This window comes from Pistacia vera, unplaced genomic scaffold (assembly GCF_008641045.1).
Source record: "Pistacia vera cultivar Batoury unplaced genomic scaffold, PisVer_v2 Contig140, whole genome shotgun sequence".
Taxonomy (NCBI): Eukaryota; Viridiplantae; Streptophyta; class Magnoliopsida; order Sapindales; family Anacardiaceae; genus Pistacia; species Pistacia vera.
In genome coordinates, this window is record NW_022195467.1 from 301050 (window position 1) to 370598 (window position 69549).

Sequence of the window (69549 nt, forward strand, 5' to 3'; positions counted from 1 at the left end):
TTCCATCATGTTTTGCAATTAAGAATAAGCTTGCGAAACGGCAATCTCCGCTGTAAAACAATCTCTGAAAACACATTTAGCCTACTCTCCGATGCATTTATATATACCACATTGTCACGGATGTCGTAAATAATATGTCTAATCTGATAAAGACTATCTTGAACAACAAGATTTAGGATGTGTGCACAACACCTAACATGAAACAACTTTCCCCCACACATGAGCTTCCCTGTAGCTTGGAAATTTTTCGTCAAGACCTTGACTGCTACATCATTAGATGCATCATTGTCCACTGAGATCATGTGGACCTTTGCTTCAATTCCCCACTCCATCAAATACTTGAATATGGCATCAGAAATGGCAACAACAGTACGGGGAGGAGGGAAATGAACAAAGTTCAAGACCCGTCTATTCAACTTCCAATTTTCACCAATCCCATGCCCAGTCAACACCATGTATTCCATCCTCTGATTGCCTAAACTTCATAGATTTGTGGTTAGACTTATCTTCCTAACACCCTTCAATATGGTCTTCAATTTCTGCCTCTTATTATCAAACACTTTCATACAATCATTCTTGAACCCGGACTCCATTTAGAAATCCCATACTTCAACATATTGTTCAACCCCTCTTCCTCCACAATAGAAAACGGATGCTCATGCATCAGCACCCAATGTGCAATCAGCTCCCTCATCTTAAGCATACTGAATTGGCCTCATAGAGTAGGAAGGATAGTATTGGTACCCTGAGAATTGCAATCAAAATTTATTTGTTGTTGCCTCAAGGAATCTTTTCTCTTCGCACACCTCTTCAAATGTCTATTGAATTGGGTCGTGCTTCCAGTGGCAGTCATTTTCAACTTGGTTTTACAGTGAATGCACTCCCCTTTCTTTGTACCCCTTGGGAGAACCACCTCCCTAAATTCTAACCACACCGCTAATGTCTTAGCTCTCTTCTTCCTCTATAGTGGATTGTCATTGTCTACAACATTTTTAGGGCTACTCACACTTGCTTCCGTACCACTTGTGCTTGCTGATAAGCATTCATAATATCTATATATTTGTTATATTTCCTCATGTTTTAATGGTTATAAATGCTTAAATCTTGGATTTTGATTATGTTTCGTATTTTGTGGAGTAGATTAAGGAGTTAAATCAAATTGAATTCAAAATCAAGAGTTTTGGAGAGAAAAAATCGGAGCTCAAAAAGAGATACATTCTAGAAGAGGATTTTGCTTAAAGCATGGGCATGTTCTGTTTTCCCAGAATGTTCATAAAAACAGTCAGCAGATAAAGCATGGGCGCGACTTAATAGATCAGAGATTTTTGACCTAGGGTTACGAATTTGTTGGAGAAAAGGATATGTATGACAGCTGGAAAGATTTATTTACCCTTTCTTAATCTCTAGGATTTGCCAAGGCTCCCTAGTTTGGTGGGATTTGCATTTAATTAGTTTCCTGACCTAGATAGGACAACTATTATTAGATGAGTTATAAATAGGGAGATTATTCACAAGAAAAGGGACATCTATCTCTACCTCTCTCTCTTCTATTTTCTTTAGGCGTTCTTTTAAATTATGTGTAGCTAAATACTTTTCTTCCAACTGAAGGATAATTGAAGTTTTGGTTCTTCAAGGATTGTGAGATCTAAATAATTTTCAGTGTTCTTTTATTTCTTTACTATTTATATATCTTCTATGTTTATTAACAATTATTGTCTTGATTGATTGATACAAAGGGCCCGTTGTTCAATTATCAGGTTGATAAATTGCCATTTAGAACTTTAAATCCGTAATTGTTTAAGTGTTCTAATATTAGTGGTAAAATAACATAGTTGATTATAAAGGGATTTTCGATTTATGTTATGAAGATGTATAATCTAGTCTAAATGAATCGAGCTTGTGTATTTGTTGGCTAGAATTGGTAGTCTCTCTAATTATTAATGCTGTCGATAGATTAAATCCTAAGAGCTTGTTTAGGGTTGTTTGTTGACAAGGGAAGTAATCAAAGAGCTTGTTTTGGTTATCGAGAAAGTAAGGAGAGATAGGTTGTTAGAGTTTGTTAATAACCATAACCAATTTAGTGAAGGATAGAAGATTTTATCCTTGTATCTGTGATCAATTCTTTGAACCAATTCTGAAATTATACCTTTGGTTGGATATATTGCCTAATATTGATTCCTCCTTAATTTTTAGTTGATTATAATTGTTTTCTTTTATTTCACTTCGAAATTTCAAAACCCCCTTTTTCTTTGCTTTAATTTTCATTAAAATAAATCTACCCAATCTCTGTGGATACGACCTTGCTCATCACTATTACAATTTGTATTTATTTGAGAGTGAGAATTTTATTATTTGTTGGATTCGATACCCACCACTTGCATAAATGTTGCATCAATCAACTGCTCTGATTGTAACACAATCGTCGACGTCATCCAATGTAGGGGTGCTTGAGAAAGTATCATCCGAGGCTATTCCTACAATTGAAAAACCAAATCAACACTCAAGAAAATAAAAGTGACATGAAGCAAAATAAAATAAAATAAAATTACATAAACCAAATGTAGGCGACCTCTTTCGCTCTTTGAATATTTCCCTTACTACCTTGTAGGCTACCTTACTGCCGTGTAGATTGCCTCTTTCCATTTTTGCGAATTGGGCTAGTCAAGATAATAGGCTTTACCTTGTTTCAATATATGATGTTTGGTAGCCTATGAATATGGTTTATTATTTTCTTGCCAACACAATATTTTTAGAATAGCAAATTTTTGTACGAACATGCATTATTTGATTATTTATTCAGTATAAATAAATTGAATGAGTACATATTTATCACATATATACTAAGGTGTCCTTGCCAATGATAGTGATATTATGTTGGTAATATTTAGTTGTTCTACCCCTTACTAGTCAATGTGAACTGCTTTTGCACCATTTCAAAAGAATATTTTTTGGACCCATAACTTTGAACATATCATTTGAATGAGCTTTTTGAGCAGCCATCTTGAAAGTTTGTTCAAACATTTTATACATGGATCTAAAATCTTCTCTAAAAATTTGTAAAATATTAAATCATTAATACTGTAAATTAATATGCTTCTTTTATCTATCAGATACCAAAAATCCACAATCACAGTCTGTGCCATTTAAAGGAAACCAAAAAGCAGAAACACATCTCATTAGTCATATTCAATATATTCAATCCTGTTTAGGATTAACAATGAAATGTAAAACCCATCCAAATAACATGTTGCATATCATGTATTTATGCCTCACCTGAAGATTTCTCACTTGATAAGGGCAACCAGTAGTGACAAATACAGCTTGCTCTAAAAGCTGTTCAAACAACCACAACTCCACTCCTAAAACAGAAAGTGAAGAACTATTAGCACTTAGCATTGACCCAATTCATCAATGCGTTAGAAATGAAACATTCAAGAAAACAAAAATGGCATCAAAGCTCACAGATACATATTGAAAATTCTTCCCAACTCATGAAATAATTTTAACAAAAATGGTTAACTCACCAAATTCTTCCCTCAATTTCTGATCAGCGACAGAAAGAACACATGATTAGGGGCGTCACTTTCATGGTGGACTGAAGATTTGAGGGTAGAAGTGGATTCGGGGGTGAAGAAATCGTTTCAATGTTTGCGGGATGGACTGAAGATTTAAGGGTAGAGGTGGATTTGGTGACGGCAACATGACAGGATGGAATTGCCTGATTCACGGTGGAGGGGTTTAGGGTTCTTTTGCTACTTGGGGGAAACTAATTTGGGGGAGAAAATCGTGTTATACTATTTCTAATTCAGGGGGTAAATGTCATTTTTTGAAGTTTTTTAATAATACAATTTTACAGATCTACCCACATGGTTAATAAAACTAACCCAAAGGTCCCTACAAGTTCGAGCCACACTAGGCTCGCGAGCCGAGCCTCCCCCTGATCAAACTCGACTCGATCACCCCACCGAGTTCGAGTCGAGTTGACTTGACTAACCACGAGTCGAGCTCTTGACAAGCTCCAAACGAGTCGAGTCAAGCCGGCTCGCGAGCCGTTTGACACCCCTATCCTATCCTACTCTTCAATACTTTTTATAAGATTTTTCTGTACTTCTTTTTTTCATACATGTTCAGATGAATATTTTATTATTAAAAAAGTGATATTTTCTGATTTACAAAATAGTAAATTAACCAAACTAAAAACATGGAACTGCTATCAGTTCTGGTCTTAAAATCACTCACTTTACCGGTTAAATTAAACCATTTTAGTACGTGAGGTTTGGTGAAATTATTTATAGACGCAGTCTTCAAGTTGTAAAACTGTCATTTTTACTCCAACACTTATAAGATAGTGACATTTATATAGCTTCATAAACCTGATAAATATTATATAAAAACTGAATAATCAAGAGAAAAATTGACAGTTGAAAATACTCTTAATCATAATGAATTTCCGTGTCTTATATTAGCTTTATAATCAAACAATTTCAATTATGATGTTCACTCTGGTTCATTATTTGGAAAATTTTAATTTAATTTTGGTTCTATTTAAAAGGTATTTAAGTCTTTTGAAATAATTTTATCAAAGTTTACTTAGTAATAAATTTTAACGATAACCATATGAATATCACAAGTTATAGATCAAAGCATCATTTTTAAAACCTACAAAACTTCGAGGACTAAAATGTTTGCAATTCCTCAGTTAACCTTTAATGTGCATTTGTTTCCCTATCCTATTCTTATTCTAAATCAAAATGTATATTTGTTTCCCTATTCTCAAAATCATATCCTAAATTATTCAACTATTTTTAATTTTCAAATCCTACCTTGTAATAATCACCGAAGTCTACCTAATAATAATATTTCAAAAATACTACTCCAAATAACTAAACAAGCGTTTGCTTCCCTATCCTATTCTTATTCCGAATCAAAATGCATACTTGTTTCCCTATTCTCAAAATCCTATCATAAATTATTCAACTATTTTTAATTTTCAAATCTTATTTCGTAATAACCACCCAACTCTACCTAACAATAATATTTCAAAAATACTACTACAAACGCACCCAAAATTTTCATTTTTAATGTCACAATTTTTTAACTATCCAAACACGTTTCAAATCCACCCTGAAAAAAGAATCAAACAAGAATGGAAAAAAAATCCTACAGAGCTGAATCTGAATGCTTGCTCGGAGTGGCATAAAAGCTCTTTAGCCAAGGCGATTGTAATGGGTGAAAATAGTTCGCAATCCTCGCCCAAGAAACTGAACCTCTGATAGAAGGCTCATATCAGATCTTAGCCGTAGCCGACGTCCTCCTCGTTGTGGACAAGTGCATAAACAACCATCACGATTGGTACTTCATCTTGCAAATCGATCGTTGATCTGACGATAAGGATCTCATCAAGAAATGGGAGTTATCTTTGTCCCTAGGCTAGCCATTTATAAGGATATCATCATCTCCATCAAAGAGATATCACACAACACAAAACTCTAGAGGCATAGGCTAGAAGACATCTCTCAAACACTCTCTCACAAATTATTTACATGTTAGGTTCATTGTAATCCACGTTTGACTTTCTACAACACTTGAACAATATGGCTGAAGGTAAGTGATTAAATTCTGTATTATATTACATACATAATATTCCACATTTGGTATCAAAACAATGCTTCTTGCTTGTTGTTTAGTGTTAAGATATAATGAAGTATGATGTAATTATATTTATATTTGTGTTATTCAATTCTGATGATCTCATATTTATGTTTGGGAATTGTGGTTGGTTAAACTAATTAGAAAACTAAATTCCCTGTGAAATTATGAGAAAAATGACTTTTGAATCGTCTAAAATGGAGTTAAATTGACTAAGTTATGGCATTTTGAAGTTTCAGGTTTGAAGTTGGTTGTTTTCGAGTATCCGGTTGTAGGCCTGGCTGAAGGTTGAAGACGATTGGGTTGTGAGCAACGACAAGTTGTTTTTCTTTAATTTTTGAAAACGACATGTCATTTACTATTTTTTTTAAATTTAAAACCTCTCCCACCTGGGACTTGAACCCAAGTCTTTTAATTCACTCACTAAACCAGACAGGTCGATTGACGTGCTTGTCATTTCATTTGATTAAAGTCAATTTATTTGTTCTGGGAAGAATGCTTTTAATTCAACCATATTAACTGCTAAAAACTTCATCAACGAAAATTGAACTTAAGTATTCTGAGTGAGAGTTAAACCTCCTCACCACTAGGCTAAATTGTTTTTTTTTTTTTTTTATAATTTTAATTATTAATATTAACACTATTTATGAGATTAATAAATTATCTTTTCTATGCATAACTGACATGACAACATAAGTTTAAGTTGATATTATTATTACTTCCATATTGAAGAAGTGAATATTGTAATGCTTTAGGAGTAGCTAAAGCATCTTAAGGCATGACAACAATCACATAAAGTTATTTTTGTTTAAACTTCATAAGATTTTATAGCATGTAACTTTTAGAGATAATTGCCCGGCCCCAAAGGGAGGTAATTACCTTAGCAAAACAATTAGAGTAAGAAATTGAATTAGCATCATGATCAGGTAAATCCTATGCTCAAAGGTATGGATTACTTTATGAGTGATGTATGTTCATTAGTCTTATTAATAAGTGCTAAATTCAATGCATGTTAGCAACCTTTGCCCCAAGGAAGGTTTGAATTTATAATTTTGAATTTGACATTGGTTGATTCAAATATAAAGTATGTTTACAATAGCATGACTTGATTTAAATTCTTGGCTATTGCAATTGTTTCTACTGTTTTTGCTAATAATTCATCTCATGTTCCAATGTTAAATGGTGAGAACTTTTCTGATTGGAAAGAAAAGATAATGTTAGTACTTGGGTGTATAGATATTGATTTGGCGTTTCGTATGGACGAACCATCAGTCCCTACGTATGAAAGTACTTCATCTAAAAAGGTCTCCTATGAAAGTGGGAGCGATCAAATTGCTTAAGCTTAATGCAAATAAAGACCCACATAAGTAAGCTTATTAGAGGTTCCATTCCCGAGTGAACCAAGGTGATAGATTTCATGAAAGCACTTGAAGCATAATTTGTGACGTCTGATAAGGCATTGGCTAGCACCTTAATGAGGAACCTTTCTAGCATGAAGTTTGATAGTTCTAAGGATGTGCGTGAACATATTATGGAAATGCGAGATATAGCTTCTCAACTTAAGTCTCTAAAGATTGAATTTTTTGAGGCATTTCTTGTAACTTTCATTCTCAACTCTCTTCCTAATGAGTATGGGCCTTTCAAAATCTCATATAACAAACATAAAGAAGATTTCCATTAATGAACTCTTAGTAATGTGTGTGCAAGAGGAGGAAAGATTGAAGAATGAGAATTTGGAAAGGGCTCATTAAGTAGCACATTTCAAAGGAAACGGGAAGAAAGGCAAAGGAGTCTCAAAATTCAAGAATGGTAAAGCACATGGTAATCCTAGTGGTTACAAAGTTTCATGCTTTTTCTGCAAGAAAAAGGGACACATGAAGAAGGAATGCTTGAAATAAAAGAATTGGCTTGAGAAGAAAGGTACATTTCTTCAATATGTATGTCATGAATCTTATTTTGTTGATGCTCCTAATGATACATCGTGGATTGATTCGGGTTGTACAATTCACATTTTCACTACCATTCAGGGCTTTCTAAACCTGAGGAAACCAGTGGGGAATGAACAAAGCATCTATTTAGGCAATCCGATGCGTTTTGAAGTGGAAGCCGTGGGGACTTTTAGACTTGTTCTAAATTCTAATTATGTATTGGATCTTGATAATACTTTTTATATTCCATCGTTTTCTAGAAATTTAGTTTCTGTATCCATAGTCATGAAACTTGGTTATGCATTTACTTTTAGTAATTCAATCTTTGAAATTCTAAAAGACCATGTTACTGTTGAATATGGAAAATTACTTGATGGTTTGTATAAGTTTGATCTAGATCCTACATTTGAGCATACTCTTATGACTGGGCATGAGGAGAATGACAACAAATGTTATATCATTAAAGAAGACTTCTCTAAGTTGTTGCATAAGAGACTGAGACATATCTCTATACAGAGAGTTAAGAGGTTGGTGGATGATAGAGTTTTACAAACTCCTAACTTCACTGATTTCGATACTTGTATTGGTTGTATAAAGGGAAAGAGCATTAATAGAGCTACAAAAGGAGCTAGAAAGAGTACTAATAAATTAGAGATCATACATACAAATTTATGGGGACCCTCTCCTATACCTAGTCTAAATGGACAGAGATATTTTATCTCTTTCATAGATGACCATACTAGATACATGTATCTTTAACTTTTGTTTTATAAATCAGAGGCTATAAATGCTTTTAAGGTATTCAAAGCAGAGGTAGAGAAACAAAGTGAAAAGAAAATAAAGGTTGTAAGGTCAGATAGGGGTGGATAATATTATAGACGATAAATAGAAAAAGGTTAAATGCCAGGTCCATTTGCAAAATTTCTTTGAGAAGAGGGTATTGTTACACAATACACCATGCTAGGAACATCACAACAAAATGGTGTGGCGGAAAGAAGAAATTGTACCCTTAAGGACATGGTAAGAAGTATGTTTAGTACCTCCAATCTTCCACTAAAGTTTTGGAATGAAGCACTACATATAACAATATATGTCTTAAATCAGGTTCCATCAAAGGCAGTTCCAAAAACTACTTTTGAATTATGGGTTGGTTGGAAACCTAGTTTAAAACATCTACACATTTGGGGGTGTCCTGGAGAAGTAAAGGTTTATAATCCAAATGCTAAAAAATTGGACCCAAAAACTGTTAGTGGATATTTCATTGGTTATCCAATGAATTCCAAATGGTTCATATTCTTTTGTCCTTCTCACACGCCTACTATTGTCGAAGCTAGAAACCCAAAATTTCTTGAAGATCTTGAATTCAATGGGAGTGACCTTCTTCATAAAGTATAGTTTGAGGAAATTAAGGAACCGAGTTCATCTTTTTAAGATAACCAATTGATTATTTTTCAAAATGATCATTCAGATCATTTAGAAGATCAATTGACTCAAGATGAACAAATTCCTAGTCAGTCGCACCACAAAGATTCAATTAATAATGATATTGTTGTCCAAAATCAGGATAATATGGATGAAACAGTTGAATTAAGAAGATCTTTGAGAGTAAGGAAACCAACTATTTCTAATGATTATATGGTATATCATCAAGATACTAATTTTGATGGTTAGTTAAATGAAGATCTCACTTCATTTTCACACTCCATGAATGGAGAAAAATCTCTCTTTTGGTATAATGCCATGAAAGATGAAATGGAATCAATGGCCAAAAACCAAGTTCGGGCAGTCGTCAAATTACCACTATGAGCAACAAATATTGGATGTAAATGGGTCTTTAGGATCAAAAGAGATGTTTTTTGTAATATCGAACGATATAAAGCAAGATTGGTGGCCAAGGGTTTCACACAAAAGGAAGGCGTCGATTACAATGAAACTCTCTCCATTTTCAAAGAAATATTCATTAAGAATTGTCATAGCATTATGTATACATGAAACAGCTTGAAGGTTTCTGTAATGAGGATAAGCTAGTATGCAAGTTAAATAGATCCATCTATGGACTTAAGTAAGCATCCCATCAGTGGTACACAAAGTTTCATAATGTTATCATCTCATTTGGTTTCATTGAGAATATTGTGGACTAATGTGTTTACGTTAAAACTAGTGGGAGCAAGTTTATCTTCTTAATTCTATATGTAGATGATATTTTACATGCAAGCAATGATTTAGGTCTGCTTCATGACACCAAATGATTTCTTTCTCAAAATTTTGAGATGAAGGATATGGGTGAAGCCTCTTATGTCATTGGCATTGAGATTCAGAGAGATAGATCTACAATGTTTTTAGGTTTATCTCAAAAGACCTACATCGAAAAGATTTTGGAAAGTTTTCGAATGCAAAATTGTTCACCATCGCCAGCTCTATTGTTAAAGGAGATAAATTCAATTTGAAACAATGTTCAAAGAACTCATTCGAGTTCAAGGAGATGAATAAAATACCTTTTGCTTTCAACCATGGGTAAACTCATGTATGCTTACGATTGTACTAGGCCTGACATAGGGTATGTAGTAAGAATGTTGGACAGATATCAAAGTAACCACGGCCTTGAACACTGGAAAGCTGCCAAGAAAGTTATGCATTATTTGTAAACCTAGCAAAAGAGGGCCCATACCTGCGGGTAAACGGGTACCCGCATCTAACGGGCGGGTACGGGTATCTCTTAATATTACCCATTTCAAAATTACCCGTACCCGGCCCGTCTGTGAAAATTACGGGTGGGTCGGGTAATACCCACGGGTACCCGTACTTTAACTTAAACCTAAAACCGTTTCTCACTCCCGTAGCCAACAGCGCCCATCACCAGCAGCTCTCAATCTCTCTCTCACGCAACTCTCCATCTCTCTCACGCTCAGCTCTCAATCTTTCTCCCGCAGCTCTCCATCTCCCTCACGCCCAGCTCTCAATCTCTCTCATGCAGCTCTTCATCTTTCTCATGCTCAACTCGTCTTCTCTCTCACGATCACGATGCAGCTTTCAATCTCCCTCTCTTTCTTCAGCTCTCAGTTTAACTTGAATGTTTATCATTTATTAAAAAATAAATAAATGATAAATATTCAAGAAGCTTCATCAACTCTTGGCACGAGGTCATAAATTTTAGTAATAATTATTTCTTGGAGTGGGGTTAATAATATTGGGCATGTTTGGCTTATTATTATTATCCATATTCCCAATCATATTCTCCAAATAATGTTTGGCACATTATTCCAGAAATATTATCCTATTTTTTAATTACTTTTAGACCCCAAAAGGTTATTAATTTCATTAAATACCTCCTGAAAAAAGTTTAAAAATTAACAAAAACACCCCCATGACCCATACTTGCTAGATTCCGGCAGCCACCGTCAATGGTAGCCGGAATCTGCCACAACGGTGAATTACCGATTGGAACTAGATGGTAATTTACCGATCTGACCTTTTCCAGCCAGATCCACAGTGGATCTGGCCGGAAAATGCCAGATTTGGTCATCCAAAGAAATGGCCATCGTTGACCAAAAACGACGGCCATATCTTTGGCCGTCGCTGACGGCCAAAGATGGCCATCGTTTTGGCCTTTTTCGGCCGTCAACGGCCACGACAGGCCGTAGATCTGGCCTTTTTCGGTCAGATCCGTGGTGGATCTGGCCAGAAAAGGTCACAACGACGCGTTACGACACAGATCCGACCGGTCTATGTCGTAACGTGATTTTTCGCCAGATTCCGGTGGTGGTGGCCAGAATCTGGCACTGCAGGTGGTGGAGGTATTTTTGTCATTTTACATGTTGGGGTATTTATTAAATTAGCAAACTTAGGGGGTTTTTTCATAAATTTTTAAATTTTACCTCGTAATACTCCCATATTCAATTATCCAATACTATCACCAAAATCTTATCCAAAATAATAAACCAAACGCATCCATTACTATTTAATGCAAGGCTTTCGTGGTCATAAATGAGTTTTCCTCCTACTTCATCCCTCTCACAAGAGCAGCTTTAGCAGTAGCACTAATCTCTGCCATCTTCTTCCTTAGATTCCATGCCAAAAAATCACTTCAGAAGACTAAAAACTATCACGCCACCTCTCCCCTGAATAAGTACTTAATTATTACAGGCTCTTTGACTTAATGATGGACCTTTCACGCAAATATAAAACCAACAGATTGTCCTCCTTTCATATAATTTTGTTTTTCGCGAGTGGCCCGTGAGGTCGATCCGTACCCGTACAGGTGGGTACAGGTCATGCATTTTCAAACCCGTGAAATTTTTTTACCCTTACCCATTACCTGTAATTACCCGATTGGTACCTATCCGACCCGTCCGTTTGCCAAGTCTAGTTATTTGCAAAGAACCAAGGCTTATATGCTTACATACAAACACTGATCATTTGGAGGTGATTGGGTATACATGCTCTAATTTAAGTGAATGTAAAGATTCTAAAAAATTTACTTTTGGATATATATATTTATGCTTGCTAATGGTGTTATATCTTGAAAAAGCATTAAGGAGAATATAATTGCAACATCCACAATAAAAGCAAAATTTATTACGTTCTCTGAGGCTACATCTCAAGTTTTATGGTTGAAAAACTTTATACCTGATTTAAGAGTTTTTAACCCCATTGCAAGGCTATTAAAGATTTACTGTGATAACTATCATTTTCTTCTCAGAGAATAACAAAAATAGTAGTCACAACGAGCATTCAGATATAAAATATTTTTCTGGCAAAGGTCATGTTAAAGAGCAAAAGATACGGAATTACTGCTCACCAATCCCATGACCAAAGGATGGCCGATTAAAGCATTTAAAGATCATGTGAATCTTTTGAGGCTAATTAGTCCATTTAATGTATAAATTAGCTTTCATGTTTATATCAATAACCTTATTTGGATATTTTAACATACACATTTTATCTATTATATTTGGTGTACATAAAGTTAAATGTCAAAATTAAAGTGGACCACAAATAACTTATAAGAAGTTCATTCATAAATTAGAAAAACTCATAAAATACTTATATAAAATATCATGCATTGTAATAACCGAAAGAGTATTCAATTTAAAAGGATATGACCGTCATTATTCATGTATTGAGCTTTTATGTAAGTAATACTTGCTATAACTCATATTATGACCTTATTCGGATTAATCACCTATACATATTTTTCAAATTGTGACATGAGGCCATGTGGGAGAATGTAAGGTTTGATGTGGCCACATGCCACGATCGGAAGATATCCACTTCGTCCTCCCCAATTCAGCAAGAGAACGGAAGCCTACAAAATAGTTGAAGCAGCAAATTGATCAAAAGAAAATTAAAAATGTCCAGCAGTACCCTTGCATATTGACTTCGCATTAATTATTCTATCAATATTAAGGTCGCTTTCTCAGTCTCGTCTCTTTTATCAAAATGCAGAAACATTGTGATAAGCTTAAACTATTGAATTGGGAGATAAGATTCATTTACATATGCATGACCCTATACTGATAATTAAGCTTACCCTAATTTGAGAGAAGTATCAGAACTGTCATCCTCTGTAGGCGGGCCGCTGCTGCAGCTGCAAACATTAGTAGCAGATTCTGATGACAACCCTTCTTCCTGGATTGCGATTTCTGAATCAGCTAGGACGAGGCTTTTTCCCTTATACAAGTTGGCCACCTGTTCCAAATTTGAAAGATCCCTCGCCATTTTCAAATAAAATGAAATAAATAAAATTATTATAACAGTCAGCCAAAATGAATTCTTATACCTTCTGTTTTAGCTGTCTATTCTCCTCCAATAGTTGTGCTCCCTGCAAATAGTACCAAGTTGAAAACTCAAGATAGAACTCGACTTATGGTATCTTAATAATCAACAGCAAACTGGAGAGGCCTTCAACCGAAGAGCCTTGATATATATATATATATATATATATATATAAAGCATTGCACACCATTATATGGAAATTAAAGAACTTAAGCTATAGCTCATGACTGTGTCCTTAAAATTATAATGCAAACTGAAAATCTGCATGTACATTTCAAAATTGCTAATATTATAAATAGAAAGATCTTTTGTGGAAAATTTTAATGCCAAAAAATTAAAGTCATTATATATATGAAAAGATAAAAACTCTCAAGAGTGGAAGTCCACATATTTTAGTTGATTCATGTATTATAGATAAACATTATTTTCATATCATCTATTTATTGAATTTTAAAGTCAATAAAAACATAATGTATTTCCATGAATATCTCCTCTCTGACTTTGAGATGATCTCAATTAATATATCCTTATGAAGAAACTTGTTTGTTATCCTTCTAGTACACTATTGCTTCAACCACAAACAGAGACTGCTAGCTTTAAATTAGTAAGAAAGATCATGAACAAAAGGGAAAATATTTATCTTCTAACCTTTCTTTCAAGTGAAGAGATCTCGCTCATAATCCTTTCACTCTGATAGGGAAAATAAAACTCATGTGAACACTTGCATGAATCATGGTACATATATATATTTAGTTAGCAATAAAATTAAAAAAATACATACCTTTGTTTCAAGAACACGCCCAAGTCCTGATTCAAGCATTTTTTCGAGTTGTTGTAATTCCTCTATATTCAATCCTTTAAGATCTTCTCCTTGCATTTGTCTATTATAAAAGGTAATATTAATAATAAAGGGGAATTTTAGCTAACTTACCAAAGTAAAAATACAGTATAAATACAATAAAATATATACCGTAGTTCATGGCTCTTATCAGCAACTTCCTTACTCAATCTGATGTCGTTGCTATTTTCCAGCTACATAAGAATAGAATTGCCAGTCAGTTCTGATATGTAAAACTTGACAATTACTGGAAAAAAGAAATTTATATATGTGATGCCAAGTTAGCCCATGCAAGTGAATTGAAAATCTCTTCCATTGCAGTTTTTGAATACTCGACTAGTTAAAAACATGCTTAATTAAAAAGTTAAATTAGTGAACCGCAAGCCTTTTGGAAAATTCACCTCAGAAATTCTAATGGCATGGCCATGTAATTTTCCATTTGTCATTTAGAACCTCTTAAAAACGTACATAGTTATGATAATCTAACAAAACTGATCAAATAAATTACCTGCAGTTCGTGCGCTGGTTGGTCAAGCTTTCCGATGTTATTAGAGTGCAGATTATGCCTTGAAATTGCGTCCTTCATGCTTCACAACCAAATGTATGTACTAAATATGTTAGACAGGTCAGTACTCATAGCAAAATTTGCCATGTAAAGGATTAGTTCACATTGAACTGTTTGAAACTACACTGTAAAATATATGGCAAGTGGAGTTTCAATTAATTGCTAGAATAAAGATCCCATCAGCTGGGAAGGCATCAGACCCTATTCATCATATATATGATCTATATAAAATTATAATGATGTTTAATCTAACTGAACTATCTATTCACCAAATGAAATGTTTGTTATCTGTCATTACATCCAATCATCCATCATCCACCCCATATATTTAAGCATTTGCAATTAGTTATAACAGAATACAACCATTCAACTGACATATTGACTGATAATTTAAGTGAAAATCCAGAAAACCTAGCCATTTGAAAATTTATAAGAGATGAAAAGTAATATCCAATTTATTTAAATAACAAAGTTCATTCACCTTAATTTAGCAACTTTATAACATAATGTTAGATGCCTTAAGAGATTCTGAACAAACTGTAAAATTAGAGTCAAAACGTGTCGAGATGCCTTAGAGATTCTGTTACTAACAATTAACAAAGGACGTAATATGATATAACCACTTTGGCCTGCATAGAATACAGAAGAATTTCCACAAATCCTTTCAACGTGACTACAGAAGAATTTCCACAAATCCTTTCAACGTGACTTGACGAAGAGAAGAGCTTCTGTTATTCAAATTTATTGACCGAAAGGCTATAAATGTGACTCCACCTCCCACTTAAGGAGAAAACTTGGCTAAAGGCAACAACTTCTTATTTATCCACTACACCTCACATCAAATGGCCAAGGCAAGAACTTCTTATTCATCAACCAACTTATAAATTTAAGACATGAATTTCAATCAAGAGACTTAACCATGGAAACAAAAAGACATGGCAATAGTTTATATGATAATTTATGTCATAGGGTTAATCACATTCAACGGAATTTAGAAATGTATATATTTATCCCCAAATTCATGGCAGAATTCAGAATTGATGTATTTCAATAGCAATCAACAATAATTATACTTCCAACAAAGTAATAAGTTTGGAGACTTAGGTGAAGTTTAACGTGCAGCTCTAAGAAATAAAGATTAATATCAAATTAATTATAAGAATACGCATACTATATGATCTTTACATAACAATTGTTCCTCAAAACCCCATCTATATCAGCTCAAGCAAGATCATGTTCACAACTATCACCTCAATAAACATGTAACTCAAAAAGAAATAGGAAAAACATGCGATATTGTAATGAAACATAATAAGCTACTTGTTCACTATAGTCATATAAAAAAAAAATTAAGAATACCACTCGGGTTCCAAGTTATCTATACAACCAACCAATGCATTTACACCACCTATGAAAATATTCTCTCTAGTCAATCTTTATCATAAAGGTTTTAACAATAGTATATTGGTTAGTGATATAGATGAAGCAGTACCTCTAAGGTATCATAGACATTCTTAATCATGTTAGCATCTTTTACAATTAGGCGTCAATATACATGATTTTTCCTTACAAATGGACCTTTCCCATTGAATCTGGTTTGAGGCCATAGAGCCCTATTCTTCAAAAGTAATATCAGAATTTACTCCAAACTCAAATCTACCATAAGTCCACAACATTTTACCTGCACAAGGCCACATGCAATGGAAGTTCTCAAAAGCTTGTTTATACTTATAATCAAACTAACAAAATATTGGCTTAAATTGAAGAAAGTTAAATTCAACTTGTTCAGAATCGAACACATTCATGCATATAAGACTCATTGATGACTAATGTAAGGTCAGAATAAATTTTGAACAACTTTTACATGGTTACAATCAATCTTCAATATATATAATTATTAGAACTTGACTCAAGTTTGCACTTAGAAGAATTTTATATATATATTCAAACACAACTTATGAGACCAACAGATCAACTCAAGTTCAAGCTTAAAAAACTTACAAATATTATATACAAGTCCAGGCTAAACGACCCAAAACTCAACTGAACATTTTCAAACCCTTGCACAAACAAGTCCCATTAGAAGGTAAATTAGCTAGACTCTTTCACCTTAAATGAACTACCATCGAGCTTAATTTAGAATGTCAACCAGAGTCTTTCACCTTAATTAAACCAACATCTAGCTTGATTTCAGTTTGGTTAAATCCTTTATTAGCCACATTCAAGTAAAAAGTAAAACTAATATTGGCCTGCTCAGTTTTGCCGACCAACTTAATCGTGTTCATTAAAATGATAACAGTCATTATTCAAATCAGCTACCCTTTGAAACCAAGAAAGTTAAATGGTTGTCTGCTACTATGGAAACCCAAAAATACAGGAGGACTTTTCATGTGGAACCTTGAATGATAAGGATGATACCAACATTCTCAAAAACTCAAAAGGCTTTAAATTTGATAAAAAAAAAAAAAAAAAAAACTTACGGTCTTATGACACATTCATGAACATTAATCATAAGTTTGAATATTAATGCTTCTGAATGTGCCATAAGATGCTTAACCATCAGTCATAACTTTCAATATCAACAAGTAATGTATCTTGATCTTCAGCTAGTCTCGCTGAATTATGAAAGCATAATTTGTTATAATGAAGACTATAACGTTCAAATATTAGAAAAAACTATATCAAAGTTAAAGTAAAACTTCAATTCACTGAATATATTGATATTTGCTCCTCTCCTCTCCCTTCATAGTAAAATCCTTCTTTCTTATCAAGATAGAAATTCTAATTAAAATAAAACTTGTAACATATACTTCAACCAGTATTCATTATTGTTCAGTTTTTTAATGAGACTGATCTGGGTTTTTTTTTTTTTTGGAGGGGGTGTGGTGTGTTAATTAAGCTTTAAATAGAAAAAGGAAAAGAATGTATAAAGAGACCTATAAAGGCGGTCAGCCTACTACAAGACAAACCCTTAGGAGGATCAAAAACAAAAGTCCAATGCACAGCCTACCACCCGACAAACCTGGGTTAGGATGAAAACAAAAACCTATACAAGACCATCTCCAAAACATACAATATACAACCATCACCAAAGAATGATCTGTAAGATGTTTCATATGTTACATTTCGTTATTTAACCTGTTTATGATATTAAGTACTAGCAAATTTTTAAATCATGAAATGATAACCATCAATTCTTATCAAAAAAAAAAAAAAAAATTAACAGCATTTTCATAACCATCAATTTATAGGTCTGGAAAGTTGCTGTCAAACATACACAGATTACTTGTAATCTTGTATCCATTTCATACATAAATCAAACTCTTGAACTTAAAAGCGGATGAAAACCAATTCCAAAGCCTCTTATACAACACAAACAAACACAATAACAACTACTGTACCTAACATGCACCCAGAAATTATTTATAATTTTACTGATGAAATGATAAGTATTGACAATATATTTAACTTCAAACCTTATTATAATATAAACAATTAAGTATTTATTAATATGTTTGGGGTAAAATTATACATATACAATACTTACATTTAACCCTTAAACCATCCCCCATCCCCATGCATCCTCACTCAACTTGTGTCCTTTCGAAAACTACTTTATACTTATACAATTGACTCAATGAAATTTATTACCATTTTTATTTTCTTAACTACCATAACAGTATCCTAGATTAGTTAGTTGTATTCAAATATAAATACGTAATAAGGAATGTATTTAAGCCAAAACAACCTGAAAAATAAACTGAAATAATTACTTCTTATATTTAATTTAAGACATATAACATAATTGTTTTAATGTATATTTATATTTCTCACCTTGACACCAATTAAACAATTAAATAGAGGCGTAAGTACATTCACCGTATGGTTGAATTCGTTGAATATTTAAAATAGTTGAGCTCAAATACAGAGATGAAGTTATAATATTGATATTTATTTTGTTATTTTATGACAAAATAATAGGTCAGTTAAGAATATAATGAAAATTGTATATATTTCAAGAAAAGTCACAACGGGATTGAGACTCCGCCAAAGTCTGTACCCGCTGTAACAAACAACCATATAAATCAAAGTTTTAGGTCTGATGCGAGACTGCCGTTGACCAGAAAATCTAAAAATGCAATTCAATGGAGGAGATAACAAAGATCTTGGAAGTGGCCGTGACGATTTTCACTCTTAATTAAAATAAACTCTAAGAGTCCGTAGAATTAATCAAGTCTGAGAGTGTTAACCAAAATACGACGTTTTTTTTAAAGCGACCATGGAATTTCAGCAAAGAAGTTGCTTTATTCCCTTCTGTAAAAAAAATTTCTTGCTGCTTGAGAGATCGAACGTGATCGGAAAGAGTGGAAACTTGAAGGAGTCTCTCTCACGCGCGGACAAACACAAAGACAAAGAGACGAAAACACATAAACGCAGAGACGGGAGGACGAAGGACCGAAATAATATGTGGAGTTGAAGAAGAAAAGTTATAGATTTATCGTACGGATTTTAATATAGATAAAAAAAAAAAAAATGGAATTGGAAAATACCTGGAGGCGCTGCAGTATTCAAAGAGCTTGCCAGTAGCTGAGAAAATGATGAGAGCAACCTCGGCGTCACAGAGAACAGAAAGCTCTTCAGCCTTCTTAAAGAGACCTCGCCTCCTCTTAGAGAAGGTGACTTGCCTGGCCGTTACGTTATCAATCTTCTTGATCTTGATCTTCTCTCTCGCCATTCTTCACCCTCCAAAAATCATCAACCCATAACTTTCACATTTTCTAAGTATAAGAAAGTAAGAAACCATACATATAAAATGGAACTAAAAGGGGTAAAAATGAAGTGGATTTTCTTCCAATTTATGAAAGAATCCTAGCAGAAACCCTAGTTAAAGACCCGGTTTAGATCCAGGTTAAGAAACCCAGAAAAAGTTTTAAAATAAAATAGAAAAAAAAACCCACCAATCATAACTCATGAACATGCAAACAATTACAGAAGAATGACAGATTAAAGATTTTAGTGTGTGGGAGAGAGAGGGGGTTTGTTTCTTATTTACCTTCTCCGAGTGGTGTTTTAGGTCTGAACTGATCTCACACAGCTACCAAAAGGCACTAAACTAATTGGAGAAAGTAATTTTAAAGAGAGAGAGAGACATAGTTGTGTGTTCAAGAAAGGAAAGGTTGCCTTCCCTTTTATAGCCAAACAGTATCTTTTTTAAAATTATTTTAATATATATTTATACTTAACTAAGTAATTAAGATAACTACAGGTTAATATACGAAGAGAGATAGAACTGATTAAGACACAACTACTGAGACATAAATCAACGCGAACTTAATTTTTTAATTAAAATTTTAAATAAGTGTTTTTTTTTCGTTTCTTTTATGTGGACAATCTCTTTTCGTACATACATAGCCGTGCTGCCACCATCTAATAGCAATAATGACTTGTACCTCCTATTCTCAAACATTTAATGATTTAAAATCCTCTCAATTTATGAGTTTTTTCCCTAATACGGCTTTCTTACTCGCAAATTTTAAAATCCTATTTTATTATTTAATTTTATATTCAAAAAATAATAAAAAAATATTATTTTATTTTTTAAATTTATATTTCTACACTACACTATTTGAGAAGAAAAGACTAATAAATTTTTTAATGAGAGGATATTAGATTTTAATAATTAAAATTAATCAAAATTTAATTTGGAATAAGTGATTGTACAAACCATAATCAGTCGATTATCAACAATTGATAAGATCGATAGGAATAGAGTTTAAAAGGTTTTGATAAGTAATGATCGGAAAAGAGAATAATAATGATATGTGGTCTTAATAATATTGGAATTAGAAATAAAATATAAATTTAAATAATAAAATAATATTTTAAAAATATTTAGGTGGAAACGTGTTATTAAGTCATTATTTTTGTGCAAAAAAAGTATTTTACTGTTTATTCATTGAGATATCATATAAATGGGTCACCATTACATATTTATTTGTATTTTGACTATCTTCCTCTTCGTTTTCAGTTCCAATCAAATGTTTCGTTTATAATTATGAAATCAGATTAAAGTTATACTGAAGCTGGTAAATTCAATTAATTAATATATAATTCTTTATTATGACTTTATTTTTTGGTGAATATGAAATGATAAATTGGTTTTCAGGGTTTGTATAAATAGAAATGAGAAAATACTAATTTTTAAAGTTCATTATTTAAGTACTTAATGTATAGCTCTAAACAGTCAACTAAAAATAGTAGCATAACAGTTGAACAATTTTTTTATTATTATTTTATGAGTAGAGATGTGTATCAGTTTACGCGTACCTCCACTAATCTCTCAAAACCTTAAAACTATCGAATAGATAAGAGCTTCGGTTACTATTGGCTACCCCTATTAGTACCCGAAAAGGTATTTGAACTCAAGACCTCTTGAATAATACACAAAAAAATCTCTATCGAACCGTTTGACCGCCCAAAAGTAATTGATGAACAAACTTTTGTATACTTGAAATCATTGTTTTAAAACCCGGCCCGGCCCGACCAGTTTAACCGGGACCCAACAACTTCAATGGGTCGGGTTTAACTTTTCCAATTCACCTCTAAACCCTAAGATTTGGGAGGATGATCGGTGAACAATCGACGGCCGGAAGGTTAGGGCTTTTGAAGACTAAGGTCCGCTGAATACAATGGTGGTCGAGTCGTTGATTTCCGGTGAGTAAATCGACCGGAAATCGAAGAAACTTGGCAACAGCAACAATGAGATTTTTCCGGCGATTGGCTAGGCTAACGGGGGTGGGGTGAGGTGGGTTTTGGTCGGGAGGAATAGGGGAGTAATTCCTGGGTGATGGGGAGGTTTGTGGGCTTCTGCGTGGATGAGATCTAGCTTGGTATACCCACGCCGGTGTCGGTGAAATCTGGCCGAAATCTAACCTATTTCGGCCAGATCTTGGGTAGATTTAAATGGAAATAGGCTCAGGGAAAGATTTGGGTTGCATCTGGGGTGTCACCGCTGCCAATCAGTAGCCGGTCGATTTTCAGTTGGGGTTTGTTTGAGAAAGTTCAAACATGTAGGGACTTGAAGGAATTTTTAGGGTTGTATTTGTTGAGTTTTAAATCGGTTAAACCAGTCAACCCGGGACCCGAAAACTTTGCCGGATTTCACCCCGGGTTGGGTTTTAAAACATTGCTTGAAATTCATCAAATTTTCCTTTTTTTAAAAATTATTTTGTCTATTATTTTTCTACTTTAAAAAGAAAAGTGAAATTAATTTGAAATTACATCACAAATTTGTCTGGTCGATTACAAAATATATTATCAATTACATTAAGTGATGCACACGTGTTGATAAAGCGGACATGTATTTATATTAGAAATTCTCTACATCATCAATAAAAATATTATATTGTATGACACATTATTTATATTCCAGAATATTTGTGCTAAGTTTTTATATCAATTAACTTGTAACGACCGAAATGTAAGATGTTTAATTAATAATTGATTAGTCGTTTAATATTCGATCATATGATTTATAACACATTGGTAAATAGACTTTATAATTTGTTTATTTAAAAAGGCGTAAAAAGGGTAAAAATAAAATTTATTATTGGCATAAGGCATAAATTTAAGAATTGATGTGATAGAGATTGCACTAGACTATAAATAGAATCGTCAATGGCTTTAATATGGTATAGTTTTTGTTAAAGGCTATCGTCACATCAGTCAGAAAATATTATTTACCAATAAAGAGATTCGTATCCATTTCTTTCTGATGAATAGATGTATTATTCCTCCGCATAATAGAAAGTAGCCTTATTTTTTTATTTTTCACGCTATTGTTTGCCTCAATATTTATTACATTTTCTTTTAAAAATTAATATAAATAATATGAATTGCTCTAAATAAATGGATAAAATATAGAAGAGGTTACTCAAAGTTGTTGTCGATGGTATTGATGGCTGTCATCACTTTATTTAACATATTATTATTATTATTATTATTTTTTGTGATCGAGATGTTTGGGTTAGTTTGCACATAACTCAATTAATCTTTTAGGTCCCTAAAGTTAATAGTTGGATAAATCCTCTATGTGATTACACCTATTAATAATCCAGATAGATTAAACAAATGACTTCTTGAGTAATACACCAAAAAGTCATATTTTACCATTAGACCACCCAATAATAGTTATTTAAAGATATTATTATTAAGCGTCTTGGCCGAATATGATAAAAATAATGCTACTTTTTAAATTGGAATTCCAACTTTAAAGCTTAATCAATATAACTATTTATATTTCAATATTTTATTAATTTACCGAAAATACAACAGAATCCAACAATTAATATAGTGCAGGATGGTCTTAGCAAAATGCCCCTGAATATTATAGCTAAAAATTTTGCAGTATAAGCAAAGATACAATAATGATAATGATAATCCTAGTGACAAGTGTGGGATATGAATTGGTTTTTGGTTTAATTCTGACAAAGCATATTTAAAGGAATACATTTTACTTAAATTTAAGAGAGCAACAGAAAACTATTATAAAACTTGGCGAGAGATTGAAGAAAATCCATTCACGAATAAATATTTTTCATTATTTGTATTTATATTTTGTGGCCCCAGAAAAAAGCGCGTTAGTTAATTACAAACAATACATTAAATTAAATGCTTGGATTAAACAGTAAAAAAAAAAAAAGATTAATATGAACTATCGTTAAAAGAAAAAAGAAAAAAAAAAAGTTGAACATAAAAATATGATGGACCAAAATGTAGCCAAAAGAAAAAGAGTTTTCGAGGTTTTTCAGGCCCAGTTTCAGCTGGTCCTGAAAAAATACCAATTGTGCAGATTCAGAGCATTGACATTCTACTTTTACCCACATTAGAGAGAGGCCGTGCTTCCGATTCCTGGATCTTCCACAGTTTACATAAAGCATGTAGGAACTTCAATACATATTTATTTAACTGAGCAGTAAAAATAATTTATGATAACTTTTTTTTTTAAGTAGTTCGATAATACAATATATACATAGTAGATTTCATAATGATATAGAATCCTAGAAAGAAAAATAATGAAATGTAAGAATCTCATGCGTATAAGTGAAAGTAGTTATACATCTCCTAGGTGGGGACTACTGGGAGCGACCACGTCCCTCCCTTTTTTGGGTTCATTTTGCCTTCTTATGTGAAGAAAATATGAGCTTTATGATACTTATCTCATCTTTGAATGGTTATAAATACATTCCATGTAAGAAACTTTTTATATGCAACACCATTTTATTTGCTTCGATAGCTCAGGCATCCTTAGTGGTCATGACCATGGGAACAAACAAGTGAAATCCATCGTCGTCCTTAAATCTCAATTCTATTAATTACATGGTTCTTCACTTATCAACTTCTTTTACAATGTTGTCTCACCCTTTTCACTCGCTCCCATATTCCACCCTCAAAAAATTAAAAAAAGAAAAAACCAAATAATATCTTAAATATATGAATAATGTTAGAGGTACAAAGAAATTTTACAATAAGTTTTGTACAAAATGATGTGGTCACAAGAGATACAAAAAATCAAACTTATTATATTAACTATTACATTTATTTCCTGTCATATCATTTTACATATAAATCTTTATATTTCTAATGTTATTGTAAATATATAATATGTAAAAGCTTAATGTAATTAATTTTATTATTTAAATTCTTGTATGATTCCATCTACTCAGGAAGGATGTCCATTCGTAAAATAAATAAATGCCCTAGAAAAATGGTGCTATGCGTTAATTAATATTTACAGTAATACAACGTTACAAACAAAATCTATATTTGAGGAGACCAAGGAGCTTCGGATGGACACCTCACTAGATTAGATAAATGATAATTACCATTACGACTCAAATATTGTGCTTACACGTGCCTAGTGCTCCTTTTTTAAAAGCCCGAGTCAAAATAACTATTGTCAACCAATTAATTTTAAACCGATCCACTGGATAGCTTAGGGAGCTTGTAATAAATTAACTAATTGTGAACTTTAAGGTGATTCTTGCAGTAATCAAGATGACCATTCCCATTATTCTGAGGCCAGATGTCAGCATCAATGTGCACGCGTACTATGCTCCATTAGAAAATTATACTGATTTTAATTTTTCGATGATATTACACATTATAATAAAATGTCAAGTACATTTATCTTTCTTTCTATTTCAACCTTTCTTTATGGATGTATTTCAAGATAAAGAAAGCAATAATATACACGTGTTTATAAACTAATTTTAGATTATAAACATTTAAAATTTTAAGCAACAAGTATTTATAAGCTAATTTTAGCTTATAAATATTTAAAATTTTAAACAATTACGTGTTTGGTTAAAGTATTTATAAGTAACTGATAAGTAGTTGACGTGTTTGATAAAATGTGGCTTATAAATACATTTTATTATAAAATAACTAAAAAAGATATTACATTAAATAAGGGTATACTATAGAATTTTAAAATTAAACAAGGATAATATGATAATATACTTGATCAAACTAACTTATAAGCAGAGTACTTATAAAAAAAAAAAAAAAAAGTATCTCTCCCTTGACTTATTTTTTTTAGTTTATAAGCTTAACTTATAAATTAAAAAAAAAAATTATAAACAAACATGTCAATTTAATTTTAGAGCTTATAAGCTAATCTTAGACAAACATCCCCTCATTATATTTCCCTCCAATGTTTGATATTAGGGTAACATTTACTCAAAAATTGTTTTGACATTTATGTATCTTTTACAAATATTTTAACATTTTCTTGACTTAAAGCATGGATTCTGTTTATTTCGAGCACAACAGGATAATATATGTATGTTCTATATATATATAAATCAAAATACTTTTAAAAAATAAGGACAAATAAATATATACCAACATTTTAAAGATGCATAAAAGGCTTAAAAGCGTAAAATTTAAGCTAAACAAAGGAATTTCAATACATGTGCTAGGGAGGCCCATAGCCTCTCAATGCATATTTCACATATTGATTGTTTAGAAACAATGGAACGTGGTAGTGTGTAAGTTTTGAAAAGGAGGGCCCAATATCTGTATAAGGAGGCCCATGACGTCTCAAGTATCTGGCCTATGCTAGAGTATATTACTTAACCGAAAAAGAAGAGCCTCATCCAAAGTTCGCAGGGCCTGGACATCAATAACTGAGATAGGATCAGCATGGGCCAAAATGGGCTGGTTTCTGTTATAAAGCAATGAATGGAGGGCCCATGTCGCAGCCCACAGATTTGCTCCTATCCTACTCGTCAATCTCCAGAGTCGAGCGGAGCGTCTCCTGCGCTGAAAGGATATCGGCACGCCCCATTTCTCATTCCAATTGCTGAAGAAAAAAAAAGATTCTTATAAATATTTCGATATAAAAGGACGTGACATAAACCCAATACAAAAAATTGAACTTATTATTTATTTATTTATTTTCTAAGACATCATTTTATACAAAATCTTTTGTTATAAGATTTTTTTTTTACCTATGACAATACTTTTTTTTATAAATATTCAGATAAATATTTTATTATTAAAAAAATGATATTTCTCTAATTTACAAAATAGCAAATTAATCAAACTAAAAACATGGAGCTGTCGTAAGTTTTAGTTTTAATTTCACACATTTTACCGATTAAACTAAACAATTTTAATACATGAAATTTGGTGAAATTATTTATAAATGCAGTCTTCTAATTCTTAAAACTATCATTTTTACTTTAACACCTATCAGATAATGACGTTTATATAACTTCATAAACTTGATAAATATTATATAAAAACTGAATAATCAAAAGAAAAATTGACGGTTGATGTACAAATAAGCTTAATCATAATCAATTCTTGTGACTTGCATTAGCCTTATAATCAAACTATTTTAATTATAATTTTCACTCTGGTTCATGATTTGGAAAAATTAAAATTAAATTTAAAGGTATTAAGTAATGATATCATTTTAAAAACCTACAAAACTTTAAGGACTAAAATTTTCGTAATTTCTCAATTAACCTATAGTGAACACCCTTCCTCACTAATAATAGCCATTTAAAGAAACCAATTTTCATTTTTAACGTCAGAATTTTTTTACCATCCAAACACGTTTCAAGTCCACCCAGAAAAAAGAATCAAACAAGAATGGAACAGAACTCCAACAGAGCTGAAGCTGAACGCTTGCTCGGAGTGGCGGAGAAGCTCCTTAGCCAAGGCGATTTTAACGGGTCAAAAGAGTTCGCGATCCTCGCCCAAGAAACCGAACCTCTGTTAGAAGGCTCAGATCAGATCTTAGCCGTAGCCGACGTCCTCCTCGTTGCGGACAAACGCATAAATAACCATCACGATTGGTACTCCATCTTACAAATCGACCGTCGATCTGACGATCAGGATCTCATCAAGAAACAGTTCCGCAGGCTCGCGCTGCTCCTCCACCCTGACAAAAACAAGTACCCTTTCGCAGATCGAGCCTTCAAGCTCGTGGCCGATGCCTGGGCTGTTTTATCCGACACACGGAAGAAATCGCCGTACGATCACGAGCTAATTCTTTTTACTAAGGTCGATTTAAAAAATTCTGATTCCACCCACCAAGGTAAATTGCCCGTGAGAAGAGGCCGGTCGCAGAACAGTACAAAGAAAAATAATCATAATCGGCAGGAGGAGGAGCAGCGATCAAAATTGTCAACTTTCTGGACAACGTGTCCGTACTGTTATATATTATACGAGTATCCAAAGGTTTATGAGAATTGTTGTTTAAGATGTCAGAATTGTCAAAGAGGATTTCATGCAGTCTTAATACCGAAATTGCCTCCGTTGGTTCCGGGGAAGGAGGCTTACTATTGTTGCTGGGGGTTCTTTCCGATGGGGTATTCAGCTGCGAATCCGGAAAATGGTGTGGCGACACCTCCATCTACGTCAGGGTTTCCTAATTGGATGCCGCCGATGTTTCAGGGTGGTGGTGGTGGTAGTGGTAGTGGTGTTGTGGCAGCGGGACCCAAGGTTGGTAGTGGTGGTGTTGGTGGTGGTGTTGGTGGTGGTGGTGGTGGTGTTGGAGTTGGTGTTGGTGTTGGTGTTGAGGCTCAGGGTGGGAATGTTAAAGTTATTAATGATCAGCAAGTGGTGCTTAAGAAAAGAGGAAGGCCAAGGAAGAGTCCTATTTAGCTTTAACCAGGAGGCTAGGTCGGGTTATAAGATGTCTATAAGGATGATAAGCAATGCAATTTTCAGCGAGCGATTTTGGTGGATGTGATGATAGGGGTAGGAGTGGAGAATGATGAATGAATGCTCAGCTGCGTATGTTTTGTGAAATTTCTAGGTACTGCTTGTTGTAGTTTTGTCTTTTTATTTGTTTATTTTTTTTGCAATTAGCTGTAAGTAGTTGTAAACTTAATGATATGCAGCTATGTTATTTCACCCAACTTTTTAACGATTGATTTCAGTGTCTTCTCTAAATTGTTGATTGAATGTACTCTGTGGAAGTCACTTGAAGCATTTGGTGATGGGTCAATTGAATTATTATAGTGGAAGTAGCTTTTGCACATATTATTCTGTAAATATCCTCATTGAAAATGTGTTTGATCATTGGTTCCAGCATTTCTATATTTCAACTGTGGGGACCTTAATTTGGCTAAATTGTAAAATTCTGATGGATGGTGGAATTTTTGTAGTCCAGGTTTGGGTAGATCATTGTCTTTGGAACTGCACTGCGTTTTAGTTATGTTTGTTATGCATTTTGAGTTATATCGTGCTCAGTTATTTGGACTGTAAGTTGCAGCAATGTGATTCTTGCTTGATAAATATCTAACTTAGCAATGAGTAGTCTATCCTTCATCTCTCATACACTAAATTAAAAAAACATGTTGATTTATTTGGTTTTGTTTGTGATTTTATAGTCTGTTCCCTATTAGCCGATGAAGGTTTTCGTTTACTTTGCATGTTGGCCTTTTGTTCCAACAATCAGCAATAATCTGTTCCCAACTATTGCAGATGGTGACAATTTATTGGTAATAAACAGAACAGTGGCAGAGCAATACATGGTTAGATTTGGTGTGTAAGGGAAACTCTCGTCTGCTCTTGAATTTCTTGGTTTGTTATCCAAAAATGGATTAGAAAATTGCAGTTATGGACATCAAAGCTGGTAGATTTATTAAGTAATGTTAAGTTGATGAACATCTATTGCTGTTGACTTCTATGATGTGATCAACATCCAATTTCCTCATTTTCACCTTGAGGACAAAGAGGAGAAGGGGCATTTTTTCTCCTTGAGGACAAAGAGGAGAAGGGGCATTAGTGGGCAGAAGGGCAATAAGAGAGAGTTAGAGGAATAATCCATGTGGAATTATTAGTGGGGAATCAAGTGTGCATATAAATTGAGCAAATATCGTGAAAAGGGGTTAAGTTGTTTTCTTAGTGAATATTGGTGGGAGGCTACTAGCACCTCGAAATGCTAATATGTATGTTTCTTTTTTGCTTAATAATTTTCCTTTGAATGTTATTGCATCTGTTACTCTTTTATCAATATAATTCATATCAATAGACTACTTATATTTCCCTAGTTTGTGTGATTGGGAGTCTTTAGCTCATTTGAATTACAGGATATACGAAAGGTCATATCAAATTTCTCGTCTTCTCTTGAATTTCTTGGTTTGTTATCCAAAATGGATTAGAAAGTTGCAGTTATGGACATCAAAGCTGGTAGATGTTAATAAGTAATCTTAAGTTGATGAACATCTATTACTGACTTCTAAATATAGTCTTGAACCTTTTGGATATTTGGATTGACGTATGTTGAAATTGAACACTACGAGCAGCTGATAATGGAACATATTGCAGTTTCCAGATAGTTACTATGAACGGACATGTAAGTTCATTTCATTTGCCTTGGTAACAAATGATCCAAAGTACCTAAAATTTGAAAATACAAGTAGATTTCTTTACAAATATACTCAGAAAAGATAAGAGTTATGCGGATAATCGTCTTCCTTATGGACAAGGTTTTAATGGCCAAGAAACTGCATGGATATATTTATGAGGCAATGGCAAAGCTGGGCCTCTCCCCTCTCCATTCTCACTTCTGCTCTTTACCTCCATTAAGCAAAATATTACCGTAATTGTGTATATGCAATAAATCTTCAGCAATATGCCAATATGTTGTCATACTCCCTTTAGCTTGCATTTGAAAATAATGTTGGATATCCTGTTTCAATGCTGTCGTTTGGTTTTGCTTGGCGATTACCCAAGTTATGAAAATGTCACTGAAATCATATCTCTATTTGCTTCAGGCCCCAGAGCCTAAATCAGAATAATTCTTATCTCTTATTATGAGATTACAACAGTTGTAAATTTGTAATTGCTTATTGTTTTTAAGCCTCCCCCTCCTTTTACGGAAACTATTAAATCTAGAAACTAGGGTAATTCAAATAGAGAGTACCCCGAAGCATTAAGGACTTAGACTTCAACATAGATGTACATGTCCCCATGCAACGACTGATGAGGCTGATTATAAATTGCGATGATGTGGCAAAACATTTACTTTGTAAAAACACAACAATGCTACTCATTGGCACTGCAGGGAACCAAATTAGCCTGCAAATCCAATTGCAACAGAAAATATCTTTGAAGTTTGTACCAGAAAATATCTCACCTGTGCCTACAGCCTACTTCACCTCCCCTTCGGTCTGGGCAAAGCTCTAACCTCCCTGGTAATCCACCACGATCAAGCACATACCAAAGCCACCAAACTTCAGATCTATTGGAGAATCCTGTTTCACCCATTAGGATCCAAGCCGTCCACAAGCTCCAGTTTATCCATTAAAGCTTCATCCCAATCACCCACACACCAATTTATGTAAATGACTGAATTGTAGAGAGACTGCAAATAAATCTAAAATGAATGTGTGCCCAAGATGAGTTATTACTGTTATTGCATATGTAACACATTCAGAAACTACTCAATTCTTATCCAATGTCAAGCAATGTCTGACCGGTTCAGTTCATTGAAGAAGACGGCAATCCTTAGAACATCCACTACACATTGTTTTGATTGGAAGTGAAAATAGAGTGGGATATAGTAGTATCATTTCCCAACTCTAGCTTCCTACAATTTGAACCCTTTTAGGCTAGTGGGTTAGTGGTAGGATGTTGATTCCTATATCTGAGACTAAATAAAAGGCATCACTTATATTCTAACAATTTATTAGCACCAGACACAAAAGAGGAAACCAATAAGGAGATAAAAACAATTACTTTGATCATCATAAAGAGACTTTTAAATATCCTAAGTAAGAAGAAAAAATGTCAAGAACCAAATTGGAAAATTAATGGCATGATCCATATTCAACATCTGACCACAATAAGGCAATTTAAATAGAAAGAATAATCTGAACCAGGGAAAAACAGGTGTATCATCAATTCACTAGGGCATTGCATATTACAAGAAACTGTTTATGAATCCAAGCCAGATAATAATAAGCAAACTTATGATGACATAACAGAGGAATTCGATAACCTAAGACACTCACTTTGGCACTTCTTAAGACAGATATCGTTCCAATTGGGGACTTGGTGTTGATTAACACAAACAGTTCTTGCACACGCATCAGCACAAGCATCAAGCTCAGAAACACCACAAACAGTTACACAAGTATCAACTGTTGGGTCTTTCGACAGTGCACCAACCTTCTTTAGCATTCTCTTTGAAGTGCACACTCTCTCGCAAACAAAGATATCATCAGAGCTCTTCTCTCGCCCTCTTGCGCTCTTCAGCCTCTGCTCTTCTGCTCTCCTTTTCTTCATCCTCATAGCCTGCCCTACAATTACAGCAGGTATTGCTGCACCCAACAGAGACCACCATGGATCTACCATGCCTGTTGAAAGCACAAGCTTAGAGGAAAGCCCGCGTAAATGAGAACTTTTTGAATCCAATCTTTGCTTAAAAATGATATAAAACACTTAAAGATTGTGCTCTGCTAGCGAGCTTTCTAATTAGACTTCCAAGAACATAAATATCGCCGGAGACCATGAACTTATTTATCAATGAAATTGAAGAATTGGAATTTTATTTATGCAGAAATGAAAACACCTAAAGCTTCCAATTATGCTTAAAAAAAGAAAAACAATAACTTAATTTCCAAAACAATAAATGAACATACATCCATTTACTGGGTATATAACTTTGTTCAATTAAACATCAAAATCAATTAGAATTCACAATAAGAAACTAGTATCATAGCGAGTCTTCTAAGAAAAATCAAAATTATTTTCTCTTCAAGATTCCATCACCAAAGAACAAAACAAATGAAAAAGCAAGAAAAGCCCTAACCTGCAATTCTCGATCGAGAGACAGGGAGAGGGTTTAAATGTGGGGGCTAAAAGGGTTTTGGGGAGTGAAAATATATATTTGACGGAGTAATTTTTACTCTACTATAAGTACTAACTGAACTCAACAGATGATATTGTGCACTGCGGCGCACGTTAGCTGTGATTTAAAGGATTGACTGTTTTGACCCTACACTTGATTACTTGAACAGTACGACCGGTAATGATAATGAATCAACAAACAAAGATTAGAAGGGTGTTAAAAAGGCAGAAGATCCTCCTTTTATAATAAAAGAAAAGAGAATTATCTGACACAGCAACCCATCAAAATTTAAAAAAAAAAAAAAAAAAAAAGCTGCTGCAGCTTGGATAGGTGGATATTCCTTGGTTCAAGGCGTTGCCCATTTGTTCATATTTATTAAAATTAATTTCTCCCACTCTGTATTCATTTTTAGTTCTTTACAGGCATCTGGGTCTGGCGTCATAGCTATTCTCTTCTCTGCTGGACCCGCATTTTGCTCTCTCTTTCGTTCCAAAGCTGTAAGCACCCTCTATACTGATCCTTCTTTCATTTTATTTTAGTTTTTTCTCCTTTAAATTTTATGGTTCTTGAAATGTTTGTACTGCTTAATTGTTGAGAAAATGTTATGGAAGCAAAGAAGAAACTCGAATTTTCATCTTCGAAAGCCTGCTCTAAGCTTAGAAACTATCTTGCTTTGCTAGCATGATCCATGGAAAATTTTCAATTTCGTAGTGGCCAAAAGTAGAATAAATTGGTATCTCATTTGCACATATAAATCCAGTTGTGGCTCTGGGACTATTTGTTTGTTGCTTAGTTTTATTTTCTAGAAAAGAAAAAGTCTGACCATTTTATGTGGGTTAGTTTAATTTATTATATATTTTCAGTCCTCACTTTAGATAGGAAATATTAGTGATTCAGCCTACTGTGTCTCATCTCTTTTCTGGCGCATGAAATGATCAGATTTGAACTGTCATTATTGTGCAGTAGAAGAAGAGCAATAGATTTACTAGATAGAGTAAATTATCATTTTTCTAAAGCGTAATATTAAATGAAAGGGACAAAATTTATGTAATAATCTTATCATGAATTTGGTTTCTGCTTAAAAGAAGTGCAATTCAGTGAAATGAGAGCTCATCACCTTCAGAAAAAAAAAATGTTATTTTTTTCAAAACAATCTTTTGAGGGTTGGTTTTTCAGTTGTTTAAATTTGATGCGGGCAGATAGTGATGCCTGAAGTATGTTTTGATTTATTGCTTTTGGAACTAGATAATTTAGGTGTCAAAGATAAGCTATGAGTGGTAAACAAGTTGTTGGTGGTCCAAGCCATGATAGCGGTGGAGTTGGAAAGAAAGTTGCAGCCATGCAGTTGGAAAGGGAGGTTATGCTAGGGGATATAATTTGGGTAAAGCTCCAGAGTAACTCATGGTGGCCTGCACAGGTACATAAATACTGTCTGCTGGTTTTTGTGTGGTATTGTTTTGTAAAATCAAATTGTATATGATTCTAAATGAGCTGCAATTGTTCTATCTGCTCAATTATGTGCTAGGTTGTTGATGAGAACACTGTTAGTGAAAGCAATAAACCTGATGATAAAGCAGTGGGAGCTGCTCTAGTCAGGCTTTATGGAACCTATGAGTAGTCAGTACTTTTTTCTCTGATCAACTGTTTTGTGTTTTCTCCACTAGTTAAGTTGTAAAAAATATTGTGCCTTGTGTATTGCTTGCAGTTTGTATGTGGATCTTATTAAAAGCCGCTTGGAGTTTCAGATAGTAAGTGTTGATTATTCAGACCATCATTTAGGTGTAGTCATTTGTTCTATTTTTGGCTGGACATTTTTATGTTTAACACACTTATCCTATGGTACTGTCCTTTGAACACTCAGGTACTTGAACAGAATAATGGTTCTCATCGTGAAATATTTGAGAAAGCTTTGGAGCAGGTAATTATCTTTATTCTACATATCATCAAGAAGATTGTTAGTATATTGCATATTTGCTATACTTTTGTAGCAAATAATCTCGATGCTGAAATGTACCATTCCTTCTCTCATCTGGAATTGGCTCAGGAGTGTTCTCGCATGAAATCTGGTAGATCAAAAGGAAAACAATCCAAATCTACAGGTTACCAATTTTTCACATGAGGTCATGATTTCTTGTTATTTCCTTTCTTTTTACTCCTTGTTTTGTATATGGGATGATCTGAATCAACTGAACATCAATCCGAATTTTTATCCTTATATGGCCCTTCTGTTTTACCTGATTTTTAAAATCTCAATGCTGGTGAATACGTGGTTTCCCAAGGCTCATGCCTTAGGCTTTAGCCTCAGTGGTAAAAGAGTTGGAAAGGGTTGGGGCGGGGTAGAAATGTATCAACTCTCCATTCTCCTGATGCTTTGAACTTGTATGAGAACTTGGGATGGGAAACAGTTCATTTTCTAAGGATTGGTGTGGCACTGTTTCATGGTGAAGAGCCAAATTTAGAAGACACCATCTTTTGGAATATATTCTTGGTTTAACATGCCCCTTACTTTTCTCTTCTTGTTGGGGTAGGAGAAGGTTGTCAATTGTAATTTTCTGGTGAAATTTCAGGTCGGTCCTTAAATATTTTGGGGGCATCTGGAGATAGGAGAGTTGTGATTCACATTGACCTGATTATCCTATTTTTGTTTCTTTAAAATTCTGCTGGGATTTGTTACTATTGATATTCTCGTGTCATTAAATGCTAGTAAAAATGCAACTTAGTGCTGTATTTATCATTTGCATCTCTTGTTGACTCAGTGTTCTTAAATATAAACTGTATACCTGTAGTCCTTGGTTCATATCATCAGGAAAGGATAGTTAGATACAATGACAGAGAAATTATAACTAATACATATATTGCCGATGATCAGGAAATGTTGTGAAACCAAATAGGTCTAGAGCTAAGAAGGATACAAAAGACAGGACCCCTCAGAAAATCCAGGTGCTAAAGAAACAAAAGCTTGAAAGCCCCAACTCTGTGAGTATTCTTACCATTCTTTTCCAATGTCTTCAAGAAGCTTGCTTCTTTCTTCCTTCATCCCCTGTGAAATTTGAGTTGGGGTATTGATTGATTATGCTTTCAGGGAACAAATATATTGAGGAAATCTCATGAGCTAAGTGCGCGGAGACTGAGAGTGATGCAAAGTCTCGGTCTGATTGCACCTTCTGGGTCTCCATTCAGTAAAAATGGACAAATTTCTGTGAGCTTGTGATAAATTTGATTGCAGGAAGTATTCTCGTCGTGTCATCATAATATCCAGTAAACTTTACCTTGCTTAACGCCCTTGTAGTTGTAGATATTGAAATGCTGTGCAATTTCAACCTTTTTTTTCCTTTGACGTCAATGGTTTGGCTAACTTGAGAGGCGATATTTTTCTTTTGAGTGTGTGTTTAGGTATGAAAGCATTTCTACTTTCATATCTATACAATTTTTGCTGGTGGAAGTTTTTCTGCTAGAATGCTACTGTAACAAACTGTGTAATCCCATTTCTCATTTAGTTGTTAACTTGGATTTCTCCATATCAGGAAATATACTATTTACGATTATATTTCTTGCTCTATTTCCATAACCGTAACTCATGAAAAATGACTGTTGCATAAAAAACGAGATGCCTAGGCTCCGAGACAGATCGGCGAACTTTTTGAAGCGAATTTTAAAATAGGAGGACATGTCGTTTAATAGTTTGAAAAGGACGATGAATAGTTTGTCTTGTCGTAGATGAAAATAAACAAATTTTATTGCATCGGCTAGAAAGATTAAATAATCTACTGGATCTTTGTAAGAATTTAAAATATATAAATAAATAATAAAACAGAGCAACTACGTAAATTTATCACGTGGCATTTCGGGCCTGTTTGTTTCCAAGGAATTGGAGCCTTTTTCAGGAAAAAACTATGCAAACAGGCAACAACTAAAAACCAACAAAATAACCCTACCGCACTGCTTCAGTAAACCCAACTTAGTTTACTTTGTAGTTGCATAAGCAAATTCTTGCTACTTCAAAAATCATATTTTGATGCCGAGTCTTGTATCCATTTCAATGCCGTTGACGAAAAATCTCATGGAATATAATTCAATGCCAGTAATTANTAAGTAGTCTACAATTGTTGATAAAACAAAAGCTTACAATACTTGACTTTTTATAATGGTTACGAGAGATATTACAATAAAAAGTCAAATTGTCATTTAGTTGTCTCCAAATCTAGCTGTAAACTGCGTAAGTACAGTAGAGACTTGGGCATTAGGTTTCAGCATCTCAGCTTGTAATCAGGCTTGAAATTCATACATTCGAGTTCTCTATTTGTGTGGAGGAAGATCATCGACGGTAAAAGTGTGGAGCTGTGGAGCTTTACTGAAGCTGTATAAGAGTCACGTTCAGCCGGAGTATGACGAGATTGTCGATACATAGGCGGAGAGTCTGGAATGGAATCATCACCTTCAGGCATCTCATCATCGACCTCAGAAACAACATGTGGTCTGGACGATTCAGGTTGATGGATCATCAGTTGGGGATAAACATGAGGATGTTGATCAGAAGTATCACTGTCAGAGTCAAAGTCACTTTCAAATGATTCATCAGTTGAAGGTATAGCAGCTTCTGATTCCAATTTCTGCGTGTGCGGAGGATTACCAATTTCTGAGTTTAGAATAAACATCAAAACCTAGAACCATGTCTTTGCCAGGTAGATCAGAACCAAGAATTTTATGAAAAGTGAAACAGCCTGGGAAAATTTGGATTTTAATGGGTTTGCTGATCAGATGAGGCTCTCTCTTATCATGGCAGAAAAGGACTTCTAGTCTCTGTTCGAATTGCTTTATTGGACACCAGATTTGTCAAATATCAACATGCTTGTATCGAGACAGCACAGACAATTTTGAATGCTGGGACAGTCATCATGACGCTGTTTCCTAATTTCAACACATCTTTACTATACTTCTTCCATGTTCCTTTCATATTTCTAAGTTTTCTTCAACCTCAAGGGTGATGTAATACTCTGAAAATGTTATAGATAGCAAAAAATCTCATATATGTTTTAATTTATGTTCTTTAACATGTTTAATATTTATGTTTTCCTTTATGTTCTTGTTCCTCATTTTTGTACATGTTCTCCATTTATGTTGTTGTTTAATTTTCACTAGCCCTTTTAGATGATGTTAGAAGCTGCGTGGGTGTACGTGTGTGTGGGATAAAAGGAGGGCTTTGACCATTATTTAGACCGATCGTTGTGTTGATTGGTTCCACTTAATTGTAATCCCTCATGGGACATCCCTCCGAAACCTCAGCCCAAATCACCTTTAAAACTATCCAAACCTGCCAAATCATCTTACTTCAAACAACCTTTATCATGTTATCAACAGTCTCTATGGTGGATTGCAAAAGGACATAAACCACCTCATTCACCCCTTGCTCGTACTCCCCCTGTTCAGTCCGTTATGATGATCCAATCCCCTGAGCTCTCAAAGACAGGACAACATTTCAATTATGATACAGATTTTCCTTCTCTTCAGGAAACTGCCACTCAACAACCAAGAATTGTTCCTTCCAAAGCTATACAACCTGATGGATCCACACCTAAACTCTCCCAAGTTGAAGCCGTTCTCAATTGGCAAACTGAAAATGCTAACCCAAACCAAACATGACCAACTTGAACAAAAACTGGATTTAATAGCTCATCAGGTGGACTCCAGTCCAGAACCAACTATGCTGTTTCTCAGCTACAAAACAAATTGATCACTCCAAATCGGATTGATCAGCTCCATCAGGAATTAATGCACATTATCAGCACTCTCATGCTATTCAGCTCAGTTTCTCCAGAAGGAACTTGGTTGTAAACTTTGAAAACACTTTTGTTATTTCTGTCATTCTTCATTTCCATATTTTCTCTACACTTCCTACTTTCTCTACACATCTTTACTATACTTCTTCCATGTTTCTTCATATTTCTAAGTTTTCTTCAACCTCAAGGGTGATGTATACTCTGAAATATTATAGATAGCAAAAGATCTCATTAGTTTTAATTTATGTTCTTTAACATGTTTAATATTTGTTTTCCTTTATGTTCTTGTTCTTCATTTTTGTACGTTCTTCATTATATTTATGTTCTCATTTATGTTGTTGTTTAATTTTCACTAACCCTTTAGATGATGTTAGAAGCTGCGTGGTGTACGTGTTGTGGGTAAAAGGAGGGCCTTGATCATTATTTAGCCGATCATTGTGTTGATTGGTTCCGCTTAGGTTGGCTATCATAGTTTTCCACAACATAACACTCCATAATTTTCTGACACATCTCTAGGGTCTAGTATCCTTGGAATTTAAATAATAAATATAATAAACAGAGCAACTACGTAATTTATGATGTGGCATTTCGGGCCTGTTTGTTTCCAGGAATGAGCCTTTTTCAGGAAAAACTATGCAACAGGCAACAACAAAAACCAACAAAATACCCTACGACTCTTCAGTAAACCCAACTTAGTTTACTTTGTAGTTGCAAAGCAAATTCTTACTACTCAAAAATCATATTTTGATGCCGAGTCTTGTATCCATTCAATGCTGTTGACGAAATCTCATGGAATATAATTCAATGCCGTAATTATATAATATATGAGATGAGATTAACAACTTCAGCAAGATTTTTTTTATCTCTGTTTAGCGTTTATCTTTTCTTCCTTTCTCTTCGTCGTGAATTTACTGTAAAGTTGGAGAAATACTGCAAAGTTTTGGACAAGGTTAAAATATATAAAGATTTATGGCCAGGCAGTCCCAATTTTTTCCTGATTATCCTATTTTCCAGCAAAATGGACGTCTGTGTGTCTTGTCTCTTTCCTAACATCTTTTCCTTCTTCAATGAGATTAACCCATTTATTAATTATATTTTCCTTTAGTTATCCACAAGTCAAACATATTATTTAACGATATTTTTGCATCATCAGCAATTAAACCATGAACTGTTTACCACTGATTTTATCTACCTGGATTCTGTCTTTTCGTAGTTACGACTGTAGCTGGATTCCCAGCTCTTTCCACTAGTTATTAAAGTGAATTCACATAAGCTAGAATGGAACCAAACATTTAGAGAAAGTGTTAAAAGAGGTGTTGTATGTACATAAATGACGGTGCATTGGAAGCAGCTTTTTAGAATACTTTTACTGTTGCGAGGCAATGCCTTTAAAGGACCTCCATTTTGCTCCTGTCTGAATCCTTGGTCAAGTCGTCTTTTCACCTTTGCTTAGAGAATCTTTAATGTGTTTTTTATTTTAAAGTACATTTTTTATATAGATAATTTATATAGATGAACAACACCTTCATTGATTTTTAAATATAAAAAATAAAATTTTTATTCAAATCTAATAAACTCTTTAAATTTTATGAGAGATAATATATTTTTTTAAGAAGAAAAATTAATAGGAAAGATAAATCATAAATAAAATATATAAAAACTTGTAATTTATTAATTAAAATTAAGATAAAGAGTGAAATTTGACTATTTAAATATGGAGAGTCAAACTTACTCTTTAATTTATATTTAAAAAATAAAAAGTTATTTTCATGGATAAACTCTTTATAATAAAAAGTTTAAGTCATATAAAGAGCCTTTGGTGTTCTTTATTTTAAAGAACATATTTCACATAAATAAATGATATATTCATTGATTTCTAAATATAAAGAATAAATTTTTTATTCAAATCCAATGAATTCTTTAAATTTAATGAAGATACTCTTTATTTTCAAGAAAAAGACTTAATAGGAGAGAGAATTAATAAATAAAATACATAAAAACTTGTAGTTTATTAATTTAAATTAGAATAAAGAGTAAAATTTAATTTTTTAGATATGGAGAGTCAAACTTATTCTTTAATTTATTTTTATGAAAACTCTTTATAATAAAGAGTTTTAATAATATAAAGAGGTATTTGAAGATATTTTGTCACTTATTCTCCGTAACTTGGTGAATCGAAATCTCAAAAACTTGGAAGTGTGAACGGTACTAGTCAAGTTTAGGTGAGGAAGAAAATACGTCCCCAGTCATTTACTGCCATACAGGCATATAGTCAGTCTTCCCTTCTTTTTCCTTCAAGTTAATTCGATTCTTCATCCAAGAATATCATTTTGTCCCCCCCGAAGCCCCCAAAAAATAAAAAAGAAATCCTCATATTCTACTATAACACAGTGGGGCATTAATAAAAATAAATAAATAATAGAGTAATTTGAAAAAATTCACCAGAAAGAGTATCTGAAATGGCAAGACATGTATCTGAGTACTATCTATCTGCTCACAGTGACAGAGGTTGTCTTGTAAAAAGCAGTGAGACTAAGTAGGGGCCCAGGTGGAAGCGAAGCGTGGGACTGAATCACTGAGACAGAAGGGAAGGGAGCAATGACTATAGACATGCCAATTGCTTCAAAGGAAATGTCATCATCATATTCATGGTCATAGCTAGCCATAGAATTTTTATTTGCTAATGTTGTCGGCTCATAAGATGTTGATCACTACCTTCTGCTCCAAATCAGACCCTCCATTATCATTGTAGCTGTGAGTGGGGGTTCCACCCACCGCAACACTTTCACGTGCTAATTTAACCCAGCCCCTTGTCCTACCCCGGAATTTTTCTCTCACATTGTCCCATTTCTTGGCACATATGCTTAACCGAAAAATAAAAAAATATTTATGAAAATCAAATTTGAACTCACTCATCTCGAAGTTGGAGTTGAAGGTTATTTTAATGGTGGCAGATGTGATGTGGAAACGGTTTCTGACTTAACAGAGTTCTAAAAGAATCTGAAGTGAAATAATGATCAAATGCCACGGAGAAAAGAAGTTGTCGTTTAATGAAAACTTTTTTTTTTAACAAATTTTCTCTTATAATTTATTAAAATATAATAATTTACATTCGATCAATTCGTAATTAATTAATGAAACTCATATATGATTTATATAAGATTTGTTATAAACTATGACATTAAAATTATGAAAAAAAATGTATAAAAGAGAATTATTAATGTAATATTATTTTGGATAATGATAATTTAGTGACACTTTTGAGTTGCTGAAAAAAAAAAAAAAAAAAAAAACTATGGGAACGGAATGGCGCCGCCGTAAGTTTGTAAAAGCCTTGGTGTGATGCTTTGAAAATGATGGTGCCACGTTTTGCTTTTTCACACCTACACCTACATCTCTACCACCACTATTTATGGTGGGAATTAGCACTCGTGAGTCGTGAGTTATGACTCACCCCACTACAGCTACAGGATTAACCATTCCTTGACGACCGACTCACTTAAGCGAGTGCGCATTTTCTCAAATTAAATAGCTCTTATTATAGGGAAGTGATAATGGGGTGGGGTGGCCCTGAGTAGACCAAATGATCTGTTATATAAATTGAGTTCCATTTAGGATGTTAGAATAATAATTAATGAGTTTTGACCATAATTCTGTTTTTATTTGCACAGATCCATCTAGTTTCTCAACTTTTTACCTTGTCCGCCCTCGTATAACGATATTAACCTTTTTTAACATTCATCAGCAGTAAAAACTAAAAAATCACAATCTCTCTCCTCTCCTATCAGGTCTCATCTCACTTCCTTTTCTAACTATAGTTCCACTTCAACTTCTGCTCTCAGTATTTCGTTACTATTCTCTCCATTCTATACAATCTTCACTTTATCTCACTAACACTCTCGTTTTTCCCTCTGCTTCCCTTAAACGACTGTCACCAATAACATTACTTTGTTTTCTTGTTTTTCTGTTTCTAATTCTCTCAACAAGAAGATGTTTCCTATTCAGAGCTACCCTGGATTCGAAACCTGGTCAAATCAAAACTCTAGGTTCGTTCAAGTACCCAACTGGGTAACATTAACCCACTGTGAAGATTCAGTCATGAGTTCAGCGTCAAAAGTTGAGAAGAAACAAGCGGAAGCATGCAAGAGTCACAAGGAAGCCGAGAGGAGGCGTAGGCAGCGTATCAACGCTCATCTCTCCACCCTCCGTACTCTCCTTCCCAACACCATCAAAGTATTAACCTTCTCCTTCTCTTTCAATTCCTTTATCACTGTCGCTTTTGTAAAATTTTCAAGGCCATTAATTCTCCTTTTTTTTTTTTTTTTTTTTTCAACTTTTTGAAACGGAAACAGACGGACAAGGCTTCGTTGTTAGCAGAGGTGGTGCACCACGTGAAGGAGCTGAGAAGACAAGCAGCTGACGTGGCAAGACAGGATGGGAACTCATGCAGTAGCAGCAGCAGCGGATCATCGGAGAAAGAGGCTTGGCCGTTTCCGGGGGAGTCGGATGAGTTGAGCCTGAATTTTTGTCACAACGAAGGGAGAGTTGTAAAAGCGAGTATATGTTGCGAGGACAGGCCGGGACTCAACCAGGATCTAACCCAGGCCATTGGATCAGTTGGGGCCAGGCCAGTCCGGGCTGAGATGATGACGGTTGGTGGGAGGACCAAGAGCGTTGTTGTGGTGGAATGGATTGATGGTTGTGGAGATAAGGAGATGGGATTATTGAGAAGGGCTTTGAAAGATGTGGTGGAGAATCGGGCCTCCTCCAGTTATGGAATGGGCCAGACCTTCGAGGGAAATAAACGGGCTCGTATTGGTGGTTTGCTAAACCAGAATGATGAGGATCAGCTTTTAATCACCGGCGTTTGATTTCAGTCCTCTGTGGATTGTTGTATAGTAGCCCGAATTATATATATAAAAAAAAAAAAAAAGGTTTTTAGAGAAACTGAGGCAAAATGGATTACATATGACTAAATCTTTACTTATTTTTGATAAAAATTTGTTGGTGTAATGTTTTACAATGTATGGTATAGAAAGTTATACATTTTTAAGACTTTTGTTAGTATAAAAAATAGATTGTGAGATCGATGATCCAGTTCCAGTTCTTTGCAAAAATTTGGAATGTGGCCCATATGAAAACAATGCCACTCCACTTCTTTAAATCAAGTTTGTCACGTACTGAAATGAGAATGGAAAGAATATCGTTAGCAGCTATCGGGTTTTCCTGTGGGCCACCCGAGAAAAGAAGGAAAATACTGTAACGTTCATTCACATCCCACAAAGATGGGATAAACATTGGTGTTGGCCTATTGGATAAGGATTCGTGTCTCGCAATTGTTAATTATATTTCCTTAAGTAACCTACATACGAAAATATTCGGTATTCTCACAATAGTTTTAACTTAATTCGAAGACGTTTCCAGAATCAAAGGCGGGAAGAGAAATGGTGTGGTGGTCAATCCGTAAGTATTATATAATCAATTAGACTTTTCAAGTTCAAAGCAAATGATCTCAACTTTTTGATTTTTGTTCATTTCAATTCAGGTTATAAAGCTCGTTTTGTTATTTCATCTATGGCAGCTCTAAGAACTTCCACCGTCTATGGTGACTCTTTTCAGTGCTCACGCTTCTCTGTTCTTACCAACTCCTTCACTGGTTTTCCCAGAACATGTTCTGGTTTAAACACAGTGAGTCATCTCAGTCTTTTTACCATGTTTCGTTGTAAATTTGTACCAACATATCTCATTTTTTCTTTCATGTTGATTTCTCAGACGGGATTTGCAAAAGTTTATGATAACCAACCGGGATTAATACCTTCGTTGAAGTAAGTTCACAGATTTATTCTTCCCATTATGATCGATCAGCACCGTACATTTTTTTTTAGCTCTTTTGCTTATGCCATTTAATAAAATATAATGCCTCATGATTTCTTAGAATTGAGTTAAAAGAGTCAAAACTCAAAGATTTGTAGCATAAACTAAATGTAAGGACACATATTTCGTATCAAATAATTGTTTGCCATGGATCAGAACCGGCTAAAGATTAGGTAGCTAAGACTCTCTGAAGCTTCTGCTTCTTCTGAAAGTTTCCAAAACAGAACCAGTTGGACAGTGCTGAATGCTGACTGCATTCTGGTATGGGCTTTAAGTAGATAATTGATGTTAGGTTGGCTCAGTGGTCCAAGTCAGATTTTATGATGGCATCCGCAAATGGGAAGATCTGGGATCTTGCCATTTGAGATATTGTTGACTTCCATTAGTTGCCAATCTTTCTTTTAGCAGTTGACACTTAGTTTAAATCTTAGATTAGAAGCAGAGTGAACGCTTTGGAAGAATCTTTTTAATGTTCGGCCTTGTCCATAGATTATCTTAAAAGGACTGAAACACAATGGGTTGTTATATAATTCATAATTTCTTGAAAACAAAACAATATTTTTTTACATCTTTGTTTACTAACTTATGGAAAGCCTTCCAGTTCAACACAAAATGTTTCTTCAGATTGTTGTTACTTTCATGTCTTTATATAAATAGTTCACACAACATGAGAGTCTGCAACTATAATTTTTCTTCTGGCTCAAAAGATGATGAAGTGTGCTTTCTTCTTTGGATTATATTATGGGTTATATGCTTAGTGGGTCTAAAATGGGCTCTTCCATTTCTAGGAGAAACCCATTTTTGAAACTAGAGGCTTCTAGCTCTGTGACCTCTGTCCAAGCACGCATTCAAGAAGGTACGAGCTATGAAGAGCAAAACCTGGCCAAAACTTTTGCTGGGCGAGACTTTTTTGAAGAGATGGAACAGAGGTTTCTAAGCTTTAAGAAGCACAAATATTTGTGAGTAGGCAACGCCACGACTCAGTGGGTTTATATTCTCTTTGAAATTAACTTCCTTATCTCCTATATGGTATTAATAACTTTATGCTTTTGACAGGAAAGAGTTGGAGCATTTTCGAACTCTTGCACAAGCTCAATCACCAAAGGTTGTCATTGATAGACAAACTTGTCTCTCATTTTAGTTTGGCTGCTTGTTTGAGCACTACTTTACTGTAATTTTGAGGTTCTGTTTAAATTGACATGTTCGAGAATAGTTTATGGTGATTGCGTGTGCAGACTCTAGGATATGCCCCTCTAACATCCTTGGATTTCAACCTGGAGAAACCTTTATGATTAGAAATGTTGCTAATCTTATTCCCCCAATTCAGGTATGGCTGCTGCCTGCTATTCAAACTTCGATGTTGTCAAACTGTTAAGATGTTAAAAAATATGCATATTCCATCAACCATATATAACAGAAGTTTCATAATTTTCACAGATTGGACCTTCAGAAACTAATGCCGCCCTCCAGTTTGCTGTAAATACGCTTGAGGTAAGTTATGCAGAAAACATTGGAACTTCTGTTTCCAACAGACAAAATTTTTGTTTTCATTGAGGCCATAGATTATGTGTTATGACATCTAAATAAAGAATGCCAGATTAAATGCCGTGTTGTAATTCCCATGTTTCAAGCAAAGCAGTGAAGCATTGTATTATATGCTTTCCTTCAGTTGGGTACAATATGGGTCATATTTCTTATTTCTATAAATTCAGACATACATGAAGCATCTTGTGTTATTTTTATTTATTTATTTATTTTGTGGACTATGCAAAATCGTTAATTCTAGGTTGAGGAAATATTAGTCATTGGCCACAGCGACTGTGGAGGAATTCAAGCCCTCATGACCATGAAAGAGGATGACTCAAGGTTGTGAATCTTATCTATCTTTGTGGGTACCGATATTTTTTTTTTTCCCTTAAATCCTAATGGTAATTTTTGCTCCACTTTCTCATTGCATTTCTGGTTTTCAGTAACTTAACTGAAAAATGGGTTGTTAATGCGAAAGTTGCCAAATTGAGAACAAAAGCCGATGCAGCTCATCTTAGCTTTGAACAACAATGCAGGTACTGTGAGAAGGTATGCATGCTCTNCTCAGTCTTTTTACCATGTTTCGTTGTAAATTTGTACCAACATATCTCATTTTTTTCTTTCATGTTGATTTCTCAGACGAGATTTGCAAAAGTTTATGATAACCAACTGGGATTAATACCTTCGTTGAAGTAAGTTCACAGATTTATTCTTCCCATTATGATCGATCAGCACCGTACCGTTTTTGTTTTTTTTTTTAGCTCTTTTGCTTATGCCATTTAATAAAATATAATGACTCATGATTTCTTAGAATTGAGTTAAAAGAGTCAAAACTCAAAGATTTGTAGCATAAACTAAATGTAAGGACACATATTTCGTATCAAATAATTGTTTGCCATGGATCAGAACCGGCTAAAGATTAGGTAGCTAAGACTCTCTGAAGCTTCTGCTTCTTCTGAAAGTTTCCAAAACAGAACCAGTTGGACAGTGCTGAATGCTGACTGCATTCTGGTATGGGCTTTAAGTAGATAATTGATGTTAGGTTGGCTCAGTGGTCCAAGTCAGATTTTATGATGGCATCCGCAAATGGGAAGATCTGGGATCTTGCCATTTGAGATATTGTTGACTTCCATTAGTTGCCAATCTTTCTTTTAGCAGTTGACACTTAGTTTAAATCTTAGATTAGAAGCAGAGTGAACGCTTTGGAAGAATCTTTTTAATGTTCGGCCTTGTCCATAGATTATCTTAAAAGGACTGAAACACAATGGGTTGTTATATAATTCATAATTTCTTGAAAACAAAACAATATTTTTTTACATCTTTGTTTACTAACTTATGGAAAGCCTTCCAGTTCAACACAAAATGTTTCTTCAGATTGTTGTTACTTTCATGTCTTTATATAAATAGTTCACACAACATGAGAGTCTGCAACTATAATTTTTCTTCTGGCTCAAAAGATGATGAAGTGTGCTTTCTTCTTTGGATTATATTATGGGTTATATGCTTAGTGGGTCTAAAATGGGCTCTTCCATTTCTAGGAGAAACCCATTTTTGAAACTAGAGGCTTCTAGCTCTGTGACCTCTGTCCAAGCACGCATTCAAGAAGGTACGAGCTATGAAGAGCAAAACCTGGCCAAAACTTTTGCTGGGCGAGACTTTTTTGAAGAGATGGAACAGAGGTTTCTAAGCTTTAAGAAGCACAAATATTTGTGAGTAGGCAACGCCACGACTCAGTGGGTTTATATTCTCTTTGAAATTAACTTCCTTATCTCCTATATGGTATTAATAACTTTATGCTTTTGACAGGAAAGAGTTGGAGCATTTTCGAACTCTTGCACAAGCTCAATCACCAAAGGTTGTCATTGATAGACAAACTTGTCTCTCATTTTAGTTTGGCTGCTTGTTTGAGCACTACTTTACTGTAATTTTGAGGTTCTGTTTAAATTGACATGTTCGAGAATAGTTTATGGTGATTGCGTGTGCAGACTCTAGGATATGCCCCTCTAACATCCTTGGATTTCAACCTGGAGAAACCTTTATGATTAGAAATGTTGCTAATCTTATTCCCCCAATTCAGGTATGGCTGCTGCCTGCTATTCAAACTTCGATGTTGTCAAACTGTTAAGATGTTAAAAAATATGCATATTCCATCAACCATATATAACAGAAGTTTCATAATTTTCACAGATTGGACCTTCAGAAACTAATGCCGCCCTCCAGTTTGCTGTAAATACGCTTGAGGTAAGTTATGCAGAAAACATTGGAACTTCTGTTTCCAACAGACAAAATTTTTGTTTTCATTGAGGCCATAGATTATGTGTTATGACATCTAAATAAAGAATGCCAGATTAAATGCCGTGTTGTAATTCCCATGTTTCAAGCAAAGCAGTGAAGCATTGTATTATATGCTTTCCTTCAGTTGGGTACAATATGGGTCATATTTCTTATTTCTATAAATTCAGACATACATGAAGCATCTTGTGTTATTTTTATTTATTTATTTATTTTGTGGACTATGCAAAATCGTTAATGCTAGGTTGAGGAAATATTAGTCATTGGCCACAGCGACTGTGGAGGAATTCAAGCGCTCATGACCATGCAAGAGGATGACTCAAGGTTGTGAATCTTATCTATCTTTGTGGGTACCGATATTTTTTTTTTTCCCTTAAATCCTAATGGTAATTTTTGCTCCACTTTCTCATTGCATTTCTGGTTTTCAGTAACTTAACTGAAAAATGGGTTGTTAATGCGAAAGTTGCCAAATTGAGAACAAAAGCTGATGCAGCTCATCTTAGCTTTGAACAACAATGCAGGTACTGTGAGAAGGTATGCATGCTCTAGAGTACCCAAAATACATCTTCCCGCACTATCATTTGAAATTTTTACTGGAATGAACCATACACGATTCAATTGTTCGAAAAAATTACCATGATGTTCTGAAGGGTTCAAAAATGTGAAAGTTTGAAATTTAATTTAAAACAGAAGATTTCATGGTGAAATAAATGTAAACAGAAACTTTGCCAAATTATGATCAGTAGGAAAATAAATGAGGTAAGGTGGGTAAATCTTGACCCGGAAGCTGAAGTAAACTTCTATCAATTGTGACAGGAATCAATCAATCGTTCGCTACTTAACTTGCTTACATATCCATGGATAGAAGACAGAGTGAAGAAAGAGTTATTATCTCTTCATGGAGGATACTATGATCTTTTCAATTGTACATTTGAGAAGTGGACACTTGATTACAGGGAAAGCAGCATTGATGAAGAAGGTGGTAGATACACCATCAAAGACCGATCATTTTGGTGCTGAACTGTTTCATTCTTTGTCATTCACAAAGATTGTTCTGCAACCAATTACTAAGTACAAAATGCAACCATCTCTGACTGTAAATTAATATAATTAATACACTATAATTATTTAATCCAAGAGGTTTCCAGTGTTTATCACCTCTTTTTAAGGGGTCTGTAGCAGAAGCTTTCAATTTTAGTCACCGCAATACTGAGCAAATATACTTTAAACGCCTGCCTGCATGACTACGTACACATTTTAGCCAATTGTTTGCAGTCTTTTACTTAATAGATATCAGTTTCTAAATGAACTTGACTATTATATATACATACATGGATCAAATAATGAAATAGAATATAGCCTAGTATTAACAAACAAACCAAATTATTAAATATTCAGTAAATAAATAAGAGAAACTATTTCTTAAGTTTCAACAACTTGCTCTGAATACCACTACTAGATGACCTAATGGTAAAAGAGCAAAGAGAGGTTCCATGAGCTCCTGAGTTTGAGTTTCTCTAGGCACTAATAGGGATAGTCATTAGAGTTTCTATCAGGTTGATGGTTGTAGAGCTTCGGAGGATTAGTTAAGGTACGCGTAAGCTAGCTTGGACACCTTCAGTTAAAAAAAAAAAAAAAAAAAAAAAAACCAAGCTTGCTATGGATTGTTATAGCTCTATAAAATAGTTAGTTGCAAGTTACAACAGTGTTATGCTATGCCTGCATATCATGTTAGCTAAGCTTGACCAATCAAAAGACAGGGGTATGACTTGAAGTTTATCCTAACTTGAAGGGGTGAAACATTTAACAAAAATTGTACATACTCATTTAAATAAATAAAAAATTAACCAACAACAACAATACGAACAACCAAATAGAAACGTCAGGTGAAGAAAGGGGATCAGATCTTAGTTCAATTTCGCAAAGCAAAAATGATCTCGCAGTTCTTCGTACTGTCTCAACGAGGCGATAACATCGTCTTCCGTGACTGTGAGTTCCATCTCACTACTTTTCTTCCCTAGTCTCCAATTTACGTCGTAATTTTCACGACATCTGTAGCTCGTTGATCTGAACTAAATTATCACGATTTCGCATCAATTATTAAATAAACAAGCTCTAAACAGCTGATTGATTACCAATTTTAATTGTTATTGCAGATCGAGGTGAAGTGCAGAAAGGAAGTGCGGAGATATTTTTTCGTAAAGTGAAGTTCTGGAAAGAAGATGGACAAGAGGAGGCGCCACCTGTCTTTGTAGGTATTATTTTAGTTAAAAAAATGATCAGTGTGTATTGATTTGGGATCAATGTGGTTAATTATTTTTAATTGATTTTTGTTTTTGATTGATAGAATGTGGACGGTGTGAACTACTTTCATGTGAAAGTTGTTGGATTGTTGTTTGTGGCAACAACAAGAGTTAATGTTTCACCATCTCTTGTGTTGGAGCTTCTGCAAAGGATTGCTCGTGTAATCAAAGATTATCTTGGGGTTCTCAATGAAGATTCACTGCGGAAGAACTTTGTGCTTGTATATGAGTTGCTTGACGAAGTCATTGTAAGTTTTCCTGATAGCTAAATTGTTGTTTGATTATCAATCAATTGTTATAGCGTCTTGACTGACTGCGGTCTCTTTCTACCAGGATTTTGGTTATGTGCAGACAACTTCTACTGAATTGTTGAAATCCTATGTGTTTAATGAACCAATTGTGATTGATGCTTCACGCCTACAACCTCTTGGGCCTGCTTCGATTTTTATGGTACAATATCATTTATTTAATCACTTTTTCGAGTACGTGGTTAACTTGCACATATCCTGTTTGTTTAATTGTGAGAATTTGGATTTTAATGCAGCAAGGTACCAAAAGAATGCCAGGAACAGCTGTCACTAAATCTGTTGTGGCAAATGAGCCTGGTGGTAGGAAGAGAGAAGAAATTTTTGTGGATATAATTGAAAAAATCAGCGTGACATTTAGTTCAAGTGTGAGTATTGTGCTCAATTTTGTAATTATTTTTTATGTTAGTGTTATTACTCCATATGTGGTGTAACTTAGGCAAATCAACTCAATTATTTACAAAAGTTTAATCTAAAATATTTTCAACATTCCTAAAGAGTATAGGAGCAGAAAAAAAAAAACATAATAGTCTGCTATTCTTGATCCTAAAGCATATTATTTTTATATTGATTTTTCATTCTGGAAACCTTTATGCCTTCCTGCTATGCCCTCTGTACTGATCATCACTATAAAACAGGAAAGAACTGAAACCCGTTTGCTTTCAGTTGTCCTTACTCACATGAAAATATATTACTGCAGAGATGAAGAAAGGCCCTTTATGATTACTATTTATTCTAATTAGAATTGCACGAATCACGATGCACATATACTTGTCTGTTGTTGGCTTTGTGAATCCTACGTGGCTGTAGTCTGGTTTGATGTCATTTGATGTCTTTGCTCATTTGCTTTATTTGAGGTCATTGGTCAATTCTATGGCTATTGAATTTTGGTTTCCTTGCAATGTTGACTAGCTTATTATTCTCTAATTTCACTGCTGGTTCATCTGTTAATTATAGTTAATGAGCTTCATAGGATATTTGTGGGATGTACCTATGATGCCACAATATTTTTCTGACATGTGACGTCTGTCACCATGTTATTTTTTTTCACTCCATATAATATCCATAATATCTGAATTTCAAAAGATGTAAAAACTGTCATGCTTGATGTTTACCATAATGTGTATCCACATTGCGTTTAAAATTTTATATATTTTACGACAAAAGATTTTCTGTTCATATGTTTTATTAGCTTCAGTATATATCACTTTATATTAAATGATTACATTTTTTCTTTGTTCTTTGTGACTAATACTTCCCTGAATGAATCCAATGATGTTTATACAGGGATATATACTGACTTCTGAGATTGATGGCACCATCCAAATGAAGAGCTATCTTACTGGAAACCCGGAAATACGATTAGCTCTTAATGATGACCTGAGCATAGGAAAAGATGGGAGATCGATATATGGTACAGGCTTTTACGCCTTCTTGGTGCATTTATGGTTACTTTTTCCCTAACATGACACTTTAAAATTGCTGAAGTTATGCTTTTAAAGTTTGTAGAAAGATTTATTTCTTTGTGTATGGTGCCTTTGTAGTTTTTTTAATACATATATTTCAAATGCTCTGAGTAATTTAATTCCATATGCTCTCTCTTCAAGCCTTTCCCAAACTGACCAGGCACTGTTTGCTTGACAGATTATAGGAGTTCATCTGGGCCAGGAGCTGTGGTACTTGATGACTGTAATTTTCATGAATCTGTACGCCTTGATAGTTTTGATCTGGACAGAACTCTGTCTCTGGTGAGTGAAACTAAGATGCTGTGATCTTGAAAATTGTTTATAATTTAAGGACACTATTTGTTTATATCCTGCTGTATAAATTAGTGCTTCATCCTGCTTGTCTTTGTCAGGTTCCGCCAGATGGTGAATTTCCAGTCATGAACTATCGTATGACCCAGGAGTTCAAGCCTCCTTTTCGTATTAACACGTTGATTGAAGAAGCAGGAGCCCTTAAGGTGATTATTGTCTATCATTTCAGAATTTTCAGAAATAAGGGGTGGTGATGCTAATATAAATGAGCCTTTATCATTGGAAATTACTGGACAAATGTAAGTTATAGTTCTGATCAGCACTCCTATTATTTAGCTTCTAACCTGTGCCTCCATTCTGTATGCTTGTGATTGTATAGGCTGAAGTGATTATTAAAATAAGTGCAGAATTCCCTTCCAACATTACGGCAAACACAGTTGTTGTAGAAATGCCTCTTCCAAAATATACTACCAGGTATTGTTATTCCATGCATTACATCTTATTTGATGAAGTAAACTGATGAGATTTGTTGCGTATCCTGGAATTATTGATTAGATTTATATTTATCTGAAGTATTTAATTTGTTTTCTATGGTCTCTAATATGTTTCCTAAACAGCCTCATTGGCAATTATTCTTGATTGACCACTTTGTGTTGCCAGCTTATGCCTGTCTGGTTTTAAGTATGGATTCTGATATTTTTATCAGTCCCTCACTCTAATACAAATTACTGGATGCTGACAGTACATAGTGACATATTGTCTCAAGATACTTTGCGAGGGTCTCTTAGTTTAGATCATTTACTAGTAGAAATATCCAACTACTAATATAAACAGAAAAACCGCCATGAATTTCATCCGGAAGGGGCAGCAGAGTCTTGTTTCTTTGTCTTTGATGCCTTTGGCTGCTGCTTTCAGATGGAAGCTTAATTGTAAGAGTATTTGGTAAGACTGCAAAGTGTCATTAGGTTCTGCTATAGTCTGCTGCAGTTAAATAGATAGACACACTGGTTCTGCTTGAATGGATGAAATACTAGAAAGCTGATATGTGTTATCATATTAAAAAAAGGTTTAGAGAAAGTTGCTCATCTTTTTGTATATGAGAAATGGCTGAGAATTATCTACGATTTGATGAGTTAACACAGATAGATTACACCACTTCTGCATGAATTATGTTTTGTGTTTGTTTATGTTTAATTGTATACATGTTGACTGTTTTGAATCAAAATTTCCACAGAGTGAGTTTTGGATTAGAACCTGGAGCAGTTGGGCAGAGAACAGATTTCAAGGAAGCTAATAAGCGACTTGAATGGGGTTTAAAGAAGGCAATAATTTCTTATGAATTCTTGCATCACATTTGCTTTTCAATAATTTTAATAAGTCCATTGTTGAGGGGTTGCACCGTTTCATTGCAATTATTAATGCATTATTCAAATATATAAGTTACTTGTGGGCACAATGCTTAACAGATTGTTGGTGGATCTGAACACATGCTACGTGCAAAGTTGACATTTTCACAGGAATCACATGGTATTACCTATTGATTTTTAGAAACTCTCTTACTGGAATTTTGAATTTTTTATTATTTTTTTTTTTTAAGGGTGATGAGTTCTACACTTGCATGTTTTAGGTGTTACTCTTTTTACCCTTGAGGACTTACTTCTCTTACTATATTTTTTGTTCAATACAGGAAATATCACAAAAGAATCTGGACCCGTCAGCATGACTTTCACAATCCCAATGTACAATGGGGGTTTCGCATCAATTATTACATAAACAAGCTCTAAACAGCTGATTGATTACCAATTTTAATTGTTATTGCAGATCGAGGTGAAGTGCAGAAAGGAAGTGCGGAGATATTTTTTCGTAAAGTGAAGTTCTGGAAAGAAGATGGACAAGAGGAGGCGCCACCTGTCTTTGTAGGTATTATTTTAGTAAAAAAAAAAATTATCAGTGTGTATTGATTTGGGATCAATGTGGTTAATTATTTTTAATTGATTTTTGTTTTTGATTGATAGAATGTGGACGGTGTGAACTACTTTCATGTGAAAGTTGTTGGATTGTTGTTTGTGGCAACAACAAGAGTTAATGTTTCACCATCTCTTGTGTTGGAGCTTCTGCAAAGGATTGCTCGTGTAATCAAAGATTATCTTGGGGTTCTCAATGAAGATTCACTGCGGAAGAACTTTGTGCTTGTATATGAGTTGCTTGACGAAGTCATTGTAAGTTTTCCTGATAGCTAAATTGTTGTTTGATTATCAATCAATTGTTATAGCGTCTTGACTGACTGCGGTCTCTTTCTACCAGGATTTTGGTTATGTGCAGACAACTTCTACTGAATTGTTGAAATCCTATGTGTTTAATGAACCAATTGTGATTGATGCTTCACGCCTACAACCTCTTGGGCCTGCTTCGATTTTTATGGTACAATATCATTTATTTAATCACTTTTTCGAGTACGTGGTTAACTTGCACATATCCTGTTTGTTTAATTGTGAGAATTTGGATTTTAATGCAGCAAGGTACCAAAAGAATGCCAGGAACAGCTGTCACTAAATCTGTTGTGGCAAATGAGCCTGGTGGTAGGAAGAGAGAAGAAATTTTTGTGGATATAATTGAAAAAATCAGCGTGACATTTAGTTCAAGTGTGAGTATTGTGCTCAATTTTGTAATTATTTTTTATGTTAGTGTTATTACTCCATATGTGGTGTAACTTAGGCAAATCAACTCAATTATTTACAAAAGTTTAATCTAAAATATTTTCAACATTCCTAAAGAGTATAGGAGCAGAAAAAAAAAAACATAATAGTCTGCTATTCTTGATCCTAAAGCATATTATTTTTATATTGATTTTTCATTCTGGAAACCTTTATGCCTTCCTGCTATGCCCTCTGTACTGATCATCACTATAAAACAGGAAAGAACTGAAACCCGTTTGCTTTCAGTTGTCCTTACTCACATGAAAATATATTACTGCAGAGATGAAGAAAGGCCCTTTATGATTACTATTTATTCTAATTAGAATTGCACGAATCACGATGCACATATACTTGTCTGTTGTTGGCTTTGTGAATCCTACGTGGCTGTAGTCTGGTTTGATGTCATTTGATGTCTTTGCTCATTTGCTTTATTTGAGGTCATTGGTCAATTCTATGGCTATTGAATTTTGGTTTCCTTGCAATGTTGACTAGCTTATTATTCTTTAATTTCACTGCTGGTTCATCTGTTAATTATAGTTAATGAGCTTCATAGGACATTTGTGGGATGTACCTATGATGCCACAATATTTTTCTGACATGTGACGTCTGTCACCATGTTATTTTTTTTCACTCCCTATAATATCCATAATATCTGAATTTCAAAAGATGTAAATACTGTCATGCTTGATGTCTACCATAATGTGTATCCACATTGCGTTTAAAATTTTATATATTTTACTACAAAAGATTTTCTGTTCATATGTTTTATTAGCTTCAGTATATATCACTTTATATTAAATGATTACATTTTTTCTTTGTTCTTTGTGACTAATACTTACCTGAATGAATCCAATGATGTTTATACAGGGATATATACTGACTTCTGAGATTGATGGCACCATCCAAATGAAGAGCTATCTTACTGGAAACCCGGAAATACGATTAGCTCTTAATGATGACCTGAGCATAGGAAAAGATGGGAGATCGATATATGGTACAGGCTTTTACGCCTTCTTGGTGCATTTATGGTTACTTTTTCCCTAACATGACACTTTAAAATTGCTGAAGTTATGCTTTTAAAGTTTGTAGAAAGATTTATTTCTTTGTGTATGGTGCCTTTGTAGTTTTTTTAATACATATATTTCAAATGCTCTGAGTAATTTAATTCCATATGCTCTCTCTTCAAGCCTTTCCCAAACTGACCAGGCACTGCTTGCTTGACAGATTATAGGAGTTCATCTGGGCCAGGAGCTGTGGTACTTGATGACTGTAATTTTCATGAATCTGTACGCCTTGATAGTTTTGATCTGGACAGAACTCTGTCTCTGGTGAGTGAAACTAAGATGCTGTGATCTTGAAAATTGTTTATAATTTAAGGACACTATTTGTTTATATCCTGTTGTATAAATTAGTGCTTCATCCTGCTTGTCTTTGTCAGGTTCCGCCAGATGGTGAATTTCCAGTCATGAACTATCGTATGACCCAGGAGTTCAAGCCTCCTTTTCGTATTAACACGTTGATTGAAGAAGCAGGAGCCCTTAAGGTGATTATTGTCTATCATTTCAGAATTTTCAGAAATAAGGGGTGGTGATGCTAATATAAATGAGCCTTTATCATTGGAAATTACTGGACAAATGTAAGTTATAGTTCTGATCAGCACTCCTATTATTTAGCTTCTAACCTGTGCCTCCATTCTGTATGCTTGTGATTGTATAGGCTGAAGTGATTATTAAAATAAGTGCAGAATTCCCTTCCAACATTACGGCAAATACAGTTGTTGTAGAAATGCCTCTTCCAAAATATACTACCAGGTATTATTATTCCATGCATTACATCTTATTTGATGAAGTAAACTGATGAGATTTGTTGCATATCCTGGAATTATTGATTAGATTTATATTTATCTGAAGTATTTAATTTGTTTTCTATGGTCTCTAATATGTTTCCTAAACAGCCTCATTGGCAATTATTCTTGATTGACCACTTTGTGTTGCCAGCTTATGCCTGTCTGGTTTTAAATATGGATTCTGATATTTTTATCAGTCCCTCACTCTAATACAAATTACTGGATGCTGACAGTAGATAGTGTCTCAAGATACTTTGCGAGGGTCTCTTAGTTTAGATCATTTACTAGTAGAAATATCCAACTACTAATATAAACAGAAAAACCGCCATGAATTTCATCCAGACGGGGCAGCAGAGTCTTGTTTCTTTGTCTTTGATGCCTTTGGCTGCTGCTTTCAGATGGAAGCTTAATTGTAAGAGTATTTGGTAAGACTCCAAAGTGTCATTAGGTTCTGCTATAGTCTGCTGCAGTTAAATAGATAGACACACTGGTTCTGCTTGAATGGATGAAATACTAGAAAGCTGATATGTGTTATCATATTAAAAAAAGGTTTAGAGAAAGTTGCTCATCTTTTTGTATATGAGAAATGGCTGAGAATTATCTACGATTTGATGAGTTAACACAGATAGATTACACCACTTCTGCATGAATTATGTTTTGTGTTTGTTTATGTTTAATTGTATACATGTTGACTGTTTTGAATCAAAATTTCCACAGAGTGAGTTTTGGATTAGAACCTGGAGCAGTTGGGCAGAGAACAGATTTCAAGGAAGCTAATAAGCGACTTGAATGGGGTTTAAAGAAGGCAATAATTTGTTATGAATTCTTGCATCACATTTGCTTTTCAATAATTTTAATAAGTCCATTGTTGAGGGGTTGCACCGTTTCATTGCAATTATTAATGCATTATTAAACTATATAAGTTACTTATGGGCACAATGCTTAACAGATTGTTGGTGGATCTGAACACATGCTACGTGCAAAGTTGACATTTTCACAGGAATCACATGGTATTACCTATTGATTTTTAGAAACTCTCTTACTGGAATTTTGAATTTTTTCTTATTTTTTTTTTTTGGGGGTGATGAGTTCTACACTTGCATGTTTTAGGTGTTACTCTTTTTACCCTTGAGGACTTACTTCTCTTACTATATTTTTTGTTCAATACAGGAAATATCACAAAAGAATCTGGACCCGTCAGCATGACTTTCACAATCCCAATGTACAATGCTTCAAGGCTTCAGGTAAGACATCATGTTAACTTTCTAGTTGTCTGTGCAACTCTGCTCTTTGGTAACAAACTCAAATTTGTTAACTTCAATCTGTGTTAAATATGAAAGGAGTTTATCAGACTAGAGCATTGCTAGGTGTGTATACAAGCTGAGCTGAGCCGAGCCGAGTATTTGGACACTCAAGCTCGGTTCATGATGTACAGTGTCGAGTTCGAGTTCAAGCTTGAATACTTGGGCTCGAGCTCGAGCTTGCGAGTATGGGTGGGTACTCGAGCTCATTCGAGCTTGAGCTTCGAGTTTATTGTGAGAAGGGGGCTGTTTGTCATTTTAAAAACTTGAAAATAAAAAAAAGTTACAAAACTTGCAATTTGGCCCTCCGAGCGCAACGAGGCTTGCGAGCCTATTGAGCTGAGCTTCGCCCTGATCGAATCCGGCTCGACCTCTTAAACGAGCCACTCGAGCTCGAGCTCGACTTGATTGACTTTGAGTCGAGTTCGAGCTTTTCGCGAGCCGAGCTCGAGTAGCTCATGAACTGCTCGACTGGCTTCTCATCCCTAAGCATCGCCTTGATCTGTAATGTTCAACCTCATGTTAGTTCAGATTATGATAGGAAACAACAATTTCTTTTGAATCCTTTCCAATTATGATTTTCCACTGTAGTTTCTGTTTTCTGAGAAATTCATTTTGGCGTCGTGATGGATTTATTGACTTCTTGGCAGAAATTGCCCAATTCAGTCAAGCTTTGAACCTTGATGCTTATAGTGTTCAAACACTAGATAGTAGGAGGTCATTAGTTCTGAGAATATTAGTTCACAGGAGCATTTAGACCAGAAATGGCCAATTTTTTAATGGCTTTATTAACTATGATGTTTTTATTATCACCCTGTACAAGCATCTATATACACTTGAAAGTTCAAGTCTTGTAGCAAGTCCACAAGAATCTTCTTCTCTTTACGAGGGAAGAGGGCTTTATGCTGTTATCTGTCACCAACTAAATGGCAGTTGACAACATAACAGGAGTTAACATTACTCTGCGTTGAAGTCAAAACCATCTTGATCTTCTCTTAGCGGGTTTGAGGATAACCAGTTTTATATGATCATTTGATGCAGGTGAAATACTTGCAGATAGCAAAGAAATCCAGTACATACAATCCATATCGATGGGTGAGATATGTGACGCAGGCTAATTCTTATGTTGCTCGTATATGACAGTAGAATTTCCACCCTTCCAATCATTTTGTATCTTGTTTATGTGCTGCCAGTTTTTCTTGACTACTTGGTATGGTTTAAATATTTACCTTAGAAATGTACTCTTGGCTAAATGGAACTAATTCTTGTATTGGTTGTTATATTGACTAGTATAGATTTATTTTCCGACTGACATCATTTATTAATTAAAATATATTATCTTATTTGTTGAAGTAAAGATCTAATCAAAATAAAAATAAAAAAGTTTTTTAGACCTGTGTCCAAGTGTCGGGCCAATAGGTAATGTGCTGCTAAGCGGTGGTGTTGTGGAGAAGATATCGATAAAGTAGTTAAACTACTGTTTGACATAACATTTTAGGGTGGCCCATTTTCAAATCGGATTTATGAAGAGGAAGAGGAAGACGAATAATTGAACTAACGACAGGCGTGTTTTACCTACAACCCTGCTTACAGTGTCTCCTGTAAAACGCGTTGGCAAACATTTAGCTGAGAAACCCATTAAGTGATCTCGACATGACATTTACCAGAAGTCATTGACTCTCTTCCCTCTCAAGTGGAAGCCAGTGGTCCTGCAAGGATAAGAGTAATGTTTTAGTGTTTTTTGGGTAAGAGGAGTAATGTTTTAAGTTTACACTACCATTAAAACAAAAAGTATTGTACAGTGGGTGGCTCTGTATGACTTCTCTGTTTCCATTTGGCATGTTTAGCTTCTGTATCGTGGCTTTCTCTGTTCAAATGATATTTTTTTTTATGTTCTTATCTGATGTTTTATCATTTGTGGTAGTCTGGTGATAGCTGTTTCTTCCCAGAATATCACTCTAAAACTCTAGAAAGTTTTGTTGGCAACAACCTAATCTAGTTCTAAATGACACAACTGGGCATTTATTTATCAATAAATCTCAAATGATAAGGAAACACACAAATGAGTCTTACAAGATGGGGTCGGTACACATACCATAATTAACCAGATTGATAACGATAGTTACTAAGAGTGAAGGACAAAAGTCGCTGAATACCTCCATGATTCATATCGATATATCAGTTGAAGTAAACAAATCAAACTCACACTCATCCCAAAAAGTTATATTAAAACCTGTGATTCATTCCACCAATGGAAGGGCCATGACCTGATTTGGAAATTATATATATAATGACGTATTAGGTTCCAAATTTACTCCAACAATCGAAGTTACTTTATTCCCCCGCTTTTTTTATTTAGCAATTGAAGTGGCAATGGAATTAGATGAAAAGATTAGCTTACAAGTAATAACACCCCATTGGTTAATTAATTATATTTTACCATCACATTCATAGTATCCTGACATAAGCCATAACCCAATTAGCGTCAACCATTCATGATTTAACACAAGAATATGTCTGCCATGGCCCATGATGATTCTTCAACTTGGTTGGGATTCACAGTAACTCCCATACTTATTTTAATGGTGTGGCCAAATCAGATAAAAAGCAAACAAGTTTAACTTGCTTTTGCTTTTTTGCTGAATGACGAGACCATTTGATTCCTTCATCTGTAACTTTAACCTTTATAAACTCAACACACCTTCTAGGAACCTAATATCAGTTTTTCTTGTATTCTTTATCATATATTTTTTACTCATAAAATGCCAATTATAAGAATTCACTATTAAGATTAATGTCATTAAGTCTTCATTTTATAGACGGAGTGTTTTGGGTCAGTTTACACACATCTCAACTAATCTTTTAAGGCTTTAAAACTATTGACCGAGTAAGAACTCAATGACTATTCCATTAGCAATCAAAGAAAGATTTAAACTTAAAACCTCTTAAGAAATACATCCAAAAGTCCCTATCGAACCACTCAACTATCCAAAGATAGCTATTATAACCATTTACTTTCCATATATCCGTAGTCGTAATTCTCTTGTTTGGTTTGGGCTCCATAGCTTTATTTATTTAATTAATTCACATGGGGAGGAGTCAGTTAACGTCGCGTTGAAGTTTTCATATTTGACTTGTCAACGAAAAAAACACCAAAGCTTACCAAATTTTCCATTTTAAGATACACGGCTTCACTTTCGGTTTCGGTTTGCAAGTGTCAAACTTTTGTCTTTAGTACCCAAAATGGCAATTATGCTTTTAACACATGCCAATACGGCAATGCCCATCTCCTCTCATATTATTCTCTACTTGTTTCTCAAGTCTTACTATAAACTTGTGCCTTTGCTGTGTAAAATATTGGTTAAAGGCTTACCAGTAACACTTGTTATATCTTTATATCATGAAATCATTTTAGATTGATACATTGTTGACTAATATATTATAATCATACTTGAGTGATAAATGATGTAATATGTTGATTCTAATAAAATTTGATTCCAAATTGTCAAGTGAGAAAAAGTCTAAGCGGACTAGTAAAATGTGTCTTGTTACTGCAGGAATATATGCAATCAGCTTCAACTCAACTTGCTAATCAAATCCCTTTCTGTCGTCAAATCCAATCAACGTAACTGCACACTTGTAGTTGTGTGTTGGCAAGAGATAGAGATGAGTATGGCCAAAGCACCCTTTCAAACACTGAATAAACACACACACACACACACAATGCTTTTGTTTTGTTTGCGTACTTCGAGAGTTTCAACAACTTTTTCTTTCTTTTTTTACCCTCTTTCTCTTCTGCACAACATTTTGACCTTTTATACAGAAATTCATATAGGTGGAAAATAAAATTTAATTAAAGCTTCTAAGAAATACCAGGCGTTATTTTTATTCATTAGTTGTCATTTTTTTTTTTTGTCTTTATTTAAGACATTTTGATCACACGTCATTGAAAGCTTACTAAACAGGGAAAGTCTGTATTGTTGAAAAATGAAGTCCAATATTTGAATAGAGACCTGTGTCAATTGTCAGCACTGCATGTTCAAATATCTTTAATTAGTTAGATATCCTGAGAAATTTCTAAAGTAAAACTAGAAAATTGTTATAAATCATTAATTGTCATTCGATTTTTGGGTGATCGAGTGATTGAATATAGACTCTTAGATATTATCTATGCTTGATACTTAATGAAATTAGAGAGTGTGTGTGTGTGTGTATTTGAGAAGGGTAGAGGGTCCACTTTGGTTAAAAATAAGGAAAAGTAATAGTTTCTCTCAAGAGTTTTAAGATATAGGGTAAATGTAGATGTGCATCCTAAGCAAAAATGATTATCAAAGTCATCCTATTCAAAATAATCCAAACTTGCATGCTGCGTGTATAGAAGAACATTAGAAAAGGAAGGTTCTCGTCAAATTAAGTGAGCTAGAGGATTTGAATTTATACAAGAAAAACGAGGCCATATTGATGTTGCTCTGCTGCCATCATTTAAATAAAAAGACTAGGTGTCCTATACATGAATATGAAAGAAGAACATATAAAGGGCGTCCCCCATAACCCAAAAACATTAACATCAACAAGTCTTAATCAATCTACTCGGTCGGGGAAGAGAGAGAGAGAGAGAGATAGAGATTACCCAAAATACTCTTCCCATCTGTCTCTCACTCTCTTTCTCTTTCATAAAACAGTAAAAACTTGAAAATTAAAAAATAAAATAAAAAGCAAAGGCGGTGTAAGGTTGAGCTAACCAATACCCCAAATTCAGTGACATTGACATGTCTGCCCTCATTAATGGACCCCACTTTAAGTCTCCAACCAGCGGCGCCATTAGTCTTTACTTAGTTTCCAAGCTCACCCACCACCACCCTTCTTCTTCTCTCTCATCAATCTTTTCATAACTTGACCTCCCAATCTCTATCTCATTTATTATAAAACAAATCTACAGACTACTCTCTATCTTCTTGCTCTTTCTCCCCAAACTCAACCCATCTCCACCTTCTTCTTTCTCTTTTCTTTTGTTACCAGCCAATCACTTCCTTCATACATACATACATCACCTCTTTAATAAAATATAACAAAACCCCCAAATTTTAAATTATAAAAATATTTTTTACAAACAAATATTATACAAAAACCAAAACATGAAAGGTGAATATGTGGAACCCAAAACCTCAAACTCCCCCAACATGTTCGCAAAGCTTCATCACCAACAACAACACCAGCATCAACACCTTCAGCAACAGCAACAGCAACAGCATCAGCATCCTTTCTCTCATCACTTTCAACTTTCACGTGATTCTCAAACCTCTGAAGAAGAAACCAACAGCCACAACTCTGCAGCCACCACCACACCAACCACGCCTAAACTCAAGCAACATGAGCCCGGTGATGGAGCCACTATTGAAGTCGTTCGCCGCCCTAGAGGCAGACCACCGGGCTCCAAAAATAAGCCCAAACCCCCTGTTTTTATAACCCGCGAGCCCGAACCTGTCATGAGCCCTTACATTCTCGAAGTCCCTGGTGGGAACGACGTCGTTGAAGCTATTTCAAACTTCTGCCGCCGCAAGAGTATTGGAATCTGTGTCCTCACCGGCTCTGGAACCGTCGCTAACGTTACTCTCCGCCAGCCCTCCGCAACTCCTGGCGCCACGATAACCTTTCACGGAAGATTCGACATTCTCTCCATCTCGGCGACATTCTTGCCGCAAAACGCTTCGTGTCCTCCGGTACCAAACATATTCGCGATATCCTTGGCGGGTCCACAAGGACAGATCGTTGGAGGGTCCGTGGTTGGCCAACTAATAGCGGCTGGGACCGTGTTCGTGGTCGCGGCTACGTTCAACAATCCATCGTATCATCGGCTGCCTGTTCAGGATGAGCCAAGGACTTCGGTTTCAGGTGGCGGCGGTGAAGGGCAATCGCCAGTTGGTTCAAGTGGTGGTGGCGGAGGGGCTGAGAGTGGACAAGTGGCAGGAGGAGAGTCATGTGGTATGTCCATGTATAGTTGTCATTTGCCTGGTGGTGACGTGATATGGGCACCCACCGCTAGACCACCACCACCACCACCGCCTTATTGAGTTTTTTTTCCTTTTTCTTTTTCTACCTTTTCCTGTGAATCAATCAAACTTTAGATTTACGTTGATTTTCGTGGTTAGTTTTTTTTGTTTGTGAAGATGATTAATTACTCCCTTGTTTAATTTCAAATTTTCATGGTGTTAATGCTAATTATCCAGTACAAATTACAGTATATTTTGGACTTTTTGTATGTTTGAGTTAAAAGAAAACTGATAAAGCTGGCAGGTATCTTTAATGGCTGTGATCTTACGTCAAAATCAACGTCTCTGACTGGAGTATTAGGCGGTAGATATGTGGTTAGATTTATGAAGAATAGTGCAATAGTAATAGGCTGGCTAGGCTTGAAGTTTGAACAGGCGCTTTTCTTTGAAGTTTGAAACTGAACTGGTAATTTCATTAGGAGGGCTGTAGCAGAAGCAGTGGGTGAAGATAAATGTTATTCTGGTTCATAACTTTAATTTTGTGTATTGGGTTCTTGAATTGATAAAACGTATGGCAGTAGAGAACGTGGCTAGGGTTATTCTTGCCAGTTCTTTTTGATTGCAGCAGGTGCAGAGAAGATAAGAGAGAGAGTGAAGGAATTGGTTTATCCAATACGTTTTATTGAAAGCTCTCTAAAACCCCAACTTTGATTTTTCTTTCTGTCTATCTATCTATCTATTATCTGATTCTGATCCAATCTGTACTTTGGTTTGTCTCTTTCGTGTGTCCACTTACTTTGTTAAATTGATGGGCAAAAAGAAAACACATTGATGGCAAGATAGCCTTCACCTAGCTGTCTATCATCTTCTGCATTTGCATTTGTTTCTATCTATCATTTTGATTCTTCACTATCATAAAGACCGCTGCTGAGAATTGTTTCTGATGTGTGAATTGAAACCCGATACATTTATGAGTATCATTTCAATTTCTTTTCTTTTATTGATAAATAAATATATAAAAGTTTCAATCTCTGGTATGAAATTTTGATTGAAGTTCGTTCGGTCATTCCTCTCTCTCTCTTTCTTTGGGTCCACAATGAGTAATTGATCTGTGCAACTTCTGTAATATCCGTGTCCTAGTAGTAGCTATAGCCCATCAACTTGTTTATCTATTCCCTAGATTTGAATCCTAACCAATGTTTGAACTTCTGTTTTTTATATAATCAAATTGAGAATTCTTCAATCAATATTACATATATGATTAATAGGATTTACTAGATGTTTAGTGTCTGAAACATAAAATGAAAAACGTTTAGTAAATCCCATTAATCATTTCATTTTATGTTTCACACACTAAACATCTTGTAAATCCTATTAATCATTTTCATTTTATGTTTGTTTTAGTAATTTTTTTATCTAAAAATATTAATAAAGTGGCTATGGATCAATTAGAGCATAATGAAATATAATTCTTACTAGGGATATTTGGGTGTATTACTCAATAAATCTTGAGTTTATTGAGTTCGAATACTTCTTCGAGTATTAATATGGATAATCACTAAAACTTTTATCTAGTCGACAGTTTTAAAGTCTCAAAAGATTAATTGAAGAATATATAAGTATGATCGAACAAGCCGATCATTAAAAAAAATTTAGTTCCTACTCATATAATAATAATAATAATAAAAATGAATAGAGAATAGTAATATTATTTAACGGAAAAGAAATAAATCTAAGCTTGGCTTTAACGGAAAAGAAACAAATCTAAGCTTGGCTTTAACGGAAAAGAAATAAATCTAATATTATTTCTTTTATATTGGCTTTAAATTAATCTAAGTTTCTGCACATAGAATAGGATATTATATTTTGTAAGAAGAGCAAAAATCTTAAGGTGAAGTATTAGGGGTGTTCGGTGTTCCATATCCATTCGTGTGGTGATTTTGATAATAATTTCAATGGTTTGAGAAATATATGTAAGTGAACATGATCAAATCCTTTGTAAATTTGGAAGCATGATCTATTATATATGGATCTAATCCTTGATTCTTATCCCACGTTTAAGAAATCACTTGGAAACCCTCATACATATATAGAAACTAGAACCATATTCTATCTCCTTTTGATCTCCACTATTTATCAATTTTACTTCAAACTAATATAATCCACACCATTATCAAGCATTTGAGAGAAGTGATTGCAGATGAATTTATTTATTTATTTTCTATCGATTAAAAAACACAAACAAAAAACTACAGAAAATATTAGTTTCAAGTGCGAATCTGAATTCCAAACCTAAAGAAGGGATCAAATATGAACAAAAACCGGTTCATATTTTTTAGTTTTAATTAGACATTATTAAGTGAGAATAATTTTTTCAGTTATTGATTCGAAATTTTCTTTTAAGTGCTGTATAAGATCAAATGACACATATTTAATCATGATTCAAAAACGGAAGCGTGAACTGAGAATGCTTAAGCACAATCACATGCATGGAAGTCATTTTTCACAGAGTGGTTAGCAGTGCAATTTCTCAAGTCAAATTTGGTTGGTGGCTACATTTCTCATATTGCTTCTTGCCACCGTTCATTGATGACGGTAATTATGCACTTCAAGTCTTCAATACGACTCTTCTTGTGAGCTTTGTCTTCCTTTTTCACCCTCCGTTAGGTACAATTAACATTTGGATTAAATGGAGATCATTGTCAAGCTGCAGGCATGGAAATTTTCAGCCATTGCATCGTGCACATTTATATTATTCTTCAAAAACATGGCGCCCCTTTTCTTGACCATTTGTTTCAAACGCAGTGTATTAACTTTATGATAGATCATCATAATTCACCAACAACTTTGTCTTTGTCCTTCATTGATTTACCTTAATGATTATGAAAATGCTTCATCCATCTGATCTTTTTCGCCGTTAACAGTTGACTTCTTGTTTTCAGTCTGTCGGCGATTTCTTAATGTCGTGTATGTCCATTGAGCATTTGTAAAAATCCTAGCTAAAAGATCTCTTCAACAAAGTAATGTTCTGACAGCTTATTGGTTACATTAATTAGGACAAAAGAATCCAACCACCCTTCCTTTTTTGACTTGTGTTCCTTACCAAAATTTGTTTCCGCCATACGGTATACTCTTATATAAGCTTCAATTAATTCTGTTTTGTTTTCTTTAATTTTCAGCTTTAAAAAGAGAAAAAAGTTGTATCCTACAAAATGCATGGTTACAAACTGATGATAGAACGAGAAGATTGCCCCGTGTGATCTTTGAAATTGACACCAAATTTCTCAATAGAATCCTTTGTGATCGTGGTGAGCAGACTGTCAATAACTATCATTCATTTACTGTGTTAAAAGTTTCCGGGTGTTTGTTGAAGTTTAGAATAGATGAAAGTGATGAGTGTGAAAGTAAGAAAAAGGTTTATGGGGAGATACTTATGTAATTAAAAGTATGAAGAATTACAGAAAGCGAAGCCAAAATTGTGATAAAGAATCAAAAGTGTTGGGTGTGTAGTTGCTTTCGTCGACATCTAAACATAAGGGATTCTTGCGTGTCCGCCGACTCATCGAAAACCCTTACTAACTTTTTTTATATGCTAATGCTAGTGCTACACCCCTTGTATATAAAATGCCTACACATGCACTTAATGAATCCATTTGAAATCTCGTCTCAATTAGTACTGGATCTATAATTCATGCCTAAAATAGAGTGACTAGGCCTCCAGCTGGTATTGTTTTTGTATATTCAGGGGCAGTAGTACAATCTGGAATCTGACTAGTAAGTTGCATTATGGTGGGGCAGCCCCGTTTAGCGTTCTCATGAGAAAGATTCAGTCGTGGAATGAATTTGACGAACAACAGGACTAGACCAACCAATTAAGCAACTTGAAAGCTGAGGGTCCCATATCATCTCAATTGTCTAGATCAGTTCATTGAAGAAATGGAACAAAATGGTGATGGGATTAAAGTGCATTTGGAAATTAAAGAATTTTTTGTGGTGGGGGCTTTCTTTCCATGGAGCTGACTTTTGCAGCTGCCGCCATCTCCATATCCACCAGATCATCCACATCATCATTTTATTTTGTTGTTCTTGCACCCGAAATAATTTAACTGTAAGTAGCCCAACATGCTATTAATTCCAGTGCTTGAAGATTCTAGGTCTCCTGTGGCGGCCATCAAGGTTCATAAACCATAACCATAGTTACCTCTGTTTTTACTTCTGGTTTCCTTTAAACACAGAACCCTGGATTAATATTTCATGGTCAAACAAGTGAGATACAGGCAGGCAATATTTGTAATTAAGAGTAAACGACTTTTTCCCACCCAACTAACAGCCTAATGACACTTTCTAATCCAACAAGTTTTAAAATACAACTTTACTATCCAAACGTTATCTTCTGTTTATAATTTTCGTTAGATACAGTAATATTCATTGTGAAGACAAAAATACCCTCACCAAAGATCAACCCCCATTCGCCAGGCACCGCAAATCAAAGGTTCACACGCCTCAGCCCAAATTTCAACCAATTTTGACACCGAAAATAGACCCCGTCACCACCATTCAACTCACCGGCATCCCCCCACCCACAATCACTCCTCAATTGTTTACGCCACTTTAGGGTTTTCATGCGGTCGTCGAGCATTTCCAACCAAATTTCAGTTGATCTAAGCACCAGAAATCACCACCGAGACCACCGTTTGCTTCGTCGACATCCCCCCTCCAAAACTCCCATCATCCTCAATCCCGGTTACCCACCGTTCACCAACGGCCCTTCCCTTAGGGTTTGTGATTTTTTGGCGAAATCAAAGTTTGTTTGGTATTGTTTTGAAAGGAGATTGTTGATGGAGATGAATTTTGATTGTTTTTTTTAAGTGTTTGTGTTGATTTTTTTTGGGTTTTTGGATTGATTCCAACATTGGAGATTGTCCCTAGATTGGGTGGCAATGGGGATTTTGTAAAGGTTGTTGATGGCAAACAAAGAGCAAACTCAGTCTCGACTATTGAGACTTTTGAAGGGGAGAGGCCAGTAAGTCTTTTGGTGGTGGCATGTTGAATTTTGGTGGTCGAGATTAGTAGTAATTTGACTTGGGAGGGGCAGATGCACATTCCACAAATCGCTCAATTGTTGACGATTGGCAAGATTGGGGGGAGCAAGGTTTGATGGGTTTTGGTGAATAATGATCGGGGAAGAAAATGATGGTGGTGTGACATTGCAACAATACCAGAATCGGCTAGTGAGCGCGAACCGAGACAGTCACGTGAATGGTTGTTGGAGCTGTGAAACACCTACCAAAAACGATTGGTTTGGCAATGCAAGAGTATCATCTTGCCCTTACTTATAATAGACTTGGGACTTTCCTACCCTTCTTTACAACGAAATTTACTAACAGAATTGTGCTTTTGATAATAAAATGGTATTTTGAAACTTTTTGTGTGGAAAAATGACATTAGACCATTATTTGGGTGGAAAAAAGTCATTTACTCTTGTAATTAAAGATATACTGTAGAAAGCATTTGAAATGGTTGGGTCACCCAGTTCTTTGGTATATAATCTAGTTGAGACGATAAATCAACCAATTAAATTCGTTGTTATTGTTGATGCTTGATTTCGACACCAACGACTCGTACGTGCTAAGTGTTAAGCGGACTTAGAAATTACACGTGATATGAAAATATACAATGAGAGAATAAATGAGAAGCGGTTTTTAAAGTGGTTCGGATGTTCAAAAGCAAATCCTACGCCATTATGGTT

The 69549-nt window shown here is 34.6% G+C and overlaps 8 protein-coding genes across 15 annotated transcripts; 6 read left to right on the forward strand and 2 right to left on the reverse strand.

Moving 5' to 3' along the window:
• Positions 1–12618: 12618 nt before the first annotated feature.
• LOC116123131 (MADS-box protein SVP-like) lies at positions 12619–19947 on the reverse strand. 3 transcript variants are annotated; one of them, XM_031408934.1, is made up of 9 exons: positions 19809–19947; positions 19306–19533; positions 14699–14777; positions 14323–14384; positions 14134–14233; positions 14001–14042; positions 13357–13398; positions 13108–13265; positions 12619–12882 (listed from the first exon to the last, which is right to left on the reverse strand). In XM_031408934.1, exons 2-9 carry the CDS (start codon positions 19488–19490, stop codon positions 12864–12866), a joined length of 687 nt encoding a protein of 228 aa, XP_031264794.1. In that variant the 5' UTR covers positions 19491–19533; positions 19809–19947; the 3' UTR covers positions 12619–12863. The 3 variants fall into 3 exon arrangements, with proteins under 3 accessions (XP_031264794.1, XP_031264792.1, XP_031264793.1); XM_031408932.1 differs by having other exon boundaries at positions 19306–19498; positions 19809–19938; XM_031408933.1 differs by having other exon boundaries at positions 19306–19491; positions 19809–19914.
• Positions 19948–26852: 6905 nt separating this feature from the next.
• On the forward strand, positions 26853–29308 carry LOC116123235. The gene is made up of 2 exons (XM_031409036.1): positions 26853–28088; positions 28760–29308. Exon 1 carries the CDS (start codon positions 26918–26920, stop codon positions 27932–27934), a length of 1017 nt encoding a protein of 338 aa, XP_031264896.1. The 5' UTR covers positions 26853–26917; the 3' UTR covers positions 27935–28088; positions 28760–29308.
• Positions 29309–30228: 920 nt separating this feature from the next.
• On the reverse strand, positions 30229–32201 carry LOC116123148 (uncharacterized protein At5g64816-like). 3 transcript variants are annotated; one of them, XM_031408954.1, is made up of 3 exons: positions 32094–32201; positions 31294–31638; positions 30229–30644 (listed from the first exon to the last, which is right to left on the reverse strand). In XM_031408954.1, the coding sequence occupies exons 2-3, from the start codon at positions 31634–31636 to the stop codon at positions 30601–30603; spliced, it is 387 nt and encodes a 128-aa protein (XP_031264814.1). In that variant the 5' UTR covers positions 31637–31638; positions 32094–32201; the 3' UTR covers positions 30229–30600. The 3 variants fall into 3 exon arrangements, with proteins under 3 accessions (XP_031264814.1, XP_031264812.1, XP_031264813.1); XM_031408952.1 differs by having other exon boundaries at positions 30230–30589; XM_031408953.1 differs by lacking the exon at positions 30229–30644 and having other exon boundaries at positions 31117–31638.
• Positions 32202–32363: 162 nt separating this feature from the next.
• On the forward strand, positions 32364–35650 carry LOC116123213. Of its 2 annotated transcripts, none has more exons than XM_031409011.1 (8): positions 32364–32629; positions 33378–33549; positions 33658–33749; positions 33838–33880; positions 33994–34050; positions 34177–34231; positions 35002–35108; positions 35215–35650. In XM_031409011.1, exons 2-8 carry the CDS (start codon positions 33403–33405, stop codon positions 35341–35343), a joined length of 630 nt encoding a protein of 209 aa, XP_031264871.1. In that variant the 5' UTR covers positions 32364–32629; positions 33378–33402; the 3' UTR covers positions 35344–35650. The 2 variants fall into 2 exon arrangements, with proteins under 2 accessions (XP_031264871.1, XP_031264872.1); XM_031409012.1 differs by having other exon boundaries at positions 33387–33549.
• A 6028-nt stretch (positions 35651–41678) lies between these two features.
• On the forward strand, positions 41679–42850 carry LOC116123228 (transcription factor bHLH30-like). Its single transcript, XM_031409030.1, has 2 exons — positions 41679–42142; positions 42262–42850. Exons 1-2 carry the CDS (start codon positions 41900–41902, stop codon positions 42778–42780), a joined length of 762 nt encoding a protein of 253 aa, XP_031264890.1. The 5' UTR covers positions 41679–41899; the 3' UTR covers positions 42781–42850.
• Positions 42851–42941: 91 nt separating this feature from the next.
• Positions 42942–48739, forward strand: LOC116123227 (beta carbonic anhydrase 5, chloroplastic-like). 3 transcript variants are annotated; one of them, XM_031409026.1, is made up of 10 exons: positions 42942–43372; positions 43455–43597; positions 43682–43734; positions 44572–44742; positions 44840–44888; positions 44997–45110; positions 45221–45274; positions 45570–45649; positions 45754–45859; positions 48419–48739. In XM_031409026.1, the coding sequence occupies exons 1-10, from the start codon at positions 43354–43356 to the stop codon at positions 48620–48622; spliced, it is 993 nt and encodes a 330-aa protein (XP_031264886.1). In that variant the 5' UTR covers positions 42942–43353; the 3' UTR covers positions 48623–48739. The 3 variants fall into 3 exon arrangements, with proteins under 3 accessions (XP_031264886.1, XP_031264888.1, XP_031264889.1); XM_031409028.1 differs by having other exon boundaries at positions 43491–43597; XM_031409029.1 differs by lacking the exon at positions 48419–48739 and adding an exon at positions 48137–48400.
• A 695-nt stretch (positions 48740–49434) lies between these two features.
• Positions 49435–59120, forward strand: LOC116123172 (AP-4 complex subunit mu). The gene is made up of 24 exons (XM_031408979.1): positions 49435–49591; positions 49759–49853; positions 49950–50153; positions 50239–50355; positions 50450–50578; positions 51498–51624; positions 51855–51958; positions 52069–52173; positions 52347–52441; positions 53202–53289; positions 53434–53494; positions 53655–53717; positions 53789–53883; positions 53983–54186; positions 54272–54388; positions 54483–54611; positions 55531–55657; positions 55888–55991; positions 56102–56206; positions 56380–56474; positions 57227–57314; positions 57459–57519; positions 57680–57753; positions 58852–59120. The coding sequence occupies exons 1-24, from the start codon at positions 49534–49536 to the stop codon at positions 58948–58950; spliced, it is 2544 nt and encodes an 847-aa protein (XP_031264839.1). The 5' UTR covers positions 49435–49533; the 3' UTR covers positions 58951–59120.
• Positions 59121–62677: 3557 nt separating this feature from the next.
• On the forward strand, positions 62678–63899 carry LOC116123139 (AT-hook motif nuclear-localized protein 17). Its single transcript, XM_031408942.1, has one exon. It carries the CDS (start codon positions 62946–62948, stop codon positions 63879–63881), a length of 936 nt encoding a protein of 311 aa, XP_031264802.1. The 5' UTR covers positions 62678–62945; the 3' UTR covers positions 63882–63899.
• Positions 63900–69549: the final 5650 nt, after the last annotated feature.

Excerpts from the sequence above, each read along its gene's own strand:
- LOC116123131 (XM_031408934.1), bottom strand. The coding sequence starts at position 19,490 with ATGGCGAGAGAGAAGATCAAGATCAAGAAGATTGATAACGTAACGGCC. Across the intron at positions 14,778-19,305 it reads GAATACTGCAGCGCCTCCAG|CATGAAGGACGCAATTTCAA; the intron begins GTATTTTCCAAT and ends TTGGTTGTGAAG. Across the intron at positions 14,234-14,322 it reads GATAAGAGCCATGAACTACG|ACAAATGCAAGGAGAAGATC; the intron begins GTATATATTTTA and ends CTTTTATAATAG.
- LOC116123235 (XM_031409036.1), top strand. The coding sequence starts at position 26,918 with ATGGAACAGAACTCCAACAGAGCTGAAGCTGAACGCTTGCTCGGAGTG.
- LOC116123148 (XM_031408952.1), bottom strand. The coding sequence starts at position 31,636 with ATGGTAGATCCATGGTGGTCTCTGTTGGGTGCAGCAATACCTGCTGTA. Across the intron at positions 30,590-31,293 it reads CTGTCTTAAGAAGTGCCAAA|CTTTAATGGATAAACTGGAG; the intron begins GTGAGTGTCTTA and ends ATTGGGATGAAG.
- LOC116123213 (XM_031409011.1), top strand. The coding sequence starts at position 33,403 with ATGAGTGGTAAACAAGTTGTTGGTGGTCCAAGCCATGATAGCGGTGGA. Across the intron at positions 34,051-34,176 it reads TTGAGAAAGCTTTGGAGCAG|GAGTGTTCTCGCATGAAATC; the intron begins GTAATTATCTTT and ends GAATTGGCTCAG. Across the intron at positions 35,109-35,214 it reads AGCTTGAAAGCCCCAACTCT|GGAACAAATATATTGAGGAA; the intron begins GTGAGTATTCTT and ends TTATGCTTTCAG.
- LOC116123228 (XM_031409030.1), top strand. The coding sequence starts at position 41,900 with ATGTTTCCTATTCAGAGCTACCCTGGATTCGAAACCTGGTCAAATCAA. Across the intron at positions 42,143-42,261 it reads TCCTTCCCAACACCATCAAA|ACGGACAAGGCTTCGTTGTT; the intron begins GTATTAACCTTC and ends AAACGGAAACAG.
- LOC116123227 (XM_031409026.1), top strand. Across the intron at positions 43,735-44,571 it reads GGATTAATACCTTCGTTGAA|GAGAAACCCATTTTTGAAAC; the intron begins GTAAGTTCACAG and ends TTCCATTTCTAG. Across the intron at positions 45,860-48,418 it reads AATGCAGGTACTGTGAGAAG|GAATCAATCAATCGTTCGCT; the intron begins GTATGCATGCTC and ends CAATTGTGACAG.
- LOC116123172 (XM_031408979.1), top strand. The coding sequence starts at position 49,534 with ATGATCTCGCAGTTCTTCGTACTGTCTCAACGAGGCGATAACATCGTC. Across the intron at positions 56,207-56,379 it reads AAGAAGCAGGAGCCCTTAAG|GCTGAAGTGATTATTAAAAT; the intron begins GTGATTATTGTC and ends GTGATTGTATAG. Across the intron at positions 57,520-57,679 it reads ATTTTCACAGGAATCACATG|GAAATATCACAAAAGAATCT; the intron begins GTATTACCTATT and ends TGTTCAATACAG.
- LOC116123139 (XM_031408942.1), top strand. The coding sequence starts at position 62,946 with ATGAAAGGTGAATATGTGGAACCCAAAACCTCAAACTCCCCCAACATG.